Raw genomic sequence first — 72,089 nt, 5'->3', positions numbered from 1 at the left:
TAACCTGACCCTGTTCATTTATTTGGGTTTTGCAAATGGAAACCTAAAATGTGGAAAATGCAACCTCTTAGTCTATGATGAATACCAAATTCTATTATTGCAGTATTGGTGTGATACTATGTAGTCAGAGCTTATTCAATAGATCAAAGCATCTAAAGCGTCTGTAAACTGACCAAAATAAAAAATGCAGAAGGATTCAAGATGGCACTGCAATGTTTCATGTTCCTTCTTGAATTCTTTCAGATGGTTACAGACTATGCAAAAAAAAAAAAAAAAACCAACAAAACAAACAAAGCAAACCCCAGGTCTCTTCAAAATGACAGCATCCTAAAGTTTACCAGAAATGGAAGCTGTGATTGTAACAATCTGACTAAGTTCTATAAAAACTGATGACGTTCCATGTGACTGTCTGGTTGGATATTTCCTGGCCGTCAACATTTTAGCTTTGCTGATAACCTCTAGAGTTGAACAAACAGCTGTTTTGGAAAAAACCAGCTACGTTCATTCAAATTGTCAAAATACAATAAAAGAATGCTTATCCCATTTGCCAGATGGGGCATGTTATATAGAATGGTGAAATATCCTCTGTGCAGGACTAGTGTGGATAAAAGCTAGGTTGCTGTTCTCATTGTCATTTGTCAACTTCTGCCGGATTCTGTACAAAGCAGCTTATACAAAAATCCTTCCTGAGTTACATATTAATGTTATATTTTCCCAATTTGTTACTAAAGGGCAAATTCCCTTGCATAGCATCTCCCAGTTACTCTATTTCTTTGAAGACTTTCATGCATGATCATATGTTCTTCTTTGTAGACTAATATCAACAACAACAACAGGAATCATCTCACCTACATTTTTCTGTCATCCTTGTTCAGAATCGGTCAACATTTGATGCTTTGCATTTCTGCTGGAGGGAAAAGCATGTATAACCACTCAGCCTCATTTAGTAGGCATGTCAGATCCTGGTCTGTTCTTTTAAAATTGCAAATCTAAAAGTATTTGAAATGAAAAGTTGCTTTGAAACAAAACTTTGAATTCTTCATTTCAATTTTCTTTAACTTAAATTGGTACGTTCCTGCAGAATGCTTTGATTTAATTGAATTGCCATTTTCAAATGAAAATTGTTCTGGCAGAAAATTTTTGACCAGCTCTAGCTAGATCCCATCTTGTTTTGTTTTTAATGTAGATAGGACTGCAGCCATGTTTTGATTATATTTCTTGAATCAAGCTTTCCTCTGGAAATAACTGCTTTTCAAAGCCTCAGTAGCAATGGTAAAAGTTTCTCCCCACATCCATAGTGTAGACTAAGCTTCAGTGTGAACAAGGCCAAAACAGGTTAAAAACATTTTTAAAAAGAGAGTTTGAAATTCAAAAAAAAGGCATCTTCCATGGTCTTTCAGGTACTGGCATTGTTGTTAAAGATGTTTCTGGGTTCAATCACTTAATGTAGCAGTTTTCTTGATGGGCCTAAAATTCTGCAGGAAGCACAGGAAAATGTAGAAATAACTAAAATTGTCTTTCTGTGGCCAAAAAAAGGGGCCTGTTAGCTATTTGCTACCTCCCAAGTGGATTTTGAAATCAAACGGGGACACTGTGATTAGATTAAGGCACCAGAGTGACACCAACTCTGAATTTGCTTTGAACTTTGAAAGTCTCCCAGGCTGAAGTGCTGTTCAAAGACAATTCCCTTGCAGGAATAAATATGGGGGAGGGTTTAATTACCACCTCCTCTTCTCATCCCTCATCTTCTTTAGCCAGACACACACAGAGATCAGATTTCAGCAATTTCTTTTCTCACTGACACTATGGGCTGTGAGGGGAGGGGAGCAGTGTTTGAACACTACTGAGTGAAAAAAAGCCAGTAATGAGCTGAAGCAAAGAGGTAGGAAGAAATGCTTGCCAGTACCTTTTCACCTGTATAAACCCAGTTTGAAAAACCTGCTCCAACTCTCTGGCCTCCGCATTCCTGAGTCTATGGTGACTAAAGCTTGTGTTAGAAAAATGGAACAGCCCATTGTAGTCTTTACACAGATAACAAATGTACTAAGGCTCGGAAAATCTCACCCTGGATCTAACAGCAGTGCACCCCTGTTGGTCTTAGCTTTGGTGTGGGCCCTTTTATTTACTGGTCAATGGAGTTTTAACCACTGTTTCACCTAGCCATGCTCAGAGCAGCTCTAGCCAGTGCAAGAGTTAAAATACAAGTGCCTCTTCTATCCTAGTGAGCCTGACATTTTTAGCGCTGGTAAAGTTGTACCAGGGCTAAACCAACATTGGGAGAATCCACCAATGGATGGATTATCCTTGTATGGACAAGGCCTAAATTAAAGTTGCCTCCAGGTCTATGTCTGCATCTGATCACTCCATTTTGTTCCCTTTGATTTATGTGATTGGCATCCTTTTGTCTGCGAGAGACAGTGGCAATTGCAGCCTATGATATAGATGGTTTGCAACATCTCGTGACTAAATAGTCCAATCCGAGATTTGCATAATCTTTGGCAGTTATTGTAAATGTAAGGGTCTTGGCTGGGAGTTGCTTGCTTCCAACAAGCTCTTTACTCTTCAAGCTGTAGGAGCCAGCTCCTGTCATTAACTTTGATGCCCTTATGGAGACGATGGTGCCACTTGTTATGATCATTTGCCAAGGTTTCCCATTGGTCATGATCAGTTCCTTCATATCTCACTTGCATGTGTCTCTATAGCGAAGCTTGGGACATCCTGTTGCTCTTATTCCCTCTGACAGCTCCCAATACAGTATGTCCTTAGGTATGCGTCCATCTTCCAACCTACTCAGGTGGCCCAGCCAGTGCAGTGGTCTTTGCCTGACGCAGGGCTGTCATACTTGGTACATTTGCCCTTTGAAGAACCTTTGCGATGGTAAATGTATCTTGCCATTTGAAACTGTTTAACCTTTTCTCCTGATGATCATAAATCTCCATGTTCCTCCACCATACATGAGAGTGCTGAGGATGTACACCAGCATTTTCATCTTGATGGTAAGCTTTGAGTTGTTCCATGCTCTTCTAGTCAGACCACTAAAGGTGGTGGCAGCCTTTCCCAGCGAACATTTAGTTCTTCATGCAGTGAGAGGTTGGTAGACACTGTAGAACCTAACTAGCTGAACTTTTGGACTACTTCTAGCTGGTTGCATTTAAGGTGATTAAAGGATCTTGTGGAACCCCTGCTCCTAATACAACCATTTACTTAATTCTGATGGTGAGAGCAAATGCCTGACAAGCACTTGAAATGCAGTCCATGAGTTCTTGTAGTAGATGTTCACTGTGTGCTAAAAGGGCAGCAGCATCAGCGAATAAAAGTCCCCTGATTAGTACCTTTCTAACTTTAGTCTGTGCCTTAAGTCATGAGAGATTGAAGAGTTTTCCATCCGATCTGGTGTTCAGAAGTGGTGGGTTCAAAATTTTGATTTGAATTCAAATATTATCTAGTTTGCATTCTGAAACTCTGAAAATAGGAGCATAGATGAGAAGGAGGAAGGCATGAGGAAAGGAAAAAATAAGATGAAAAATAAAGCAGAGGGAAAAACAAATATATAGAGAGAACATGACAGAAAGCAGAGAGAGAGAGAGAAATCTTAGTAAAAAACAAATACTGTATGTATACTGCATTGGAAACACCCACTATTGCTAGTCTATGATAGTTTTGATAGAGAGAGGTAGAAGGCTTCCTCCATGGCTAACATATAGCACAGGCTTCCCTGTAGCTAAAAAAGGATATTGTTGGGGGAAGGGTTAATTAGAATTACCCCTGGAAAAAATACTTGGGTTTAAATGAAAGTAGAGTAAGGTTCACAAACTCTAACTGTAGTTATTGGTGAACCTCAATTACAGTGTGAGATCTGCCAGACCTCATACTGCATTAGCTTTGCAGATCCTTTAATAGCTACATGGAGACAGTTCCTTCCCTCACCAAGAAGCCCATAATTCTCTGCACACTGAGGGGGGCGAGGGATGCACGAGGGAGCTGATACTGGCTCTCCAACCCAGAGAAGTGCCAGCTGCTTCCCACTCTCTTTGCGCTGCCTGAGAGATGCAAAGGGAGCAGAGCTGGGAGCCAAGCATATGGCTTGATGGTTCCCACCCCTCCATCAGGATGTACAAGGGGATAGGGAGAGAAGGCTCAAGGCGCCATTCCAGTCTCTTTCCACCGCATACTGGGCACAACCATGGGCCCTGTCCTTCCTTGCATTCAAGGATTACAAGAGTCTGTTACTGATGCTGTTAAACTTCCCAGAAGAGGCAGAAAGCACCTGGTTCTTGCCTTTCTACCACAGAGCTGGCCCACCAAAAGGTGGCACAAGGGCTACATTCCTCCTGTACTATGTGCAATGCCTCCAGGAGCACCCTTTGGCACGGTGCAGCTGTACGACGTCTCATACAGCTAACTGTGCCTTAAAGGCAATGTTAAACTCTTCATAGACAAGAAACCACTGTCACTAACCACTGAAACGCAACAGTCTCTGGCACAGAAGTGCAGCAGCAAGCAGGGCTGGCTTTAGGGGCAGGTGACCCAGGCAACTGCCTGGGATGGCGGGCTTGTGGGGGCAGGAGGGCACTGGGCTCGGGTGCTGTTTTTGTTGCTGGCAACAAAAGGGAAAATAGAACGTTTGAAGTAAAATGTTTCAGGTATTCCATATGTGGCTTCATTTTTCACTAACCTAGAATGTTCTGGATCTTTGTAAAATTTCATGGAACCTTCCAAACTTTCTGAGAACCACATTTTCCTCAAAATTCCTAGGATGTTGTCAGCCACACCCGCATGGGTATATAAGGGGCGGGGCCTCACTTGTCAGTCAGTGAAATATAAGAACGAACTCAAGTGAAAGCCCAGATGCAACATTGTGAACCTTGTTTTAGTGTGTAATTGTGAAGGTGTACTTGTGTTTTAAGACTTGAAGAATGTAAGCAGTGACTAATAACAGACATATTTAATGAGACACCAGAGATATCTTTTGACTATCTATGCAACAATCTGAAGGAAATACTGCTACTTCTTTTCCCATGATTAACATGTAATGTAACACTGTTTAATACTGGTCCATCTAATGTTGGTGCACAGTTCAATTTCTTGATGTTCGTACATTTCAGTTATTCTTAAAATTAAAAAGTTTCTATAAGCTTAGAGGAAACAAATTTTTTTATTTGCTTATACATGGCATGAATAAATATAGATTTACAGATCTTAGCATGCAGATTTATCGTCTATATGACAGGGATAAATCATGCCTGCAAATTGTGCATCCAAGTCGTGAAAAGGACTACAAATGTAATAAAAGATAAGGTATTCAAAAGTTTAACAAACGGTGGGGGAGACACCGAAGATGTTCCTTGCCTGGGTTGCCATTTGGTCTAGGACTGGCCTAGCAACCAGGCATAAAAATGGCAGACAGACCATTTCATTCTAGTGTGTGTGGAGCAGGGGGTTGGCAGAGAAAAATGAGGCAAATTGTTCTTCTGATGAAAGCCATGAGGTCCTTAATGTCTGGAGCAGATAGGACCACAGATTTGAAGGTCTCTTTCAAAAAATCACACCCACAGTAAACAGCAAGAAACTGCTTTTTCTTTTTTGTTATTACTGGTATTTGAATGTTTTTGATAGACCCCTAAAGTCCCTCCAAGAGGCAACATTTATTTCAGCAGGTCAAATAAGTTCTAACAGCATGGCTGATCATGTATTGAAATGTAAAGCAATTTTGATGCTTCCTGTCGCTTCAGTTACACCATCCGTGACCCTGACCTTCGACCAGTCCCTCAGCAATACCTGCTTCTTTCATCACCTGCCAACAGTGATGTGATAGTTACATGTGGTAGTTCTGTGCTGACTTACAACCTGTGCTACCCAAGTGAAGTCAGTGGAGCTCCACCAGGTGTAAATTAGCATAAAATTGGGCCCAGGCTGTCTAAAGAATTAGTCACAACATGTGCCGTCACACGTCTGGTAACATGGTTATAACATGGCTTGGTCATGTCAACACAGGCACGACTAAATGATGTGTAACGTGGATGGGCGGTTATTGTGTATCGTTTTGTCCTCTGACATGATCATATTTGTAGTACAGACCAAGCCTAGGGCAGCAGTGCCGCAGGTCATGTTTGGGAGGCTTTCTTCATCATCTGGTGATTTAAATCATAGGGTGGGTTTTTTCAAAAGCACTCAGCTTTGGACTCTCTCTGCTCCCATTGACATCAGTGGGGAGCGTTGATTGCTACCGAAGCAGAGCAAAGCGGGGTGCTTACTTTTGAACATCCCACCTTTTATTTTTGCTTTAATGAACGTTTAAAAATCTCTTTCAGACAGAGCCACCAGAGACATGCTCGTATGACACCACACCAAGTACTGGCCCAGACCAGTCCCTGACTCTAGTTGATTAGCGTTTATCAAATCATTTACCCACAGCTGTACAGTTTGATCTTCCACCCCGAGAATAAAGGAACAAATGAGAGTGGAAGAACTGAAGATCCCCAGTGGCAGACAGAAGATAAGGACACAGGACACCTCAAATAGCTGCCTTCCCTGCTGTGGCTAGTTCAAATGGCCCACACACCAACCAAGCGGCTTCAGGAAAGATTGATTAACTCAGGGAAAAGAGGAGAAAATTAAAGAAGAGACATGGAGGTCAACATTTGAGCAGATCGGGTTTCAAAACTGCATCAGATGCAGCCCATAGAAGATTAGTGAGTGCAAAAATAAAAGGAGAACTTGTCAAAGGAAATGTTTACTCTGTCAGGAGCATTATTAATCCATCGTAACTTGCTAACATCATTAATGGTCAAACTGTATAATCAGAATAAGTGCATATACATGTTTCATTGCTCAAGTCACACGTGGCTGAGGAACTGGGAAATCGCATGGCTGAGGTCAGTATCATTATCCAGAGGTGGGGAAACTAGTTCCCTGATGTTTCTTTCATGTATTTAAAAAACAAAACTGCTGAAAAGTTCATTTATTTACTTACCTCTTTACATCCTGCTGGTTTTTTTAATCCCTACCATATTATATTTATTAAGAGACATTATCAGTGTAACTTTGACTATCTTGTTTAAGTTTTGCTATTCAGGGCCCCTGTACACAGAAAAAATCTACCATAGGGCCTGGTTCTCCATTGCCATGCAACTTCTGCTGTCATTCTAACTATGGAAAATGAGTCTAAAATGCTGCCATTCTGATTCACAGTTTGTTCAAGCATAAATGAGGACACAGGGTTCAAGAGGGTGACGAATCAGGCCCATCGTCTTTACAGACTTATTTGCAGTAGATAAATTTGGCACATTGCCCACCTTTTGGTGCCCCCAGCAAGCCTGTAATACTCTACATATGGGCACACACCAATGCTCCCAACAGTGCACAGGTGGGCATGCACCGTTTGAATTAAACTCACCATGACGTCCTGTTCTACCCCTGCAACCCTCTTATTGCACAGGTGTGGGCATAGGAGCCAATGGAAGCACGGCTTCTAAAACGTCACATTGTAGGGCTGGGCTCTTGAATGAGGCTGCTCAGTGAAGGATGGGGGTAAGGCTGGGGGGGAGGGGAGAGAGAGGAAACTCCTCTGTGAGTTCAGTACTTCTTTTACCCTTGGATCAGTGGGATTGGTAGACAGTATTGCTGCTGCCTCAGTGCTCCCTGGCCCCTTTATTGTCTCCCAGAAGTTTTACCCGATGTGGCCCCCAAAAGAGTCAAGAGGTGTCTTAAAGTGAGGGTACCTCCCTTTGTCACAAAGCTATGTAAACCCTTTGGTGAAGCAAGACTGAAAAAGGGATTCAGAGGGTTTGTCTCTCCAGATAGGCACATTCCTCACACACATGCGCCAGATGGATGACCTGGTGCCCATGCAAACAGAGGGCCTGAAAGATTTACTAGCCAGGCGTGGCTCATAGGACCTGTATGGCTCCAGAGGACATATTATAGCCATCAAAATGACGCATCACCCACACGCTGTAACTTCACACCAGTCCTGGGCTGTATTGCTGCAGCCTGCCTCTGTCCAAGTGGGTTTGGGTTTTAGGTGGAGGAAATGCAATGAGCACAGCAGAACATTCAGAAGGCACTCAGCCTATTTTTGGAAAGAAAATAAATGATGCATGTAAACGCTGGGTTGTGGGGATGGGGAAATAGGGCATTAAGGAGTGTGTGGGGTGGGAACAGGGGTAGAAGGGTTTGCAGCTCCAGTAAGGGGTTGGGGGATATGGAGATGGTCAGAGCTGGGGGGAGATTTAGGGAGTGGGAGAGGTGAGACAGTGGGAGGTGTGACATGGAGGTGGGTGGCAGGGTGAGAGGGGGTGACTGTCAGCCTCACATTCTCCTCTCGCATGTTTGTGCTGGGATGTGGGGGATCCTGCCCCCCTGGAAGTGTCTTAGCCTTTCTCCCTGCCCCCACATCTGAGATCTGGGATCTCCTATTTGTGGGGTTTGAGCCCCCCTGCCTGCTCCCTCTGCGTGTGCCAGGACCTGGGGGGCCCCTGTCCTTCTGGGGGTGTCTGATCCCCCTCTCTCTGGTCCCCCATGTGAACTGGCAACTGGGTAAGTCCTGCTTCTCAAGAGGGGGCTCTGAGCCCCACTCCCTGCCCCTACCACGTGTGAGCCAGCATCTAGGGAAATCCTGCCCTGCTGAGTGAAGAGCTGAGAGCAGACACGCTGGGAGCATGCACCAAGAACACACTGGTGCTGGGGTGAGGAGTTGAGGATGGGCATATTTGTTGCATATCACAGACTCCCAAAACTGTCAGTGGAGACGGAGGAAGAGAACACCCACTGAGATGAGTGGAACAGCTCACATACCTCAGAGCTATTGTTTCAGGCTACAGTCACCTCCTGGGGGCTTCTCAGACAGTTGAAAACATCCCATGGAGACGAATGGGACACATCACGCCTCTGAGTCTCCTTTGCTGCAGATGCACGTGTAGAATGTGTAGAGCCTCTTCCACATCACTTTGCTGCTCTAGGCTTATGTACAATGGGGATAATGATGTTTTCATCCTTGGTAAAGTGCTTTGGGATCTGATGAAAAGCTCTGTGTAATAACTACATATTATTAGCTCTATCTGGCCACAGCAGCGTCTCGACTGCCAGCCTACATGGTAACCCCCTCCCCCCCCAGTGTAGACAAGGCTAGGCCTCCCATTGACATAGCTACCACCTCTCAGGGAGGTGAATTAACTCGATTCTTTAAAACAAACACCATGCTTCCTTTTCTCCCCTGTTATTACTAGGAATTCATTAAGACAAGATCCTTGCAAACTGAGTCCCAAAGTGAGAGAGGGCCCCAACATAACAGCGAGACGGGGAGCAGCAGACAGCATGTCAGAGTACTAAGCCACCTGCTTTTGGCACAGGACACTCAGAGAAGATGGACTGTGGGTCTATGGTCCCCCCTCCCCGCATCCCCCAGATTGTGATATCATGTGCCTGGAAGAAAAGCAAAAAGGAAATTGGCTGTGAGCTGTGACTTCTACTTGACTGGCACGCACAGCATTCCAGAGGATGGGCACTGTTTGCTGCTGGGTATAGTATAATCTTATTCCACTCCAGTATAATCTTAATCCACTCCTGCTCTTACCATGTTATAAAAGGTCTGCATTCACCTGAATGAATCCCCACCTGGGCCTGTGTTCAATTTACATGGGTGAATAAAGCCCTTGATCTTCAAAGGGCTGTAACAATTCCATCACTCAGGTATAACATGATTTAGTCCCATCCATACAAGCAAGATCAAACTGGACACTATTGCATTATAACATGATTCTCCCTCATAGTAGATAAGGGCACAAACCAGCTAGAATGGTTCTGTTTGGTGTGGTTAGAGCCTTAAATGATATGGAGAAGTTTCAGATTTATACTCCCGCCGTGTTTTCCACCTCAAATGCACTCACATTAAAAATCAAAACAACATCCATCAACCTCCCAGCACTTCAGGCTCAACCAGATATAAATCCAGGTGGGTACTTACTGTGTATATGTTGTCATGACAACCACAGTATTTAGCAAACCTCTCATAAAGTGTTGACACACAATCTTATTAAACATTGGCAGAGATAATATTAATCTGTGGGGAATTTTGGCAAAATGCAGAGGGGTTTTCCCTAAATATAGAGCTTTTCTACAGAGAGGATAAGGACTGTTTTCATTTTCTACATTAGCTGTTCCATCATTCCCTTTATTATGAATGATAATCACACTATGAATTTTTATACAGCGGTTTTCTGTCAAAGTGCTTTTATAGATGGGAAAACTGAGGCACAGAAGGATTAACTGACATGACCAATGTCAAAAAGTATGTGGCAGAGGCAAAGAACCTAGCTTTCCTTATTTGCAGATATGTACCCCAGCCTTTGACCATACTTTTTAGTTTGTTATCATCTCTTACAGTAACTGTAACAACATATTTAAATGTATAAAGATCACAATTCACAAATATACCACCTTCCATAAAGTATCCCTGACCTGAAACATTCAAGAAAACCAACAATAAAATTACAGACAAAACGATGCACAGTCTGGAGACTGGACAAAAAAGCCATTGTGTTTTGTCTGGAGCTTGCTAAATTTAGGTCTGATCTACACTTAAAAATTTAGGTTGACATAGCGACATTGCACAGGGGTGTGAAAAATCCACACACCTGAGTGATATAGGTATGCCCATCTAATCCTTGTTAGGTTGACAGAAGAATGCTTCCATCAACCTAGCCACTGTAGTTTGGGGAGGGTGGTGTTCCTATAGAATGGGAATATTCCTTCCATCACTGCAGGCAGCTTCTACACTATGGGAATCTACACTCTACTAGTATAGACCTCAGTGTGCAGACATGGCCTTCAGAGCCAATAGATTATCAGAGAATGTAAGTTTCAAAGTCCGAGTCCTTCACCTGATAATACCTTCCTGTTAACTTCAGAAAGCCAAGTTCAAGGTAAAAATGGGTTAAAGAAAGAATTAGTGGAGGATAGGTCCATCGATGGTTATTAGTCAAGGATAGGCTATTCGCCCTATTATCCTATTAGTGGAGCACAGCTCCATCAATGACTATTAGACAAGGTCAGGGATGCACCCGATGCACTGGGTGTCCCTAAACCTCTGACTGCCAGAAGCTGGGCCTGGATGACAAAGGATGGCTCACTCAATAAATTGCCCTGTTCTGTTCATCTGGCACTGGCCACTGTCAGAAGACAGGATACTGGGCTGGATTGACTGTGGTATGGCCGTTCTTATGTTCTTAATGTTTGAAAATCCCTCAGTGGACCTCAAATACCACAAGATGATATGGTCTCTTAAATAACTAGGTCCCAGGTCATGGACTGCTTTAAAGGTTGTTAATTGGATCTTGAATTCCACCTGGAACTGGATAGGTAGCGAGAGGAGAGTGTGGTGCAACACTATAACATGGTCACAATGACTCATTTATGAAGCACTAGGCAATGGCAATGTGCCTGGGAGGACATCCTTCATCACAGTTCAGGGGCTTCCTGCACCTCCATGTTCAAATTACACAAGCTGATCACTGTGCTATGCAATCCATATATTCTGTCCTATTCCCCCCGGTGCAGCTCAGCATACATTGGTTTGCCTAATAGGTGTTGCATCTATCCTCGGATTATGGTTCTGAAAAAGCATATTTGTTAAAATGGGAAAATAAATAGAGCAATAGAGTCCCCAGTCCCTCACAGAGGAATAGTCTGTCACAGGTTACAAAGGGGGAATATTTGTGGAAGTCTTTGTTCAAATATCTCTAGTGCAGCATTGTGCTGAATGGTATATTCACCTGGACAAATCTTTGTGTGAGACACAAAGAGTCATCCCAAAATGTTAATAAGTTTATTAAAGTGAAAGCCCTGTTGAATGGATGAGTTTCTGGGGGGAAAGGGGGAGATCAACAAACAAGCATGCACTAAGCCCCAATAATCTGTAGCTGATACCTAAAAAGAAAGCTACCAGGACAGATAGTAGGAAGCATCTAACATGTTGTAATAATCAAAGGATAGCCTTTTAAATCAGATGACTATCTGATACAATAACTAGAACATGTAACTATCGCCATATTTACATCAGGGAGCCTTGTCCTCTGCAGTGTCCTTAAATGAATAAAATATTAGGCTAGGACAGTGGTTTTCAAACTGTGTACCCTTTCAAAATAATATAGTCTACCGCATACCCCTACCTGAGATTGGGTCATAATATACCCATGATTAGATTGCCACATCTTACTAAATAAAATGTGTTGTCTGCCATCACAGGATTTTTCTTGTGTACCCGCTGATGAGAGCTTTTGTACCCTAGGGGTATGCGTACCCCAGTTTGAAAACCCCTGGGCTAGAACAACTCATTCAGCCACACTGGGAAAGGGACTAATCCAATCCCCATTGAAGTCAATGGGGAAAACCCTTAAATATCTTATCTTACTGTTCCCAGATAGGGGATTCAGAAGTGAAATGATTACACACGTCAGCCTTTAAACTGCAATGGAGATAGCTGGGCTTCATGTCTGACAGCTCTCACGGATGAATTGGGGGAAGTTCTCACTTCTCTTTGTTGCATTGTTTCCATATCTTTGTCTACCCTGAGGATATCAGCCATCAGTGGCCAGCCAAGGGTAAAGGTCCACCAGGTCAAACCCTTAAGGCTTGCTTACACTCAGGAAAGTCAAGACAACTTAACTAAAAGTGTGAAGTTAATGTGCATAAATTAAAGTTCATTAGAGTCCCGTTTGGACCCTTTCTCATTCAGAAGTAAAGCAGCCTTTGGGTTTAGTTTAATTTATTTCACACATTTACTAATTTGTCTTACCTTCCTGTGTAGACAAACCCTAGTGTAGACAAGCAAACCCACTATAGATTGCAGTGAGCACCAACAACCAGTGCAGTTTAGCTCACCTGGAAACCAGGGTAAGCTGCATATTGTCCGATTGTTTACTTGTCTGTATACATCTGGTGTCCCTTGTTTTAGACTGAGAGCATGTCTACAGGGGCCTACAGTTTGGACTGTGGGGGTGTGAATAGCAGTGCACACCAAAGTGCTGCACTGTAACTCCCCCTTTTATATGCCGTGAGCACGAGCTGAAAAGTTCCTAGTTCGCACTGATGTACGCTAGTGCCCACAGCACCCACATGGGGGAGATAGAGCACAGCACTTCGGTGTGCACTGCCATTCACAGGCTCCTAGTCTGAACTGTGGGGCAATGTAGACATGCCCCTAGACTGTAAGCCCCTTAGGGCAGGGACTATCTTTTTGTTTTGTGTTTGTACAGCACCTAGCACAATGGGGTCCTGGTCCCTGACTAGGGCTCCAAGGGACTATGGTAATACAAATAATAATAAATTATAATCAATGCAAATTGTGATCTATAGCAGCTTTGCCTGTCTACATTAGTCCACTCTTGTTTTGCTCTGGCTGAGTTACACCAATGAATGTATCCAGGGCAAATCCTCATGGTAAGCAAGGCCTCAATTTCACGAGAATGTGTCTGAAGTCCATCTTCACAACTTCAAGAAACATTTTTTTCTAAAGAAAAGATTAGATTAGGAGAAAAAAAGTAAAACCCTCATGATCTGTGGACTATCCTTGCCCATGAATTTGCCGTCTCTGGCCTGTACATGTAACTATGTTTGCAAAGTGTCTGTAACAAAAATATGCATACCACCTTCCTATCAAATGCTGACAATATGAAAATCTTTTGCACATCCTCAGGAAAGAGCCTTAACTTATTTGTGTGACTGCTGTGGACAATTAAAAATGACATTATAAATAATCATTAATAACCGTGACAATTTGTTATTTATCAAGCAGTGCCTAGTGTGTTCAGGTTTGTATTCCGCACCCATCACAGGAGAACTGAGGCTCTCATAACATTTTACATGTAATGCATAAAAATATATGATAATTATTAGCAAAATAGTGACCAAGGAGGCCAAACAATTCAATCCATTTAACACCACACAACCAGCTGGGCCAGTTAATTCAGCCACCCACCTTCTCCAGAACCCAACCACTCAACCCTCACCAGATAGTTGCAGTATTCCCTACAGGACAAAAGATACAAGCTGGGCCAGGCCAGTGAATTAATACCAGTTGGAAGATCTCCACCAATCACAGTACTGTCCAGGATGAGGGGCAGTCACTCAGGTATGTTCTACATATGTTGTGGTCTGGAGTACTTTCTATAGTGGGATCCACAGCACACCACTCCAGCTGTGCAGTGAAATCAGAATTAGATTTGCTCCACATTCTTAAGAATGCTTTGGGGAAAGCACACAACTGCTTAACTCGGTGTGGGTGGGAATGGGGGAACCATCTGCCACAGCAAGTGCCATTCTTTCTGTCAAACACACGCAACACAGGCAAAAGATGAGTTGCTGAAATGCATACATTCTGCTGTAAACAGTAGCCTCTGTGGCCATCAGTTGGCAGCTGTATTTGGATGTTTCCAAGTGCGGTGGATCCTATTCGACTCACTTGCCTCTGTTGCAACAGCTACTAGGCAGCTGAGCTGGTGATGATGGAGAAGGGTTGTTAATCTGATGACATTTGTCTCCCAGTCCTGTCCTGCATCGAGAATGTTGTCAGGGAGCTTTGGTGCTATGTCATCATTTGTAGTTGTTTCTGTATCCCTTCTACCAAGGTCACTAGCAGTACGAAGGGTCAGGCTCAGGTAATCTATATGTTATGTTCAAAGCATATGCATGCAGAGAAGTCAGATAAAAACATAAACACTCCTGCTGGAAGGTTGCAACATAATGGAATTCAGAGTGATAACCCAAAAACAGAGGGAGAGAAAGCAGGCTGCTCTGTAAGGCAGAGAGGTACAACTCACTCCACTTTGCTTTAATCTGGTTTTTAAGGGACTAACTCTGAATCTGATTGCACACTTCCCTACAGAGCCCCCTAGCCTGCAAGCTGAACCAGGAGAGTGGAAGGGGGTCAGTCTTAAACTGATATCTTACAATTCCAACACAGCCCTCAATACACCTCAGTCTCAGGATCTGTTTTAAATAACTAAAGGATTGGCGCAAGCCCCCACCTAAAACTTTGCCCAGTCCTTGGTTTAGGAACTTACAATTTTAACTGCCTGGCTACATTCACCAGTGCCTCTTCCCAGCTCGCAAGCACTCAGGAACCTTCAAATATGAAACCACAAATGCTTTATATTGTGGAAAAAGAGATAACCATCTCTTTCCATAATAAAATGAAATTAGCTAGATCCAAAGAGTATATAAAGACGTAGCCCACAGACCCATTATTAATTGCATGGCTTCTTGGGGCCCAAAGTGCTAGTCACAAAACAGTTCCCCACATAAATCTTACTCACAAATCTAAATAGACTCAGAGGTGGTCAAGAGGATGCCTTGAGTTGGCTTTTCCCAGACTGCTTGCTCTTCTTGTCCTGGGAAAACCATACCACCACCCCCTACTCTGATCTGCAGCCGTCCAGTTTGGTTTCACAAAAGCTGAGTCACAAGCTCAGCTCCTGCTAAGTCTAATTCTATGAAATCAGCTCCACATGGGAGTCAAAATCTCTGGATGGAAAACCCAGAGCAAAGCAAGAACCCTCAACACAGACTCTACTCCCAAGCAGAATCCCCACCCCCCTTGTTTAATTTGGGCTCACTCCCCAATTTGAGTCCCTGACTTGTACACTCAGGGTGACCCACTTTCTCCAAAGTATAGCTTTCATGATTTCTCCCCCCTTCCATCTCTGTACATTTACATGCAGCATTTAAAGTCATTGCCAAAAAGGGGACATAAAACAACCCCAAATAACACAACAGCAAAACACAGTGCCTAACTGTGCAGAGGCAAAATGGCAATTGATATCAATTAAACTTGCCAGAACTTGCTTTCCCCCTTTTTCTTTTAGGAGAAGCAGATAACTTCTTTTTCCCTTTAAGCCTCCCGGGGTTTACATTTCTATCCACAATCTCTCACATAAAATTGTAGCATATAACATAAGTGTTAGAATCCACTTTATCTTTCCTGGCCATTCCTGCAGTGCATTGAATGATTAGAAACACCGGTCTCTATCAAGCCTGTGCTGTTGCTTGGAGAGCAATTGGGCACAGAACAGAACCAATGGCCTGTTAAATAGTCTGCACTTTCCTGGCTGAGTAAAAGTGTGGTCTAATGGTTAGGCCACAAGCCTAGCCTCTGTGAGATGCGGATTCAAAACTATTCCATCCCAGACATCTTGTGTGTTCCTGGGCAGGTATTTAGGTGTCCAAATCACTTTAAAAATCTGATCCTTAGTCTCTCTGGCCCAGATCCTCCAAGATATTTACTTGCCTATCAGCATCTTTAGGCACCTAAATACCTTTAAAAAGTTGGCCCTAAGGGGCTGTACAAGTACCCAAGATAGATAGTGCCAACAGGATTACGGTAGTGTCCTCCCTGTGCAGTGCCTGTGAGCAGTGTTTAATGTCTACATTACCCATTTCTTTGAACTTCTGGTAGGCGGAATATGGGGAGTAAAGGAACGGAGCCCTGCCCAGTTCATCCTTCTCTCCAGCCCCATTCCGATGCAGCTGAGAAATGAGATCCCCATCCTCTGAGTAGCTCCTGCAATTCCTCTGCAGTGTGGGTGAGGTTACCCTCCATGTCCCTGATATCCTGGGTTGCCCCCCTTCAAGACTGATCAGCCCAGCATGGAGCTGACACATGCAGGAACCCTTTACCCCTGCAGGACCCACGACATGACAGTGAGTTGTTTCAGTCAGTGCCTGGATTCTGGGTGAAAGCAAATAACACAGTTTTCATTTTGTAATGATGGTTTTTATTACTACTTGGAAGAAGTAACCAAAAGTATCAAGGTTAGATGTTTAAAACACATAGGACTAAAGTTTCAGTCCAGGCAGAGTGGAATTATTTTATTTAAAAAGAAGGGAGAAATCAGCATTTATGGAATAAAGCCATTATAAATTAGGCTGATGGCTACCATCCAACTGGGTCTTTATGCTGATAACAGGCAATACTGGCTAAGGGATTTGGGTATATTTGCTTCCATAAATTGTTGGAAAGTTCCATCTTTTCAAGAGTGATTTAGTTTTAAAGATAGGTGGTTTTTTGCAAATCCGGTAAAGCTTCTTCAATAAATCAATGTACATTTAAATGTCCAGAGCACTGGTAACCTCTCAACTGACTCTGTATACAATAAAAACAATCTCAGAAGATTGAAATGTTTTGGCCCAATCCTTCATTCCTTGTGAACCCCAAATTTACAGGCATGTTTACACTAAAATCTGCATATGGATTTCCCATTGTCAAAAATCAGAACTCAGAGGCTGGTTCTCCTCTCATTTACATCAGCTTTACTTTCTGTAACTCCACCATCTTCAGTGAAGCACGTGACACACCACAATATATGCAGAACATCCCTGTGATGTCAATTGAGTTATTCCTAAATTTTAAAGCCAGATGGGATTACTAGATATTCTAGTCTGACCTCCTGGAAAATTTCCTGGCCCCTTCTTGCCTCTGTATAGAGAAAAGCTGTTGTTAGGAAATCGTATTTTACAAATTACTTGCACTGATTCATGGACTCGGTTACAACACAATTAACATTTGTCGTTTTGGCAGAACCTAACTGTGCGTCCCTAGCAGGGTAAGAGCCTGTCTACACTACCAGTGTTAACCATGTTATAACCAGGTCTTCTGACTCATTCTTCTACACTAAAGTTTTCTAGGAGATAGCAATGATGGGATGGATAGGCCTGGTCTACACGAATAGGCCAATACAAGGCAGCCAACTGCCAACATAAGTGCCTCACTATGCTGATTTAATAACACCACCTCTCCGAGCAGCGTAGAGTCACAGTCGATGTAATTAGGTTGACGCAATGTCAGTGTAGCTACTGCGTTACTTACATTGAATATTATTGGCCTCCAGAGACTGTCCCACAATGCCCCACCCAGACTGCTCTAGTTACCATTGTGAACTCTGCTACCCAGGGGTCAGGTAGACAGGAAGCTCCTCCCTCCTCTTTAAAGCCCCACACATTTTGAAATTCCTGGCGAGCACAACTAGCAGCTGTCCATTGTTGAGTTCCACTGCCCAGCTGACGATGCAAACGCACTCCTGCCTGGAGTAGACAGGAGGTGTTGGATCTCTTGTGCGGAGAAGAAGATGTGCAGGCACTGCTCCAATCCAGCCTTAGAAACATCAACATCTACAAGCAGATTGCTCAGGGCACGGAGGAGAAGGGGTATGACCCAGACCAGCAGCAGTGCCGCATGAAAGCCAAGGAGCTGCAGCAGGCATAGCAGAAGGCCAGGGATGTCAACAATTGATCTGGTGCAGAGCTGCAGACCTGACACTTTCACAAAGAACTGCATGCCATCCTCAGTGGAGACCCCACCAGCACCCCACAGACCACTGTGAATACTTTGGAGAAGCCCAAGTCACAGGCCCCCTCCATGAACAGTGAGGAAGAGGAGGTGGACGAGGAACAGAAATAATAGTAGGGGGGCAGCTGATCGGGGGTTTCAGCTGCACCTATAGAAAATGTTTCCAGTATTCACTTCCATTGCCCTATACAACTAGAATCATGCAAGCGAGCTATTCCCTCCTCATGTTCCAAACCCCTAGAGAACCATACTCACCATGGTTGGTGCTGGGACTGGGCCGTCATGCTCTTTCAGTTCTAAGCAGAAGTGAGCATGTAGCGCTTAAACTTGTGTGGAGCAAAGGGAGTTCAGCACCTTAAGTTTTGATTTCCATCATGAATACACTGCAATGGTACCTCTGTGTATTGTATCTGCAATTGCTGCCATTGCATTCTTCAGGGTCTGCCCCTACACACCTGTGGAACACCTGAGCCAGATAAGGAGGAGAAAGAAGAGGACTCAGGATGACATGTCCCAAGAGATCCCACAAGCTAGTGTTGCATCGGGCCTGTAGGATCACCCTTGCAGACAGCCTGGACAAGGATAGAATGGACAGGAGAAAGGCGCAGGAAAAGAAGAAGGATGAGCAGCAGGAGATGCTTGCGCTTCTCAGACAGGAAACAGCAAACAGAGACTCTGGTGGACTTGCAGGTTCAATGATCCTGTGCTCTCCTCCCTCTGCAGCCCATAGAGCACTCTATACTGGGATCTCCCTATACTCCCCCCCCAATATTTCACATGGCATCAGGGGTCAGTGCATGACTCTTACCACTCCAGGTGGGAGGACATTAAAGAAAAGAACAGCTTCGCATGCATTGACCTGGGAAAGCCATGGCTGGTGTATGTGTACCTGAAATGGACATGACTGTCCTTTCCCCATCATAGGTTATTTTCCCTTAATTTATTACGTGTTATGAAGTTCTAAATGTTTTTTTTTTAATTGCCTGGATCATGTTACAGAATTAAAAACTATTTTTGGAACATAATTCATCTTTATTAGTTCACAAGCTGTCCTGGGTGGTGATGAGCAGGTCTTACAGCAATCAGTTTCCTGTCACAGAACACTCCCAGCCAGTGCATTGGCAATGTTATATTCCTACCCACACAGCAATCACTGCAAGATTCATTCTGGGCCCCCAAGTGCAGGACCAGGCAGAACACACTGCAGCAACACACGCTGCATTGGCTCACTCTTAAAATGGTCTTTCAAAGCCTCCCTGAAACCAGATAGTTCCAGCTGAGCTCTTCTTATAGCCCTGGTGTCTGGCTGTTCAAATTAAGCAGACAGCCACTCCACCTCTGCCCTCCACCCTGGGGGAAACTTTTCCTCCTTGGCCTCACAGATTTATGCAGGACAGAGCAGGCAGCTCTAACCATTAGGATATTTTTTTGACTGAGATCCAAACTTGTAAGTAAACAATGCCAGCATCCCTTCAAGCAGCCAAAGGCACATTCAACTGTCATACTGCACCTGCTGGGCCTGTAGCTGAAACCGCTCCCGGGTGATGTTGAGATGGCCAATGTACGGCTTCATGAGCCATGGGAGCAAGGGGTAGGCTGGGTCGCCCAGGATCGCGAGTGGCGTTTCAACATTCCCAATGGTAATCCCGCCGGTCTGGAAAGAAAGCCCCTGCTTGCAGCTTTCTGAAGAGTCCTGTGTTCTTAAAGATGTGCGTGTCATGCACCTTCCCTGATCAGTCCACACTGGAGGTAGGTCAGGAACCTTGGGGGTGGGACCAGGGTGTTGAGCCGGTGCCAGAGCATGGACAGGACTAGCTGGTTGAGCACCAGTGCCGTCCCCGTAAGGGAGAGGGACTGGAGCAGTCCTGTCCATCTCCATAGCCGCTCAGACATCCTGCCCTCCAAATCTTGCCAGTTCTCCACCAGGGAGGGATGGGTGGCAGAAAGATAAACACCCAGATAAAGCAGTGGACCCGCGCTCCACCAGATGGCTTGGAGCGTGGGTAGGAGGGAGCTGTGCTGTGCTGGAGATGGAGTGTGGAGTAGTGTGAAGGAGCAGAGAGGAGTGCAAAGAAAGGTACCGGGCCCAGGAGCGGGAAGCTAGCCCAAGCAGGACAGTGACAGTCCTCCAGGCACAGGGGCCTTGGTAAGGAAGCCCAGCCCCAGGCAGTAAAAGAGCAGGGCCGGAGGAGCCAGAAGGAGGAAATTAGTCCCGGGGAAAGATTGCAGCTGTGTATATGGTGCCAGCAGCACCAAGCTGCTACTCCTAGGGACCCTGGGCTGGGGCCAGGAGGAGCAGGCAGGACTGGGATCCTACCCCCATCCCTGGGGAGATGGGGTAACTGGTGATGCCCCAGCCTACTATGAGAGACAAAAGCACGAGACCCACTAGGGTGAAGCCGGCCATCTGCCACAGTATATATATATACACAGACTATATATATATAGTCTACATATATATATTCTGGGCTGCTGTGATTCTCCACTCAGCGTGTATATTTTACTTATTATTTCCTAAACAGTGCCACCTGGTGGTTCTTAATTACTTCTAGGCTTCCTCGGGAAACATGCTCTCCGGATCTGGGAACATTTACAATGAAGTAGCAAAGGGACATAAAGATAACGATCTCCTATATCAGAGCTAATAATATTTACAGGGCACTGTGACTCTGGAAGCTGATGGAAGGCTGAACTATAACCATCTATTGACATGGTTAAAGCTTACAATACATGGATATACACTGAGAGAGATCAGTATGCAGTTTCTTGTGCAAAGCTGGTATGAGAATTTGGGACTCACTATTTAAACAATATGGTTTATTTCCGAGTTTCTGCAACATCTGCACCAGACATGTTAGGGAGAAGATTCAGTGTTATTTCTCAGTGCAAGCATTTAGAGAGAAAGTTCGTGTGTGAGGGAATCCTGGAAGCCAGGCTAGATCGAGACACTGAAGTTAATTCATACCAAGGAAAGAACGTGAATGTGTGAACAGAAACAATTCACTTTAAAACACTGCAGTGTGTGCAATGTGGAACTCCTGCGCCCCACGCATTCGAATGCAGCTCAAAGGGTTTTCAAAGCCAGGCTCTCTCCTTTCCTAACTGCTGGACATGAAGAGGAAATCAGGTGGTGGCAACATCCACTATGTGTATTGCATTTTCTGCAAATGTTTGCAATTAAGCTAATGTAATTCAGTCCGCTGAACCGGTTCTAGACCCAAGTTAGTCTGAATGAGTTCTCTCTCTCTCCCTCCCCCCCCCCTTCTCCCCACAGGACCCTCCTCCCTGTCCCCATCCTCCGCCCTATTAAAACCAAGTCTCACTTGTTTAAAAGACCCCAGAACGTGGAGGAGGCAGAAAAGCAACAGCAGGCAAGAAAAAAAGTCAAGGCGTCTGGAAAATATTACCCGTCCGCTGCTGCCGCTGCGCCTCGCTGACCCAGGCGCTGGAGCTGCGAGACATCACCGCCGAGCCTTTCTATTGATGCTGCACTTCTGGCAACTTTCAGAGCCTGCCCGGCAACTTCTTCAGGCTCCTGGCGACTCGCGCTTCTTTCAGGACCGTCGGCGCGATCGCTAGGAACGAGCCTCGATTTTATTCTTTCCAAGCTTTGTTTTGTTTTGTTTTGTTTATTTGTTTGTTTGTTTAAAGAGAGAAAGTTTTGAGCTAGAAAGTGCGGCAGAGAAAGGAAAGGGGCGGAGGGGGAGGAAAACACGTGGGAGAGAAATGAGGGCGAGTGAATAATTTCGAATGATCGTTTTTATTTCTCCTTTTTGCTAAGTCCTTGAGGCGCGCGGTTTGATCTATTACCTCAAAGTATTGGAAACTGCTCCGCAGGAGCTACACACTCCAAGACCACCCAGCAAGCCGAGGCCCCTTTATGACCAAAGGACAAACAAGGTACGTGATTTATGATCCTGTTTATTTCATCTGCAGCGGAGCAAACAATTCGAAGTGTCAGCCCTTCGAAGTAAAGCTGTTGTAAAGAAGACGGAACTAGATTCATGTGCACATGAAAGGTTTTGGGGAGGGGGGGACATTTACACCCCCCCCCCCGCCTCCCTCCCCACACACCTATGCTGGCAATAAATAATAGAGTGCACTGTGAATTGATGCGGTTTTTATGCTGACTTCTCGCCTAAAAGGCGCTTTAAATCGGGTCGGGCTCACGCTCTGTAGGGGAAAGGGACCAGGTGGTTCGCAACTTAACACACCGAAAGCTCCAAGGGGCGCTGGGGCCGGGAGCCTCGCCCGTAACGCACCGCGCCGCGGGTTTGGATGGCGCACAGTGCAGGCATTTATCCACTGGTACAAACACGAGCGTGGTCCCCCCTCCCTCGCCGCTTGGCGTTCAGGGGAACCGGGGCCAGGGGGGCGGGGTGACCGGCGCTGAGCTGGGGAGGGGGCTGCAAGAAGGGAGGGCGGGGGAAGCCAAGCCCCACCTCGGAGAGCGCAAACGCGATCAAGATGTGTCGGCTGCAATGCTCAGTGGAGAGGGAAAGTTTACGGGGGCGGCGGGGGGGGGGAGAGAAGAGCCCTAGCCCTAGCCCTGACTAGCTGGTAGCACCGCCCCGCAGCTCCCCGCTTGTTGCATAGGCTGATGATGGGGAGAATAACTTGGAGCAGGTCTAATGCAAACGGGCACCGAAACCCTAACCTCGGCGCGCCGCTCTGGTGTGTGTGTGTGTGTGTGCGTCGAGGGGGGGAGGGATACGTGGCACCCAAGGTAGGCATGTGTTTTAAGAGCAAAGCCCGGCGAGGGGCTGATTGGCGAGCGGGCTCCCGTCCCGATCCCCACCTCTCGCTCCACGCCCCTTCATCGTGCACCCCCCCAAGAGAGGCGCGGGGAGCCGGAGGGGCAGGGCAGGGCAGGCAGCGGGCGCTGAGAGGAGCGATGCCTGGGAGGGACCCCAGCGTCAGGTTCCGCGGAGTCCAGCTGGCGTGAGCAGCGGCGGGAGCCAGCCCTTCCCGGCCAGCGGTGGCTGGCTCAGCTCCAGCAGGAGGGGGCGGGTCTGGTCTCCGGCACAGGAGGAGCTGCGGATGCAGCCCAGCCTGCGGGACGTACCTGGGCACGGAGCACGGGCTGCCGGGGCAGGAGTGTGCGGCACTGGCTCAAGAATCGCCTGTGGCCCGGGCGGAGCGAGAGCCGGCGGCGGCTCCTCACTCCCTCCCTCGCCTGCTGCTCCAGCCGGCGCCGCCGGGGGAAGAAACTTACAAGCGGCCCGCCTGCAACTGCAACCCACGTGGCAGAGCGGGGAATACCTTTGAGGTCACTGCATTAGGGGCCGCCCCCCTGTGATGCAACTGCGCGCTCCTCCCTGATTGGCTAATGCCGGCGGCAAAGGGGTTCCCCGGGAAGTGGCGGTCTACTCTGACAGCGTGGGGCTCGCGCACTAGTTTAGTTGCGGGAGGGGGAGTGAGCTGGAGGAGGAGGGGAGTTGGGAGACTGATGCTTCCTAGCTCTTCGGAGTGGGTCATTTTAGGAAGGGAAGCTGCTGCTCTCTGACAAAGAGCCTGGCCTGGAGCATTGTCCAACGAGCACTGAGTTTCCCTTGCTTAAAATGTTTGCTGCCTGGGAGATGCATTGGCTTTCTCTTACGGTCTTGGGGGGAGAGCAGCCCAGGAGCCAGATTGTGATCTCCTTACCCTGGTTAGCCTCTGTCGACTTCCAACGGAGCTTCTGCACATTTGCACCAGTGCAACCGAGATCACACTCTGCCCCATGCGCTCCCGGTTCAGACCCACGCAAACAGAAAGCAACATAGTGGTGGATGCCATTATGGATTCCTGTTTGGCCTGAAAGCCTTATGTTAATTTTATTTTTAATTTAATTGTTTGCATTATGCAGACACTCTGTAAAATAGCACAGAATGTGGAACAGTTCCAATTTCAGTTCCTCTTCCACTGACAAGATAGCAGAGATCAAAGGTTTCCTTATCACACTTAGAAAAATTATGGAATCATAGAAGATTAGGGTTGGAAGGGACCTACAGAGGTCATCTAGTCCAGCCCCCTGCTCAAAGCAGGACCATCCCCAACTAAATAATCCCTGCCAGGGCTTTGTCAAGCCACACCTTAAAAACCTCTAAGAATGGAGATTCCACCACCTCCCTAGGTAACCCATTCCAGTGCTTCACCACCCTCCTAGTGAAATTTTTTTTCCTAATATCCAACCTAGGCCTTCCTCGCTGCCACTTGAGACTATTGCTCCTAGTTCTGTCATCTGCTACTACTGAGAACAGCCTAGTTCCATCCTCCCTGGAACCCCCTTTCAGGTACTTAAAGGCTGCTATCAAATCCCCCCCATTGAAAGAAGCTGTACAAACTTACTATTTATTTACTTTAAAATATTAACACATATCACATTTTTCAAAGTGAAAACAAATGTTTTCAGTAGTACACATTGAGGCATACAGCATGAATGCTTTAGTACTTGTTCCAGGGGAACTGGTAGGCTGCTCCAGTTGTGTGTGACTGCAATCCCAGTATCCTGCACACACATACATGTAAGTAACTACTTGCATGAATAGTGTCATTAAATTGAATGGGACTCCTCATGCAACTCGCAGGCAGAGAGTTTGCAGGATCTGGTTCTTAGTCTTTGGGGGCTTTCGGAACTTAAAAATGACCATATTAATATTAAATGATTAGCATGAAGCTAGCATCTCTCCTTCAAAAACTAAATATTAAAGCAGTATTAAAGGACCATGGGTGAAAATTTAGGCACAGTGAAGTAAATGGAAGTTTTGTCATTGAATCCAGTGGAGCCTGTAAATCTTCTTTCTTCTCACACCCTCACCCATACATACATCATGGGCCAGATTCTCCGCTAGTGCACAAAGACACAGCACCACTGACTTCAATGGAATTTTTCAAATTTGCACAACAGAGAATTTGGCCTTACATATTTATGGCATTGGAGCGAACAAATTATTGTGTCTCCTCCTCTAGATTTATAAACACAATGTCAAATGATTCCTGCATTGAAAGTGATGGGACCACTCACATGAGTCAGTCGAGAAGGATATGGCCTATGATATATGAATGAGCAGTAAATAAATTAGAAGATCATAAGCGAAGATATAAACATCAAACAAACAAATTTATTTAAAGTGGGTAATATGCATTACTATTATACAATTGGTTTAATTCCAAATACTTACCTAAACTGCATGACAGGTAAACTGGAAATTATTGATAAACTAGAATTTTTTGTACAAGCATGGCTTACTTTTGTATAACCCTATTAGTTTGTCACCATTGTTTACATCAGGGATAAAATGAACAAACAATAGAAGGCCTGGTTCTAGGACTTGCTGAGGCTCATAAGAAAATGTATTTGTGTAGTTTTTTGAAGGAGTAGTGAGTAGACAGAGAAGATTCTTGGTCTGGTATGCAAAAACTTCTAAAGTTCGCTGTCATTAATTCTGATATACTCTCCTGTTCTTTATATTTAACCTAAAACCAGGCTTAACTTTAGTCGTATGTGGATCCTTTTGAGAAGATAAATGGTACATAAAATCTGGAAGTGATAAATAACTCTAAACAACAGATATGGTAACTTAATGATGTAAAGATGTACAGATGTAACATAACTTTTGTTTCACCTCTGTAGGCTGTAAACTGGAAGAGGGAATGTGGGCAGTTATTTTATGCTTATAATTAATGTTTTATGGAATCATTTGTCCTTCAAAGTTGAAATATTTATTTTGCTGCCAAAATACATTAAATTTCTTTAAGTTGGATGCCAATGCATAACAATATTTATTCTATATGTGTATATACAGTGTTTGTGTATATATACGTTACAGCATATAACAATCTGTGTATATACCTTCTCATGTACACACGCACACACATGGCCAGATCTACTCATTTCATTTACTGAAACCAAAAAACTACTCACATGGGACAGGAAATCAAGCTTTGGCTTATAAAGGAGTACATTTTTCCTTTGGCTGTATGCATACAACTCCTGCTGACATCAGTGGGAGATCTGTTTATATACTCATATGCCCATGTGACATTATATTGGGCTTGATCCCAAAACCTTTAGTGATCATATCTCATTGATATCAACTGGAAGATTAGCCTGAGTAAAGACTATAGGATTTGCTTTATTAATCTGAATAATGATATTCAAATCAGTGGATTTACTCATGTGGTAAGGTGAGCAAGGTTTGGACTGATATATGGCAGGGAGTGGAGGAGAGAGATTAAATTGAAAAACTGGTGAATTCTGAATGACACCTGAAGGGATACAAATAATAATCCCTCTCTCTTATATAGCACTGTTCATCAGTAGATCTCAAAACACTTTAATGCTTTACAAGGAAGATCAGGATCATTATCCCCCACTTACACATGGGAAACTGAAACACAGCAAGATGAAGTGACTTGCCAAACAGGCCAGTAACAGCGGGAAGATGAGCACTGAGGTCTCTAGAGGCCAAGGCTGGTATTCTATCTAGTAGGCCACAAACATGTTCAATGAAAGTGTGTGATTAATCAGTGTTCTATCCCTTACAGTTCCAGGAACTAGATTAGTCAGTATAATATATTTGTAAAGGTTAAAAGTATCATACATCTTAGATACATTTATTAGGGCAAAACTGGATATGATCGCTTTATAAAGAGAATTTAAATTTTAAGCTATGTCCCTAGATCAGAGCCATTTTGTACTATAGAGGATTAACTATTTCAGTGTAGTTTTCATGAGAAAAAGAAATAGAATATTATTGCCTGTAGTACTTGTAATCCTATTTGATGTTAAAATCCACATTTTGACCAAACTTTAAATTCTAGTGCATTCTAAGCCCAGTGAGTGTTGTACTTCAAAATCCAATTACAACCATTCCCAAATAGTACTGTAAAGTTAATTTTCCTTTTTAAAGTTTTTAAAGTTTATCCCATAAAATTTGAAACCGATAAGAAGTGATTTAAGAAAAAACAAAACCCACATTGTTTCCTTTATATTTGTGACCTTCCTACGTCTTCATCCTTCTTGTTTTCAACCTTTCTGGGGAAAAAGTGGCCCAGGGTTTCCTCTGACAAGCTATGTCAGCATTGCACATTAGGGACCTCCTTGTAAACAGTGATGTAGTGAGCTACATCTTATGTGTTGCAAACAAGTCTGACTTTAATTTGACCTCCGTTAGTCACCAGTTCCAAATCCCATATCAACAGATGGAGAGGACCACCTGAATGCTTTCACTACTTGAGAAAACAGTTACATAAACATTTAAGTTGTATAAAGGGGTATATCGTGTTCTTTTTCTAATATGTGTTATTTTTGTGGTATTTTCTTCCCCAATTCTATTTATTATTCCCTCTATCTATTTATTGGGTTGAACTCTCATTTTTGGCTTTTCAAATGCACTGAGCACATGCAACTCCTATTGGTCTCTGAGCGGGATCCTCCACATCTATGGAAACTGATTTATAATCTGAGGGCCAGACTGTGCCAGCCTCACTCGAAAGGAATAATATTTTATGCCACAACTAGTCCAGTCAATTTCAATGGGATTACTTGGTGAGTAAGGCCCTGATTCAGGAAAATATCCATAGGAAAGCACTTAGGTTAGGATATGCTTAACTTTGAGGAGTGCCTAACTCTCATTGAAATTTCCTGTGTACCTTTGAGGCTCTAGGCCATGGCCCCATTATATGGGCAACAGGATTTCACTCAGAGACCCTGATCCAAACCCTACAGAAGTCAAAGATTCTCTCTGACTTCAATAAACTCTGGATGAAGCCCTTAATTAGCATAGTAATTTATAAATTTATTTATAGGTCTGACCTTGTTCTCTTTGAAGTCAATGGCAAAACCCCAGTTGACTTCAATGGGAGCAGGATCAGGGAATGGAATTGGTGTTTTAGTCCTTCAAAACAAAGGGCCAAATCTGGACACCACTGAACAGTCATTTGGGCAAAACTCCCTTTGAAATTAATGGTGGTCTGAAGTATTTAGACCTGAAGGCCTAAGTATGTTTTCTTTCATATTTAGAAAGGGTTAATATTAGAGAAGTCAGTGAAAAAAAATTGTGATTTCAAAAGTTAACACTGGCACTTACCCTTCACAGTATTCTTGCCACCTAGGGCCTGATTCAGCAGTGGGGTTACATCAGTGTAAAATTGGACTAACATTCCTGAGTCAGATCTTGGTTTCTCTGGTAGTTATTGGAGTTGTGCTCAAATGTGAAATTCAGAAAAATCATGTTTGAAGTGTGACTAAGGATGTGACTCAGTGTTATGCAGATGGCCATGCTACATTCATAATAGTTCCCATTGGCCTTAAAGTCCCTGATCCAGCAGTCGCCTATTCTGGATGGTGCTGTTTGACTCAGCACTCCTTTTTGGCCCCAGACATGTAAAAATGTGAATTTCTTGTAAGATCCTTGGCAAAACTTTTAAGGCAGGGTGGAGATATTTTGGCTTGTCTCTCTTTGGGTATATTCAAGCTGATAAAGATCAGGTCTACTGGGCAAAACATCAACAGTACACATACTAAAGCTTGAGAACGTTTGTTGAACAGCTTTTTCCAGACTCTCCCAGAGAGTTGGTCAATTAAAAGTCTAGTTAGCAAACCTTAGTTTATATTACAAAAGGGGAAAGAGAGTTCACTAAAGCCACAAATTTAGGTCAAAATATGCATTAGTTTTCTAGCCAGGGATCATATTTAGTTAAAGGGAAGGTTTTAGATGAAATAAATTAATTCATTAAAATGCTGTTTTATCAGGTCCAGAAACCCATTTCTTGGTCTTGTGAGAATAATTTGGGGGAAATTATCCTAGAAACACAACCACCCAGAACTCACTTCTTCTTTTCATTCAGATATATTTCATAGGAACAGAGAATTAATCTGATAACATGACCAGTACCGTAACAAGTTAATTGTGTATAACTGTTTCAATTCAACTGATTTCAATGGTACATCTCCTATAATGACTAATGTGATCAGAGTTCTGGCCCCTGTTCATTAAAAGGAATATTCTGTCTGGGGCCACAGAACAGATGGATACAAAATGAGTAAACATGCTACAAAAGTGTCATTATTGAGACACATTCAGCCCAGGTGTAAGATGGCATAATACCTTTCAAGTTCAGCAGTCTGGAAATCTGTTTACATGAAATATGAATAAACACATGGACCACATATTCTGATCTTTAGGATCATCTAATCTAGAGGAGATCAATTATTGAATTTATTTTATACATTTATTTCTAATGCACCTATCATTTAGCTTTCATGATCATGTTCCGTAATGCTTCTCTAAGACTCCTGTCATGGAAAGCTTTGGGAGTGATCTTCTCTCCAACCTTTCAGACAAGTCAGAATAGGGACTGTCAATTTACAGTCAATAGACTTAGTGCTGGCCATATGTTTGCTGGTGTCTACCTATGGCACCTGCCAGAATTTGTCTTTAGGTATTCAAGCAAGTTTTAGTTATAGAGTCCAGATTATGCTACTTAATTGACTATTGTCTCCAAATGTAAATTTCAGAGCCTTCCTCTCAATTTGAAATAAATCATTCTAAAGTAGCTAAAAGGAAAAAGTACATTTTTTCTCAACCTAAAATTCTGTGGTTTATTATTTTTCTGTTGAAAGTCTTTTCCCCCAAGACTGTAACTCTGCAGACTGAAATTTAAACAGCTGAGTACAGCTGCAGGTTTAGTAGTGATTTTTCCATATTATTTCAAAGGGATAGTTTGCAGGCATATATGATGTAAAAGGGTGGTGTTCCAAATTCAACTGTGGCCAACAGATGCTGTCATGAATATAATCTGCATACACATAGTCTGATAACAGTAGGGAAAATGTGAATAATGGAAAGGGAAAGGGCAAAATAGAGAGAGAGGCCCTGGTTCATTAAAGCACTCAAGCATGTATTTAAGTCCCACTAAATTCAAAGCATGCAATGAATCAGGACCTTGAAGACATTTTACACATTTTATGTTGGCTGCAACTTTACTATTATTATAGTAAAGCTGTTGCATAAAATGGTTGGTTTAACCAGAGGCCGGATTTACACCTTTCACACCCTTAGGCACAGTGTCTTCAGCACCCCTTCCCCCCCGGCTTCCCCCACAGATGATCTTGTTTTTCATGTGGTGGGGAGAGGGCCTGGGGTGCGTCTGGGCCAGCTGTGGGCAGGGGGGCTATGCTCACCACTGGGCTCCAGCTTCCAGCCTGGCCAGGAGTGGGGCCTCGGGGGAAGAGGAAGAGCAGGGTGGTGCAGCCCTGGGAGAGAGGAGGAGGAGCAGGGGGCAGGTCCAGAGTTCCAACACTCAGTGTGGGGCCCCCAAATTGGCTGGGGACCCTGGGTACTGGCCTCGTTGACCCATGTGGTCATCTGCCACTGTTTAGGTGCCCCTAGAATGCCGGTGCCCCTAGGCACATGCCTACTGTGCCTAAGTGCAAATCCAGCCCTGGGTTTGACTGTGATTGAAAGAAATCCAGGAATCTGCCATACTGCTAATCTGTCTGTCTGTATACATTTTTACGTACCATTTATCACCAGGCTATCTGAGTACTGTACATGCTTGTTAGATCTTGCATAACCTGGAGTTCAGTAAAGGGAATTCCAGGGAGAGCTAACCTAAGAATGCAGAAAGTTGTCAGAATCAACTGAAGTTTTGCAGAATTTCAAAGATGGGTTGAAATCTCAGCTATATGGCTTTTGGTGGGCATTTTGCTATTGACTTCAATCTTGACCCTGTTGAAATCAATGGCAAAATTCTCATGACTTCAGTAAGAGCTGGAATTTCATCCATATATTATATATCAAGAGTGGCCATACCCACTGGGCAGAATTCTCTAGCTCCAGCACCCTGCCACAGGGCAGAAGCTCCAAGCTCCCCACCCCAGTCTGGTAGGCAGGGAATGGGGGAGGGCATAAGGGGGTGTGCAAGCCACACTTTAACTGTAAAAGAGCCTCATGCAGTTTACAACCCACAGTTCGGCCACCCCTGTTATATATATATATATCATATATATATATAGATATATAGATATATATATCAGACATCTATTTTTAAAAAGTTTCTTTAGCAGTATTGCAAACATCACTTTACACTTAAGGTCTCATCCAGCAAGCCCAGGTTTCTAGGATCAGACTCGTATATAGGTAGCACCTTTTGTCTGAGGATCTTATAGGATGTTATATAGCTTCACAAATTTTTAACACTCCAATGAGATAAAGAAATAGTGGCATCCCATTTTGCAAGTGGGGAATAATGCAACACAAAGAGGATGCAACTTGACCAAGGTGACACAGTAAGTCTGTAGCAGAGCCAGAAGCGTCCTATAGCTCTTGACTCTCCATCCTGTGTTTTAGCCATGAGAACACGCTGATTATTCTGTAGCGGGAAACAGCAATCATGTTAATTATTTTTCTGGTTTTGTTGCAGATGCATTGTGAGAGGTTTATATGTATCCTGAGAATACTTGGAACCACGCTGTTTGGGGTCTCCCTCTTGCTTGGAATCACTGCTGCTTACATTGTTGGCTACCAGTTTATCCAAACAGACAATTACTATTTCTCTTTTGGACTCTATGGTGCTATTTTGGCATCACATCTCATCATCCAAAGCCTATTTGCCTTTTTAGAACACAGGAAAATGAAAAGATCACTTGAGACGCCAATAAAGTTGAACAAAACAGTTGCCCTTTGCATTGCTGCCTATCAAGAGGATCCTGACTACTTAAGAAAATGTTTACTTTCCGTGAAAAGGTTGACCTACCCTGGAATTAAAGTTATCATGGTTATTGATGGGAATTCAGAAGATGACATTTACATGATGGACATTTTTAGTGAAATCATGGGCAGGGACACATCTGCCACTTATATATGGAGGAATAACTTTCATGAGAAAGGACCAGGCGAGACAGAGGAATCACATAAAGAGAGTATGCAACACGTTACTCAACTGGTCCTGTCCAACAAAAGTGTTTGCATCATGCAGAAATGGGGTGGGAAAAGAGAAGTAATGTACACAGCATTCAAAGCACTGGGGAGAAGTGTGGATTATGTACAGGTAGGTATTAAAGCAGTAGGCCAATGCCAATTCAAACATAGCTGGAAATAAAGCAGCTTTTGTATAATTCATGCAGCGTGCTTTAGCCCATCCTAGTACCTTCCGAACACAGTGCGCCTTTCAGTCGATTTGAAAACAGCATGACCGTTGAAAGCATATTTTGTAATCTTTTAAAATGGTTAGACGTTCTGTGAGTATGCTAAATCCATGCACTGCTGTTATTTGAGAAGACTGAGCATTTCCTCATACTTACAATGCTATTCCCTTATCAAAATGCTTACATTTAAAAAAATCCACTTTGCCAATGTAAATCAAGATCAAAGGTAATTTTTCATTTGGGGAGAAACGAATGGATGCCCTGTTTGCAAACATGCAATAACCTACTAGGGAATATCTTCAAAGCCTTCTTTGAAAGGAGACATTTTTAAGCCTTCAAAGCCTGCTAAGACTATTCAGTAAAAGGGGGAGAGGAGGAATGGAGTTCTTAAAAATACAGATGAGAAATTCTTCAGCTAAGGCCAGGAGTAGCATTTGCTTCATCTTTTACAGCTGCATTACCTCACCACAACTTGGCCTTTAAAGCCTTTATGACATTGTTCACTTAAAAATGAATTAGGCAGCGTCCTCTATCCCCATTTCCAAAGCTGCAGGGACAGATTTCTCTCAAGCTGTCCTAGATTCTGTAAAAGTTTTCCAATGTTTTGAGCCTGATTCTGTGATCCTTATGCACTCTCCATTCAGGGAAATAGTTCTATTGCCTTCAATGAATAAAAACATCTTCTGTGAGTAAGGTTTGCAGGATCGGGCCATTGTTTGGAGACTGAATACCACGAGCAATGGATAAACCTTGCAAGGATTTGGTTTTGACTAAGCCCTGAGAAGTTGTGATGATTGTCCAAGCAATTCAGGCTTTTTTGTGACTCTCTCCTTCCTCCCTTTTGACCTCAAAGTCAGTTGCCCTGGGCCTCACCTTTATAAAGCCTCTTTTGATGGTCAACCAACTATGGAGCCTCTCTGCTGGGCTCTGGAAGGGTTTGGGTTCTAATTGCTCACATTCGGGGGCTACTCCAGAATACACTGCATGACAAAGTGTGCAAGATTTGAATATCATGCCATCTGGGGCCTTGCAAAGGGGCTACCAGAGTGGCTGGATCAACACCATGGGATCATCATAGGCAAGGGAAGGTGGATACGTTACCGGAGGGCTGTAGGAAGGAATTTCTTATCAGGATTTTATAGATTCATGTTCATAGGTTCATAGGTTCATAGATAAGACAGAGATTAAATAAATAAATAAATCACCACCTTTCACCCCAACCTACTGCAGGGAAATCAAATTAGCTCGTTCCCTAACAGTGATGGGTCTGAACCTCCATGATCTCACGCCTTGTGTAGTGCAATGAGGGTGCAAGGTGGGTGTAAAAATGTTGTTATTCTAATTTGGAAGCATTTTGCATGGATGTAAATGGCTGCACAAGAAGCACAATGGAGAATCAGGCCTGCTGTATCTCCTATTTTGCTGGTCCAGGATCTTACATATCTGCCCAGGAAAACTGTAGTGAAGCATTTCTGCTAAAGAAACAATAAGTATTAATAACTGTAAGCATGTACAGGGGAAGCAAATATTTAATAACAGACTCTTCAGTCTAGCAACCAAAGGTAGAACATGATACAATGGCTGGAAGTGGAAGTTAGGCAAATTCAGAGTGGAAATAAGGTGTACATTTTTAACATTGAGAGTAATTAACCATTGGAACAATTTCTGAAGGATTGAGATGGATTCTCCATCACTAACCATTTTAAAATCAAGCTTGGATGTTTTCCTAGTAGATCTGCTCTAGGAGTTATTTTGGGAAAGTTCTATGGCCTGTGTTATAGAAGATCAGATTAGATGATCACAGTTGTTCCTTTTGGCCTTGGAAGCTATGTAGCTATGAAAAATGGGCAAAATAGAAGTGCCTGCCTGCAGAGATGCTGACAGGATTTGCTAGGTCTAGTTAGCACCTGTCCACTGGTGGCACCTGATTCATTCTAAAGGCCTGGTGAGTGTCTTAGAAATTTCAGTGCTAGGGTAGGCCAACCACCAAGTCACGTTAAAGAGTGATGAAATCAGTCAACTAAGGTCACATCTGCACTACAAATGCGACTGTCTCAGTGGAGCTGGTTACAACAATTGCTTCCCACAACACAGTTAAAGCATGGCTCTGTTTTGCAAATGAAGGCAGGGTTTTCAAAAGTGACTAGTGATTCTGGGTGAACAACTTAAGACACTTTAAACAGGTCTGATTTTCAGACGTCACTGAGAACCCACCCTCTGAAAATTAGGCTCCTTCTAGGTACCTTAAGTTGGGTGCCAAAAAGTTGTGTGTGTCCCTTTCTTTACCAATATCTCTATGTACTTCTCTTGGTGACCTACTGCTTGTAGCCTTTCCTTTTTTTATAATAATGCTGGAGAAAATACCAAATAGTTTCCATCTCAAATATCAAATCTCTGCATTATTTGTAATGTACCATGCAACTAAACTGAAAAGTGAATTTGTCCTGAAATTCACAATACATACCTTTACATGAATTGCCAAACCTTTTTGTGAATGAAAGTGCTGTTGGGGTTCTTCGGAGACTCCTGGTGGATTTTCATAAGCATCTGTTGGTTAACGCCTCATTTATCCCCTTTATGAAAATAAGAAACATTTGAACTAGGTGCACCAAACACATCCGGTTTTTGTATGTTAAAGCTCCTCATGGAAAGTGCAGACCACCCATAAAAGTTGTGTTTCAATTCATGTTTTTTTGTGGCCCCTCTCAGATTACGTATCTCTCATTCAGATTAGCTGAGCTAATGTGCCAATAAACAAATGCAGACAATATGGAAGATAGGAGATTCTTTGTGACTACAGCATAGACAAATGCTCTATTTCATTCCAATGATAAGTCTAGTTGCCTGATAACAAAGGCCCTTAACAGGCGTAACAATACAAATTCCAAACAGAGATCTTATTACATTTAATATATGTATATTGAGTCACTAAATTCATTCTTATTTTTATTTTCTTCTCTAGTGCATTCCCTAACTCCATTTTTTCTTTGTGTTACTTATAGGTTTGTGATTCAGATACAATGCTTGATCCAGCCTCGTCGGTGGAGATGGTAAAGGTTTTAGAGGAAGATCCAATGGTTGGAGGAGTTGGTGGTGATGTGCAGGTGGATATGGTGAACTTCAGACTAACTGAGTAGCATTAGCAGAAATATTTCTAAAACAAAATTATCCCCAGACTTGAATTAACACAAGGAGTTGGAGATTTTGTAGCAACATTTTAGAGTCCTCTTTATGTATCTCTGTACTGATACTCATCATTACCATAGATAGTATCTAAGCATCTTGCAATCTTTAATATATCTAGCCTCACAACACCCCTGTGAGGTAAGGAAGTGCTATTATCCCCATTTCACAGATGGGGAACTGAGGCATGGAGAGATTAAGGCCCAGATCCTCAAATATTTAAGTAGCTAACTGATTTCAATGGGAGTTAAGCACCTTTGAGGATCTGGGCCTAAGTGGCTCGTCCAAAATCACACAGGAAGTCTGTGGTAAAATAGGGATCTGAACCTGGCTATCTCGATTGCTAGATTAGCACCCTAACCAAATAGGCATCCTTCCTCTCCTTTAATTATTTTACTATTTCCATTTTAGATTATTAAAACTGAAAGTATTTTTGAAATCCCATAAACTCTTCACTCTGTATGCTGTTTTACCTCTGCACTTCTCTGAGCTCGGACAATGAAAATCAATGAAGTCAGTTCCACTTTTGTTTCTAGTCACTTTCTCTGATATTTTCATAAGAATAGCCTTACTGGCTCAGACCAATGGTCCAGCTAGCCCAGTATCCTCTCTTCCGACAATGGCAAGTGCCAGATTCAATTAACAGAACAGGGCAATTTATCAAGTGATCCATCCCCTATCATCCAGTCACAGCTTCTGGCAGTCAAAGGTTTAGGGTCATCCAGAGCATGGGGTTGCATCCCATCCATCTTGGCTAATAGCCATTGATGGACCTATCCTCTGTGAACCTATTTAGTTCTTTTTTCAACCCAGTTATACTTTTGGCCTTCACAGCATCCCCTAGCAGTGAGTTCCACAGGTTAACTGTGCATTGTGTGAAGAAATACTTCCTTGTGTTTATTTTAAACCCACTGCCTACTAATTTCATTGGGTGACCCTAGTTCTTGTATTATGTGAAGGGGTAAATAACGCTTCCCTATTTACTTTCTCCACACCATTCATTATTTTATAGACCTCTATCATATTGCCCCGTAATCATCTCTTTTCTAAGATGAGCAGTCCCAAGTCTTTTAATCTCTCATGTGGAAGCTGTTCCATAACCCTAATCATTTTTGTTGTCCTGATCTATACTTTTTCCAATTCTAATATATCATTTTTAAGATGGGGTGAACAGAACTGCAAGCAGTATTCAAGATATGGAAGTACCAGGGATTTATATAGTGGCACTTTGATATTTTCTATCTTATTATCTATCTCTCTCCTAATGGTTCCTTACATTCTGTTAGGTTTTTTGACTGCCACTGCACATTGAGCAGATGTTTTCAGAGAACTATCCACAATGACGCCAAGATTTGTTTCTTGAGTGGTGACAGCTAATTTAGACACCACCATTTTGAATGTGTAGATGAGATTCTGTTTTCCAACGTGCATTATTCTGCATTTATCAACAATGAATTTCATCTGCCATTTTGTTGCCCAGGCACCCAATTCTTTTAGATCCCTTTGTAATTCTTCAGTTAGGTTTGGACTTAACTATGTTGAGTAATTTTGTATTGTCTGCAGACTTTGCCACCTCACTGTTTACCTTTTTTCCAAGATCATTTATGAATTTATTGAACAGCACTGGTTCCAGTACAGATCCTTGGGGGACCCCGCTGTTTACCTCTCTTTACTGTGAAGACTGACCACTGACCATTTATTTCTGCCCTTTGTTTCTTATCTTTTAACCAGTTACTGATCTATGAGAGGACCGTCCCTCTTATACCATGACTGCCTACTTTGCTTAGGAGCCTTTGGTGAGGGACCTTGTCAAAGGCTTTCTGAACTCCAAGTACACTATATCCATTGGATCACCCTTGTCTACATGTTTGTTGATCCCATCAAAGAATTCTAATAGATTGGTGAGGCACAATTTTCCTTTACAAAAGCCATGTTGACTCTTCCCCAACATAGCATATTCATCTATGTATCTGATAATTCTATTCTTTTCTATAGTATCAACCAATTTGCCTTGTACTGAAATTAAGCTTACTGGCCTGTAATTGCCAGGATTGGCTCTGGAGCTTTTTTAAAAAATAGGCATCACATTAGCTAGCCTCCAGTTATCTGATACAGAGGCTGACTTAAGCAATAAATTACATGCCACAGTTAGTAGTTCTGCAATTTCATATCTGAGTTCCTTCAAAACTCTCGGGTGACTACCATCTGGTCCTGGTGACTTACTACTTTTTAATTTATTGGATTGTTTGTCAGGCTTCTTGACTTTGATGTACTTTAAAAAAATTGATGTTATTTTTTGTGTCTTTTACTAGATGCTTTTCAAATTCTTTTTTGGCCAGCCTAATTATACTTTTACACTTGACTTGCCAGGGTCTACATGCTATTTTCCACAACAGGATTTGACTTTCAGTTTTTAAAGGATGTCTTTTTTGTCTCTAGCTGCCACTTTTACACTGTTGTTTAGCCATTGTGGCAATTTTTTGGTCCTCTTTATATATATTCACCTCTTAGACTAGATCCTGAGTGCCACTTAGGACTAAATCAAGATTGCCTCCCACCTTGTGTATTCCAGGACCGGCTGCACCAAAAAGTAGTCATTAATGGTGTCTAAAATTTTTATCTTTGCATCCCATCCTGAGGTTACATGATCCCAGTCAATATGGAGCTAGTTGAAATCCCCCATTGTTGTTAGGTTTTCTGTTTTTGTAGCATTTCTAATCTCTCTGAGCATTTCACAATCACCATCACCATGATGGTCAAGTGGTTGGTAGTATATTCCTACTGCTATACTCTTATTATTTAAGCATGAAATTCCTATCCATAGAGATTCTATGGTATTTTTGATTCATTTAAGAGTTTATTATGTTTGATTATGCTTTCTTTCAGCTACAGTGCCACTCCTCAAGCAGGACAACCTACTCTGTCATTCCTGTATATTTTGCACCCTGATATTACCATGTCCTTTTGATAATCATCATTCCATCAAGTTTCTATGATACTGTTATATCAATATCCTCATTCCATACCCATTTTAGTGCATTTTCTGTGCTGCAATGCTTGGGTTGCAAATGCAGCAGAGGGATATCATTTCTTTCAAAACAATTGCTTCTGGTGGGATGTATAAAAAAAAAAAAAAAGAAATGCATAATAATATTTCCATAGATCTTAGGTTTTGTAAAAAAATTGTTTTTCCCCCTCCACTCAGTAGACTTGTAACATGGGATGAAGGAGAAACATTTTTACTTTTGCAGCCAGCTCTGTGGTCAGATGGCCCAGAGCCTGAGAGTTAGGCACTGAAATACCTTTGAGGGTCTGGATCTGGGCCTGAGTCCCTGTCTGAGCTTGCGTCCCACCTTCCCCAAGCCTGCACTCTGCTCAGAACAAATCAGGCATTACATTTACCCTGGGCATGAGAACTGAGGCGGTGGGAGACAGTGTGAGCTCAGAGAGGGATGTGAATGGTGGCCAAGCAGCCAGCATGCAAAGAAGGGCAGCTCTTCTCCTCTGTTGCATTCAGCAGAAACCAAGTACAGCAGGGAGTCTGGCCCCATGAATCTTTCTGGATCTGCTAAGTGGGGATGGACAGAAAGGAACAGGGGAAGAGTCACTACATGGGGCTGGAAGAGGAAGATCAATGCGTTGGGAGGATGATTTTCTGTGGGAATGAGGGGAAGGTTCATGTTATTTTTGGATAGAAGGGAGAGCAGTTTTGGTGGAACAGGACCCTGTCTAGTGTTAATCTTGACCTCCCTAGCAGTGCCCTTCTAAACAGGCATGACTGGGAAGTGAGGAAGCATGACGTCTGGAAGAGCGAGTCCAACTTGGTAGGAACTGATAGTCCAAACCTTGGTAGCAAATGCAAATGGAGTTTTAATGGTAACTCTTAAGTTTATCATAAATTGTCCAGGTGGACATCTCTCCCCACAATTCATTGTCCAATATTTTGGTTAGTGCCATTCACTTCATGAGTGTTAGTTTTTGACCCAGAAATATTTCTGTCTCTTAAGAGCTAATTTTTAAATTTTCTTTTACATGCAGATTTTGAACAAGTATGATTCCTGGATCTCCTTTCTCAGCAGCGTGAGATACTGGATGGCGTTTAATATAGAAAGAGCCTGTCAGTCCTATTTTGGCTGCGTACAGTGCATCAGTGGACCTTTGGGAATGTACAGGAACTCCTTACTGCATGAATTTGTGGAAGATTGGTACAATCAAGAATTTATGGGCTCCCAGTGTAGCTTTGGAGATGACAGACATCTAACTAACCGAGTGCTGAGTCTGGGCTATGCAACAAAGTATACAGCTAGATCGAAGTGCCTTACTGAAACACCGATAGAATACCTAAGGTGGTTGAATCAGCAGACCCGTTGGAGTAAATCATACTTTAGAGAGTGGTTGTATAATGCAATGTGGTTCCACAAGCATCATTTGTGGATGACGTACGAAGCTGTAATCACTGGATTCTTTCCTTTCTTCCTCATTGCCACAGTCATTCAACTTTTCTACCGGGGGAAAATCTGGAACATCCTCCTTTTCTTGTTGACAGTTCAGTTAGTGGGCCTTGTAAAGTCTTCCTTTGCTAGCTGCCTTAGGGGGAACATTGTCATGGTGTTCATGTCACTCTACTCAGTGTTGTACATGTCAAGTTTACTTCCCGCGAAGATGTTCGCAATAGCCACAATAAACAAAGCAGGGTGGGGCACATCAGGAAGAAAAACCATTGTCGTCAATTTCATAGGACTTATTCCGGTATCTGTTTGGTTTACAATCCTTTTAGGTGGTGTGATTTTCACTATATACAAGGAATCAAAAAAGCCATTTTCCGAGTCAAAACAGACAGTTCTCATCATTGGTACAATACTCTATGCATGCTACTGGGTTATGCTTTTGACTTTGTATTTGGTTCTTATCACCAAATGTGGCAGGCGGAAGAAAGAGCAACAGTACGATATGGTGCTTGATGTATGATGTTGCTGCAGAAAGTTACACAGAAAATTTTAAAACAACCCAACAACTTTATAGTATTTTTGGCATCGAATTAATGTCATCATGAGAAATGGATCACTGCTGCTGGGACTCAAACATTCATGTTTCTGTGGGTTCATTTTCATCCTGCCAAAGGGAAAAACACACCACTGTTTTTCTGAGCGGGGAAAAAAACCACACAGATTCAGCCTGTTCACAGGAAAATAGGAGGACCTCTTTGTTTATGCACTTTTTTCTATTGTGCATATGCCTGACAGTGTTACGTTCTATATACCTCACTAGTCATGCTTATGTGGGTGGACAGGGAGGAAAGGAGTTTGATGAATCAAGCAAAGGATCTTGCAACCTAATTTATGAACTTTTTTTTATATAGTTTTGTTTTATAGGGAGGGTCTTCTTGTGTTAGGCTGACAAATGTAATGCCAAAGGTAAATTTTAAGAGGCCATTGGCTAAGCTGTATTTTTATATTATTGTCTTATTTGTGTGTGTGTGTGTGTGTGTGTGTGTGTGTGTGTGTGTGTATTTTTACACCAACTTTTTACAAAATTTGCATACAATATTTTTCTTATCTGCCAAAAAAACCTCCCCAACATTTTGTTCACTATCCTTTTAAATACATTTTTGAAAGAATTCATACTCCCCCCCCCCCAAAAAAAAAAAAAAAAAAGCTGCCCACAATGTGAAAACTTGTTGATTTGATATTGTTCACAACAAAAATAATAAAATGTCTCTCTACATTTTTTAAATTGCTGAATGGTTATTTCTGTGAAAAGTATTTAAATGTTCTCTTGAACTTTTGACTTAATTTTATTGGAAAAGGCCAACATTGTTGTGAATTTTTTAATACAAACATATTTGTATGCACAAAAAGGCCAAAAGGGTAGACATGTGCAATTTTATTGTAGGACAATGTAAGAGAGAACACTACTTCTCTAAAGATAACACTACAGTCTCGGCATACAGCCTTGGGTATAAAATGAGCCTGGTCTTGATGCCCATTGAAGTTAATGGCAAAACTCCCATCCGTTTTGATGGGAAAAGGATTTGGGCCTACAGGTTCTGACCCTGGGAAGTTCTGAGCACCCACAACTCTTTGACTTCCATGAACGTTGCAGATGCTCAGTGCAGCTCAGGAGTAGGCAGATAGTGCACATTTTCTTAGGATAAAAAGTAAATGCATTGAAGACAAAAACAGCCAAAAATTTCAAAACCTTCTAAACTGACGTCCATATATCTTTTTTTAAGGCCAGAGGAAACTATCAGATCATCCAGTCTGACCTTCTGTGTAACACAGTCCATACAATTTTACCCCTGTACTGAGCCCAACAACTTGTGTCTGACAAAGCATATTATCCAGAAAGACATCCACTCTTCAATTCAAGAGAATCCACTATCCCTGGCCTAAATATAATTTAGGACACTGGGTTTGAAAGCTTTGGAAAAGTAATTTTTTAGGACTAAATTCCACAGTCCTTAACCAGCCAAAGGAATGCAGCAATGAGCCTTAATATACCTTATAAAGAATGATAGAACATTGGCTGCATACAAATATATTCCCGTTTGGATTCTGGTATAGAAAGGACTGTGGTAAAGCAGAAACCAGCATATGATATTTTGACATATCACAGAAGCATTTTCACCTTCCTTTATATGCAGACGTGAATATTTTCTGCTGTAGAATGAATGGCACACACACTACCTTGTCTGGTTATGTTGAGGTACATGATTGCTTGAACATCATACTAATATGTTCATGATTGAAGAGTTGATCTTTGTTGGTCACAAAATAGAACAAGCAGTATTAAAAACAAGCAAAAGAAACATTTTTTAAAAACTTGAGTTTGCCTTTTAACTATTTATGTTGTAAGTTAAAGCTTGAGTAACATTCAAATGTCAAATAAATCCTCTCATTCTATAAGAGATTGAATTAATTGCCTGTATTTATTCTAGCAATTATTCAACATACTTCCAGTACAGGTGGTATAGTATAATTGTTACTTTCATAAATAAAATATTTTTGATAAGATCATGACTAATTCATGTTGTTTTTCTATAGTACTTTTGCAGATAGGGCCTATTACAGTACATTTTAATGGTAGCAAGTTTACAGCCACAAGTCTGATTTTCAGGTTGAAATTTGATAACTTGTAAACAGTTCACTTAAATTGGGTAATTTCAGACCTAGTAGAGAGCAAATATTGTCTTGTGCTTTGAGGAACTGTACAAAGAAACAAAGGACATGAATTTGATCTAGCATGGATTTGATTTACTTGTATTAGGATAGCATCTATCGTAATGATTCTCTATTGGGGTTCCCACTGTGCTATATACAATGGTGTGTCGGGGGAGGAATGTGGGTAGAACACTCAACTGGGATTTAGGAGAACTAGGTTCCATTCCCAGATCTATCACTGACCTTATGACCTTTGGAAAGTCACTTTGTCTGTGCTTCAATTTCCTAATCTGTAAAACAGGGATAATGATACCTTCACCTTTGTAAGGTGATTTGAGATCTACAGATGAACCATACTATATAAGAGCTAGGTATTATTATTATTAGGCCCTGTACAGACAAGTAATAAAGAAGATAGCTCTCTAGGACAGGGCCTCTTTCTTATGCTGGCATCCAGCTCAGTAATTAATATTCTATTCCCAAATCTACCACAAACTTCTTGTGTGACCTTGGGCACGTGTAGCTTTCAGAAGATAATGGGAGCTGCTGGTACTCAGCACCTCTGCAAATCAGGGCACTAACTTCTTTATGCTTTAGATTCCCCACCTAGATTAGCAGGAGAGTTGCAGTGCTTCATTCATTTAATGTTGAGGTTGAGCTGGTCACAAAAAACTCTTTGCATAAGCTTTAAATTGAAAGTAAAAATGTTCATGGAAAATTTTAATTTGCATCAATTTTTTTCGCTATTAGGACCAAAACTGAAATTTCTTTAAAACTTTAATTTCTTTAAAAATTAATGGGTGTTAGTTAAATTCATTTGTACTGAAACCCAAAATTCTTTTTACCACAAATATTTTTGAAAACCAAAAACATTCTGGTTTCAGTTTATCATGCAAAACCCAAAACATTTATGTGGGAAATTGCAGTTAAAACAAACATTTTTTGCTGTGAAAATTTTGCATTTTTGACCAGCTCTGTTGTGAGATATCTAATTCTATACACATGATATGTAGAAAATCTCCCGGCTATAATCCATTCCCAAAGTTGAACCAATTTAGCACTAGAACAAGCATCTGCATACATCAGGTGTAGAGCAAGACATAGGAGACCTCAGTGATAACATGGAGAAAGAAGCCCTCCAGTTATGATTGCTAACAGGCTTTGGTTTGGCCATGAATTAGGATTCTTTCAAATGAGAACATCTATTTAGTACAACTTTTTAACTGGTAAAAAAGTTGTGACGCATTTTCTGCTAAAAAAGAGTCAGTCAGTCAGCTATTGAGAGTCAGTATCTTGTAATTTCTGACTTTTAGGCTTATCAATAGGAGTGGGGTGAACATTTCTCTGGCCTTTTTCCCCCCAACAGCCAATGGAAATAGCATCTAACTGTGGCCCTCATCCTGCTATGTGCTTCATGCACATGGAGCCCTACATGGCCAGGGAGACCCATTAACTTCAATGTTGCTATGTATGAATTCAGGGGCAGCCCACATGGGGCTTTCTGCAGGATCATGGCCTGCATTTACTTCACTGAATGTGTTCTAGATGGGTTTGCAGATTGAATTTGCAATAGAGGAGACAGTTCTTTCTGCTGCAACTCATAGCGATTTACCCTGGATTAATTTGAAGGCAGAATTGGGCCTATAGGCCTTGATTCTGCTCCCGCTGAAATCAATGGGAGTTTTTTCATTGATTTCCACAGGAGCTGGATTGGGCCGATGGTTTGTTTTTATCCCTGGAGCCTTGATCCTGCAAGGTATCAAGGTGCTAAATGCCCTCAATTTCCATTAACATCACTGGAAACTCAGGTTGCTCAGCAACCTATAAGATTGCACCTCAAATGACAATAGTAAACTGTGGGCCCACTCCAGCTCCTGTGGGAGTCAATGGAGGCCTGTAGTAGTCAATGGAGGCCATGTGATCACCAGAGCCCAGTGTCAAAAGATCAGGACCATAGTGGCAAAAGATACTGAAGTAGAAATACCAAGAGGAGGGTGGGAGTGGATAATTATTAAATAGTATTTTCCATTTGAGAAGAAAAGGATGAAAATCACTTGTTCAGGGGACATAAAATTCTAGGATGACAAATTAGTTGTGAGAGAAAAAAGTGGGTGTGGAACTATAGAACAAAGGGAATAGAAGAATGAAAAAATCCAGGAAAGTAAAAATATAAGTCCCAGTAGAAAAAGCTAAAGATGAATAGCACCCGACATGAAATTCCATTAGTGATTCCATGGCAAAGTCTTGAAATACATAGAGACCCTGAATCAGTTTAACTAAACTGGTTCTAAATCATTTCTTTAGTTAAACTAGGGTGATTTCGGTGTGTACCAAATCTAAGGGTTTGTCTACAAGCTGTGTTGCAATTAAATTGTGATTTTAAACTATTTAGTTAAACCTGTGCAAAAGCCAAGTGAACACTCATTTCAGTTTAAACAAGATCCACTTCAATTTAGCTTAAATTGATGGGGAATGGGTTAAAGCTAAGGCAAAATAAGTCCTGGTCTATACTACAAAGCCCTCTCAACAGAGGTCGCCTTTTGGCCTACAGATTTGCATGTATCCACACCTCAGTTTGATGTAAGCCAACAAAACCTAGCCTGTCCAAATAAAACCACTTTCCCAAATTACACTAGTCCACAGCCAGTCAGCACAGGGTAGAGAAAGTTCAATCACAACTTTCCAGAAAGTTCCAGCTTTAGCTTTAGCTGCTTCTGCTCCTCCTGGTTGTTGTCTCTGGCTGATTCCTCTCTGCAGTTTTTCTCCAAGGCCACATGACTGGGGAGGGGAAGCACCAACTGGCTCTTAGTTTCCCCAGAGTACAGGGGTCTCTCCTGCACAGTTCTGGGTCCAGAAAGGTGCTGGGGTGAGTGCTGACCCAGCTGAGCCCCATTTTACCCTCTCCCACCCAGTGCCGCAGTCCTTACTTTGGCTGCTTCTGCAGCTGCTCCTTAGTTTAGTAGGTTTAGCCCTGTTCCAGGACTAAAAAACAACCAGCAGTACCATTCACATAGTCTCCCTTATTGGTGTTATAAGTAAAAAGGACCACACAGTGAAGAAATGTAGAGAATGAACTCTCCTCTCACCCTTTTAAATGGGTGTGTCAGATCAGGGTTGAGATGTATTGACTGGGCTATATGGGGAATCCCAAACAGCTGTCATTTGTCCTGTGCCTGTTGAGTGAACTTTGTTGCCTATGGCTGTCAAATCAGCAACTCTCCCAGTTTTTTTTCTCATCTGATGAAACCCTATGTTATTAATTTAATTAAAGCAATGTACAGCTCTAGCCATGCTAATAATGGCTGGAAACCAATATTCATATTTCTCTAGCAGCTTTGAAGTCTGTCTGCATCCCGCTAGCACTGTAGTATCTAAGACTCTGTATGGGGGCTATCTAAATATATCAATTAAACAGATAGATTTCAAAGTTACTAGGGAAATACGGATGTTGTTTTCCAGCAATGATTCTTTCCGTAATTGATGTGGAAAGAATCTGTCAGCAAAAATACAAAGCAATACATTGATGCAGTATGTTTGTGGAAAGCACTAATCTGTGAGTGCATGTTATGTACCAGGGCTCAATCAAACCTTTCTCCCCGCACTCCCAAATATCTTTTCTTTTGGCTTTTGAAAGAATTCACTGATGACTGGGACCATTTTAGAGCATATTCTTAGTCAGCTTCAAAGACTGAGAATTGCGTCTAATTTTCTCAATCCTATGTTAAGGCAGAACAAAAATAATTATCTCTGTAATTTTTACTGCCTGCGACTTTTATTTGACTCAGATGTCAAAGTGTGCTATCAGGCAATGTCCCAGGAAAGTGGGCAGATCCAGACGTCAGTGGATGGGACACCTGCATCCCTTTGTTCTCCATGCACCTTAACCTATTTTGTTACATCTGTCTCAATCAGCGCAGCTAGTCAGCTGTAAAACTACTGTCGTAACCAATTGTAATAATTAAAGATCATATTATGTCAGACTTCACAGAATGTCCTACATAAATTCCAGTGTCAGTAATTACATTCTGCCTACCTGAATTGCCTCTGCCTCTTGAACTGGTAATCTTCATTCTCTGCCCTAAACTCTCTTCTACTGCAGTATTGCTGAGCAACAGTAAAAAGCTGTGTTCCACCCCAGAGATGGCTTCATTTCAGCAGTGGGTGAAGTGATGTTTCTATTTGTAAAGTTTGTGAAATGCTCCTGATGGAATCTATTATGATTACTGGTATTAATTAATTCATCTTCCTCCATAGCTACCACTAATCTCTTAGATGTTGACAGCAAAAGGAGTCTGGAAAGGATCATGTCAGATACTTCAGCATCCTAAAGTAACTGTAAATGATTCACTACAGCCGGCTATATTTTAACTAGAGGTGGGATTAGAAAAGTCTGATAAAAACCTGTCAATTTGCTGAGATTTAATGTTTTGCCTTAGGCAAAAGATGACTGTGCATGTATAGTCTGTCAAGCATGGTGCCCGGTGTACAAAGCTGCCTACAAACCCTGATCTGCTGGGACTCAGTCAGTGCAGTCCATAAAGTGGGTAGGGACATGCCATTGGGGACACCTGGGGTAGTGGGGCTTCTAGAGAACCCCAACAACTAGAGTTTAAAACTGCCTTCTCCTGGCAGAGCATGGTGGCAGCTGTCTTGTCTGCCCCCCTCATCCAGGGTGAATTAAACCCTTCCATCTATTTCTAAGAAATGCGCACTCCATCACAAGTTATGAGACAAGTCAAGAGAATGCAGTGCAAAGTGAGGGTGTGTGTGTATGGAGGCAGGGGGGTGGAGGGGTCAGTCTTCTGTTCCATTTACACTGCAAAATATACAGTATTGGGAGCCTGTGCCCTAATATGGCTTGGGTGAACCATAAAACGACATGGCTGGGGAATGACTATTATAGAAGACTGGCAGGTAGATGAACTCTTAAACATGTATCGTCCTATCTAGTCGACATGCCGTTTCCCTGCTTGCCACCAAACCTCGGAGAGAAGGGGGCTTAAGCTTCATCTACACGGGAAAGTTTATTCAATATAAGCTAAAGTGTGAATTTAAACTGTGGGGTGACAGTCATTCTCATGTAAGTGAGGCCTTTTGGTTTTTCTGGTTTTGGTTTAGCCATATGTTGTATAGGAAAGGGTTTAAGCTAAACCCCCAGAAAAAGCCACTCTTCTATCAGAGCAAGAGTATCCACCCAGTGGGTTATAGGCGGTATAACTATAACTAGTAACTCTTTCCCATACAGACAAGTGCTAGGCCATGTCTACACTCCTCTTCACATTCCTGCCTGACATAACTATGCCATCAGAAGGCTGTACTGTAGACTTGACCTTAGTCATTTCAAACTACAGTGCACCAACAAACATGCACTTGCAAGGGGGAGAAATAGAATGATCTAGTCATTTCCATCTCAGATGTCTATGATTTTATGACTGAGCTTCTTGTCCTTAAATTCTAAAACATTTGTGTTCTCTACAGTTTATGACTGTCTCTCTGGAAAGCAATTTGGAACACCGAGGATACTGTCTAAAATAGTGTAGTTAGCAGCTCACACTGCGAATCATCAAGATGACAGCCACAATGAACAAAATAATCAGCGTCTAAAGGTTTTTCACCTTTTTTACTAACATGGAGGTCTGGGGTTCTTGCTATGGATTTTAGAGTCACATCAATTAGCAACAGCTAGCAGAATAATGGCTTGTGTATCCATTCAAGTAGGTTTGCTAGTCAGACACACGTAATCCTTTTAAATTGGTGATACACTGAAACAGGTTTTGTGAAAGTGCTATCGGCTTTTTTAGCCAGTCTTTTCTGTACTAAAGGAAGATTTTGCTGTATTACCAAACGCATCAAAACAAAATGATCTAATCTGCATGCTTAACACATGGTCAATCAGAATGTTACTTTTCAGCATTTTCATTTGAAGAGACTGAAGATTTTCAGCATATTCCATACAGACAAATGCCAAACAAAACCTGCTTCTCCTCCAAAGTGATCCTAAGCTGCAGGAACTTTCTGTCAATCAGAGTGAAAGGTTTCAAACATATCTATGGCAAAAAATATCAATCTAAGGCCAATCCCGGATTCAGATTCTGTGGTATCACCATCATGTAACAGAGTTTGATCCATATTCTGCAATCACCATTTAACTGACCCCAAAATAGTGAGTTAGCAAAACACCATTATACAATGACATTTGATATTAAAACACTGTGGTATTAGATAGTGATAGTGAAGAATCACTGACCTTGAATTTGTCCTGCAGAGAAAACTGAAGAGTTGCCTCTTCCAAATCCACCTGACCATTAATATGCCGAAGACAGGGCTCTGATTGTATATGGCAAAAAGCTTTGCTGACTCAGAGTTAGGGTTTGTAAATATATATCAATTGCCAAGTGGAGAATATACAAGAACATTTGACATTGCTACGTTTGTCTCCATTAGCATAATACTCTACTTGATGGTTTAGCAAAGGAACTTTTACTTTTCTTGTGCTAATCATTTACCTCAGCTTCCTTTTTATCTTTATCCTGGTAGACTCCTCCAGACCTTCCACAGATTCTTTTGTGGATTACTAGTGATTCTAGAAAATCTTTTATAACCTTGATTTCCCCAAAAACATTCTGGAAAAGTTGTGTGCCAAAATATCATTGGTCTACTCCTAGGAGCCAGTTTCTACTGAAAAGAAGCCTGTGTGTAGTAGCGGTCAAGGTTATGTATGGAGGTGAAGAGTGGCTATTCCTGCAAAACTCATCCTCCATTTTGGAAGATGGGGTTCTGAACCAGAGAGAACAAAAATGACCTCTACCTTTGAATAGTGAGTCCTATGTAGATTTTAAGCTCTTTGGAGGCAGGGACCATTTTTTGTTCTGTGTTTGCACAATACCTAGGATAATGGGGTCCTGGTCCATGACTGGAGCTACTAGGAACTACCACAATACAAATAATGTGCAATAACAATTTACTTTTAAATATTTGTGTTCATCTTTCTGGTCATGTTTTCCCTTAGACGTTGAAAGAAAGGTAAAAAATGAAGTAAAAAAATATTACCAAAATGTAGATTGTTCATGGTAAGTCTGTGGAACTTATTTTTGACCCAGCCTCTCACTCTGGGCCAGATTATCGCTATAAGCAATGGGTGCAGCTGTGCTCTCCTCCACAGCTCTGCTGACTATGACACTGCTTCCTTCCCCTTTAGACTGACTAGTGCTCAAGGAGCAGTGCCCTAAGGACTTTTCTACCTGGAGACACTAAAGAAAGTTATTCTGAATTAACTTTTAAAGTAGATTTGTTATATTGCATCAAGCCCGCCCCCTCCCCCGGGTGTGGTCACTCTTAATTCAGTTTAGTTTAATTCCCAAAGAGAATTAAACTAAACTGATTATGACCATTTTAATTCCAAATGAGAGTTTCCACACATGGGTTTAATGCAGTTTAACTAACCCACTTTTCATTCAAATCTTTAGTTAATTAAGATTAATTTTCCTGAGCGTCCCTGTGTAGACAAGCCCTAATTCACTTTTAAAAGTTAATTTGAATTAACTTTCCTGAGTAGTCAGATGCAGAGAAGCCCTTACTCAGGAAAGCACAGAAACCATAATTGCGCCAGGCCCTCTGGGTGCCGGGAACGAAGAGGGAAGAAGATCCTACTGCCTCCTCCCTTTGTTCTTCTGTGCAGCAGCTGGCTCCAATCTGGCCCTCTGCATCTATCGTGAGACTGTGGCTATTTGAACCTTTAATTTCAGCTCTTCCCTCAGAAATGTTTTCATTATTTCTTCCAACATTTGATCTATTAGGACTTGAGTGAAAGGTCAAAAATTAAAAAAAAAAACTTACCAAAAGGCAGCTTGTTGTGGCTCATAGGGGCCTTTCCTACTTCATCCAGCTGCCTCATGCAGCAACTCCAATTGAAAATTAGGATTGTGTTGTCATGAAACCTTGTTTATATTGAATCAATGCTTTTGTTTATCTGGAAATTAGAACAGAAAATTATTCTCTTAATTTCATTTTACAGTTATGGAGAACCAACAGGACACTGAATGCATTAGATGCATATGTACTAGGTCAATAGGGACACAGATAACAAGAAATACTCTGACATACTCCCCTTTTCTCTCCCCCCCTCAACTCACACACACACACTTAGTAAAATTCAATTAAAAGCAAACAGTATTGTAATAAACCGGGCTAACGGTTAGATGTTTCAATTAGTGCTGCATGTGATAGCATTGTTTGCATTATGTCATTATCTGGAAAATAATGTCCAGGTTTCAGGACCAGTTCTGCATTCGAAAGGGCCCAATCCTGTAAGGTTCTGCACACACTCACACAAACTAACTGAAGGGCCCTTGAAAATCCCCTGGATCATTAGCAGAATTGGCTTCAGTGGGTGTTTTGCCCAAGTAAGGAATGAAGGAACTGGCCCTTTGCTTTGTTAGGTTTTTTTTTAATAAACTTGTATTGGAATTAAAATTATTTTTCTAATGTGGTTTTTTTTGTAATATGCAAACACTGTACTTAGAATTTACTGCTTTTTTAGGTTTGTATCTTATCTACATACTGTTTCTAGTAATCAGCTGAAGAGTAGACATCTGTAAGACGTTTTGCCAAGATATACAGGATTTCTGTAGGGGATTTACTCCAAATCCATGTGATTTCTGCAGTCATTTTTCAACTAATTGGCCCTGTCCTTATATTTTAAATCCAGATATTGCTGTCAGACACAAGGAAAGTCATGAAAGCTTTGTTTACATTATTAACATTTGCTATTGCTACTGTTGTGAAGCCAGATTTCACAGAAATGCAAAAAATCCTGCCTGCTGAACTGTACTCCACAGTCCTACACCTTTTAGTAAATGACCCTATGAACATCATTTACCATAGGAGTAAAAAGCACCTGAATTGAGTTCTATATGATTTCGATATTCCTTTAGCAGTTTTTAATCTAATTTAGTGCTTTGGAAAGCTGCTAGATGGACAGGTTCATAGATCAAAGGCCTCTATCTTTAGGGCAGGTACAGTATAAGCAGTGGCAGTACAATTGTCCTCACACAGACCCATCAATGATCCTCAACTCTCACCCCAGGAGACCACATCTAACAGGGACACAATAGTTCTGCTTCCATGATCATCCTTAGCTCTCTGCTAGGGCTTTCAACAAAGACACCAGTTAGAACAGGGTAGTTTTGTGACATGGACACTTGCCTGTTAGAAAATGGATTGAACCCATCAACTTATATCATACATGACACTGAGTTTTACTTAATATTCTATCGGCTTGTTCCAAACTTGGCAAAGTTGCAAATGTCGTTACAGGATTCACTTTGTGCTGGATTGTACCAGGTCAGTGAGACCAGCATTTCCTTTTTTTAAAAAATGAAAGCGGAAGACTACTGCACTGGGCGGCACAGAATGGGAAGGTGAACATCCCGCAGTGCTGAAGGAACAGGTCCAAGACTATTTAGAAAGATTGGACATACATAAGTCCATGGAGCCAGATGCAATGCACCCAAAGGTGCTGAGGGAACTGGCTGATGTGATTTCAGAGCCATTGGTTATTATCTTTGGAAACTCGTGACAATTGGGGCAGGTCCCTTATGACTGGAAAAAAACAAATATAGTGCCCATCTTCAAGAAAGGGAAGAAAGAGGATCCAGGGAACTACAGACCGGTCAGCCTCATCTCAATCCCTGGAAAAATCATGGAGCAGGTCCTCAAGGAATCCATTTTAAGGCACTTGGAAGAGAGGAAGGTGATCAGGAACAGTCAACATGGATTCACCAAGGGAAAGTCATGCCTGACCAACCTGATTGCTTTCTGTGAAGAGGTGACTGGCTCTGTGGATGTGGGGAAAGTGGTGGACGTGATATACCTTGACTTTAGCAAAGCTTTTGTTACGGTCTCTCACAGTATTCTTATCAGCAAGTTAAAGAAGTATGGGTTGGATGAATGGACTATAAAATGGATAGAGAACTGGCTAGAGCATAGGCCTCAATGAGTAGTGATCAATGGCTCCATGTCTAGCTGGCAGCAGGTCACAAGCGGAGTGCCCAAAGGGTCAGTGCTGGGGCTGGTTTTGTTCAACATCTTCATTAAAGATCTGGAGGATGGGGTAGATTGCACCCTCATCAAGTTTGCAGATGACACTAAGCTAGGGGGAGTGGTAAATACCCTGGAAGGTAGGGATAGGATACAGAAGGACCTAAACAAACTGGAGGATTGGGCCAAAAGAAATCTGATGAGGTTCAACAAGGACAAGTGCAGAGTCCTGCACTTAGGATGGAAGAATCCCATGCACAGCTACAGACTGGGGACCGATGAGCTAGGCAGCAGTTCTGCAGAAAAGGACCTGGGGGTAACAGTGGATAAGAAGCTGGATATGAGTCAGCAGTGTGCCCAGGTTGCCAAGAAAGCTAATGGCATATTGGGCTGCATTAGTGGGAGGATTGCCAGCAGATCACAGGAAGTGATCATTCCCTTCTATTCGGCATTGGTGAGGCTGCATTTGGAGTATTGTGTCCAGTTTTGGGCCCCCCACTACAAAAAGGATGTGGAGAAGTTGGAAAGAGTCCAACAGAGGGCAACAAAAATTATTAGGGGGCTGGAGCACAGGACTTATGAGGAGAGGCTGAAGGAACTAGGCTTGTTTAGTCTACAGAAGAGAAGAATGAGGGTGGATTTGATAGCAGCCTTTAACTACCTAAAACGGGGGTTCCAGGGAGGATGGAGCTAGGCTGTTCTCAGTGGTGGCAGATGACAGAACAAGGAACAACGGTCTCAAGTTTCAGTGGAGGAGGTCTAGGTTGGACATTAGGAAAAAGTTTTTCACTAGGATGGTGGTGAAGCACTGGAATGGGTTACTTAGGGAGGTGGTGGAATCTCCATCTTTAGAGGTTTTTAAGTTGCGGCTTGACAAAACCCTGGCTGGGATGATTTAGCTGAGGTTAGTCCTGCTTTGAGCAAGGGGTTGGACTAGATGACCTTCTGAGGTCCCTTCCAACTGTATGATTCTATGATTCTAAGTTCTGGATAACAAGATGACAACCTCAAAAAAAAAAAAGAAAAAAAGAAAAAAAGGCTCCTGCTGTTATGATTGTGAAGAAGACCTTCAAGATATGAAGCAAGTGTTCCCAAATGCAGATGTCTGCCTGAGTTTGTATAAAGCTTGAAACAATAGTCCTGAGCGGTGTGAATTGTCTCATATTTAAAATGGGTTGTTAACTTAAATGCCCAATGAGGATACACTGATGATGGCCCATGTCCTGTTTAGAACACATACCAATAATCAGAACAAATACCTGAACAGTCCAAGGTTGTATCCCATTGACGGCATCTGCTTACAGCACAATCAGGTCCTGAACAAATTTTAACCCTGTTATAGCTGGGTTAGAGAAGTAGTTTCTGGAGCAGAAGGATGCTAGCAGATTACTGGAACAGGGAACATGGTCCAATAACAGAGTATATGAGTAGTATACTTGGGGTGTCTAACGCTATTAATATGGTCAATCAAATTAAATTTCACAGTTTGTGAGATATTTAGCTGCTATTGTAAACCTGTTTGGAGATACAATGGGACACCAGTTACATTCTGGACATTCTCTCTTCACACCTAGCAGCTAAGGAATATATTTTCAAAATGCTTAGATTCCAAAAATAGTGTAGTGTAGTGTCTGAACAGACCAGTAAAATCCATCTGGAAGCATGCAGATTTCCTATCATCACAGATTCCTTTGTCTCCAGCTATGTATTAAGAGCCTGATCCAAAGCCCATTGAAGTGAATGGAAAGATTCTCATCTATTTCAATGGGTGCTAGTTAAGGTCCTAAACCAGGAGCCATCTGGTTGAGAGACCATCTCTTCCTTGTGTGATACTCCTTGGTTGTGATAAAAGGAGGCATTTAAGTTGGATCTCTCTTGGTTTAAACAGAGGAGGTGGTCCTTGATTTTGATCCAAAATATTTCAATTCTCTTGAAATTTGGGGCATGCTTCCAACCCCATTTGTAATCCCAAGGAATTTAAGGCGGATGGGAGGCTGGTGAGAGTGGGTACTGGATGTGTGTGTTGGTGGGGGAGGGAGACAGGACAGGGAAGTATTTCCTTGTTTCCTTTTCTTGGTTGGCTATTCGTAGCTATGAGGAGGTTGAGACAAAATTGATAGTTTAGTTATTAATGGGGATTGTATTTCAGATATGTCAAGGGCATCCAGAGCCCAAGATTAACAATACCTAGCTCTTATACAGTGCTTTTTGTCTAAACAAACCAATACATAAATAAAACAATATAACCTGAAATGAATAATAATTACCATGCAAATGACATGCAGACTACATGGCATTTATGTGAAATGCTTTGTCCCTAATTATTTATCCTTTGCTTCCCCTCTGTCCGTATGTCGGACTATATTCTCCCCCATGCTGCATGCACATTTTGGGGACAGGAGCCTCTTTCTGTATAGCTCACCCACGCAGCAGCAAGACAGGATAGTGGTGAATAACTTCTTCAGTTCAGACAGACTTGAAACAAGAGAAGGGAGGAAAAGTTTTAGGCAGGTTTTTTAATGTTTATACAACTTAATAAGCAGTTGCATAAGGGAAAATAGAAGTTCATTTTCCTGCTTTTTCAGTCTGAACCAGCAACAGCACTTAACCTTAAAAAAACAAAACAAAACTCCATAACCTTCAGTTCCTCTGACCATTCCCTCACGGAGCCATTCCATGACTCTGCCATCTTCCTTGACCACTGTGTTCTCTCCTCTCACCACTCCAGCTCTTTTCATCTCATTCCCATCAAACCCCAATACTCGAATAAAGGTCATTTAGCTTTGCACACCGGACAAATTCTGTTTAAAACGAAAATGTTCAGTAAGCTGTTTTCTTTCACATATTCCCCTAAATGTAAGCAGTAGAAAAGACATATTCTTAGCAAAACACATACAACCTTTGGACATACCATACGTATTCCTTGAATATTATTCTTTTACTCTCAACTAGCCTGATTATGGTCTCTCTTATTCTGGTGTAAATTAGGAGAAAAACTCATCTGAAATCAATTGCGATATGTTGGTGTGAAAATAGTGTGAAATCAAACTGCTGTGCGGTATTCTTTTCTACTGTTGGTTTTTTTTCATGATTTGTGTTAAGTCTAAATATAAAATGTGATCAAGTTTGAGTTTCTGACATCTTTATTTTGTTCTCTTAACTGTTGCCCACATGAGATTGCGATCCCAGATTTTCACCATATTTCTGTCTCCAAAACACATCCTCTGCCATTCCTAGGACTGTACAGCAAAGGAAAACTGGCAACTTCAAGAGCAGTAACCATTCCCACCCACTCAGAGTCCATGCACATCTACTCTTTGATGTGGCTGACCTCTGTTGAACTGGGAGAAGGCTACTGCTTCTGAACTCACATTCCCCCAGGCAATGAATTATCCTGATAAGTGACTACTGACAACTGACACCTACCCAAAGGCCCCAGTCCTACTGTGGGAATAAGCATTTCAATGGGAAGTTTAGATGTGTAGCCCATGATAGGAATGACCCAGAGGTTTTAGTGAATGTTTATATTTTATTTGGAGAGAACTGTAAACTGCTGATTTGGCATTTGAATCCAAATTTCCCCAAACTCTGAGGGGATTTAGATTGGAGTGTTCAGTTTGACTCATTATAGAAGAAAGGTGTGGGGGCTGGAGACAAATCCAAATTCCCCAGTGTTTAGAGTGGATGTTTTGGTTCAGACATATCTTTAGTTTTATTAACAAAGCTCCCTCTGTCTCCTTTGATCAAGGTTTTTGTGCCTTTTGTGCCATCCTGTGTATGTCTGTAACACTCCCTGTTACCAGGTAAAATATGTGTATTACCACAATGCTTTACTCAATAAATCACATGAAAATCCTGCATTCATGCACATTAATTTTAAAATGTTTTGTAAAATTATTTATATTTACTTCATACATTTTGGCCTGAAAAATCTTTACATTCACTTCTGTATGAGATGGAGAATCTGAAATACAGTTTCATATGCCAGGGCCCAAATATTTCATCTGTCCTGAATGTGATCATGCACAACAAAAATATCACTCTGTGCTAGCTAGGGCTTGTCCATTCTGTGGGGGTTTTCCTGCATTGGTGTAGTTATACCAGTGCAGCTGCACCACTTGCAATCCTTAATTTTAGACATGTAACATAAGTAGAAAAACTGACTTACATTCTCCTGTGATGCTGCCCATTGTCGGAGACAGGATACTGGACTAGATGGACCACGGGTGAATTGATCTGCAATTCCTATGTTCCTATATTGTTACGTGCTGCACTGGTGTGAAGAATAACTTGCTTGGGGAAAAACTGCACTAGTGCAAGCCACTTTTTACATCAAGGCTGATAGGATAAATCAGAATAACTCTGTTGGCTTCAGTGGAATTATGCTGATTTACACCAACAAGAATCTAGTCCCCAAAGTTGACAGTAATGCATCTACATTAGTTTAGCTACATCAATGAAACTTTCCGTCCACCTATGCACCCACCACAGGGTGTAGACATATTCTCAGTCACATACTGAGTTTTGGATTACATTTTCTAGCTCTCTAATATCACTTTTAAGAATCTGATTACATTTTTTTAACACAAACTCTCCCCACAGGGCTAAGAACTCTTGTTTCTTTTATTTTTCTTATCCTTTCAATTAGGAGAGATCATGCTTGATTTCCAGGTGTTACTGTTAGGTAACAAATGATTTCACATGAGGTTGCTTTAGCTGATTGTATCTACTGACCAGAGGATCTGAATGTGCTAATTTAGCTTCATGATAAACAACAGTTGGGACAACTTTTTGCAATTCAATTGGCTGGCAGGGTGCATTTTATGACACTTCACAATCACTGGTCATTGTTTGCTTTCCTGTTAAACCATTGTAAAGTTTTCATAACACTTCAAGGCTCCATTTGGCACGAGGATAAGTGAGGCCCTTTTTCATGCGGTAGCTTTTTTTTTAAAAGACAATTCAGTTTGGCCAAATGCATTAAAAAATCAAGAGTCAGGTCCCCAAAAATCATGATTGGCTTAAAAATAAGATTTTTTATTTTTTTTAAAAAAAAACATTGAAGTTCTTTTTATTTGTCTTTTGGTTTTTGCACCTTCAAGATACTCTAGGTTAATGTTTTTAAGCTTTTCTGTGCAATCTAATAATATGAAGGCTGAGGTTCTCTTGTAATCGTAGATCCAGGAACTGAGGTTTTAGAAAACACCAAATATGTCACTTTTTTTTTTAAAGGTTTAAAAAAAAAAAAAAAAAATCATCAGACCCTGCACTGACCTAGAGAGACATTTAAAGCTTGTATTAATTGAAAATTTACACTGACAGAGTTTGCAGTCACTCTGGTTTGTTTATGACGAAGTGGGTTACAGCTCATGGAAGCTTATGCCTGTAGAAATTAAATTTGTTAGTCTTTAAAGTGCTACAGGACTCTCGTTGTTTTTTCTGTTCACACTCATTACCAGCTTCATCCGAGGCAATCACATCACAGAGGCAGTTAACTTTTTACTGTCACTATTCACATCCTCCCTTTCATTGGTGATGCTAAACTTGTGTGGTGGACAAAATGAGGTGTCCACAGATTACAGGATTTCCCAGGAAGCAGGTTTATTGTGGGGGATTTTAACCCAATTGCTCACATTAGCCTCCCATAAATGTCTGTATAGAAAATCACAGTATGTGGCACACAGCAAGACCTTAGGCAGTTATTTTACAGAAAATAACTGGGGCTGCAGGTTACAAGTCAGGACTTCCCCAGCCTGCCCTGCAGATTGCAATCTGTCGTCCTCCTTTCCCAGCCTCACCCTCCTTTGCACTTTGCAAACTGGCCAGTCCCATAGCCTTTAATCTTCCCTTGAAGGTTTAGATAAATTGATTCCCAGGCCAGAAAGGACCATTGTGATCTAATCTGACCTCCTGTAGAACATAGGCCATAGAACATCCCCCACATAATCCCTAGAGCAGATCTTTTAGAAAAACATCCAATCTTGATTTAAAAATTACCAGTGATGGATAATCTACCACAAACTCTGGTAAATTGTTCTAATTACTGTCACTGTTAAAAATGTATGCCTTATTTCTAGTCAGAATTTGTCTAGCTTCAACTTCCAGCCCATTGGATTTTGTTATACCTTTATCTGCTAGATTGAAGAACCTAGTATCAAATATTTGTTCCCTATGATGGTATTTATAGACAGTTATCAAAGAACACTTTAACTTTCTCTTTGTTAAGCCAAATAGATTGAGCTCCTTGATCTATCTAATCCTTTAATCATTTTCATTCCTGTGGCACCGGAAATGGACACAACATTTCAGCAGCAGTTGCACCAGTGCCAAATATAGAGGTAAAATAATCTCTCTGCTCCTACTCAAGATTCCCCATTTTAAGCATCTGAGGACTCCTTTAGCCTTTTTTGGACACAGTGTCAACTGGGAGCTCATGTTCAGCTGATTATCCACTGCAGCCCCCAAATCTTTTGCAAGACAGAATTTTCCTGGGACAGAATCCCAGGATAGGTTGCAAGCTATCCCCTCCTACAGTTTCTAATGCTCCCTTGAAGGCAGATCATATTTTCAAAGTGGAAACACTGGAAGACTGTAGTCAGAGGGTGTCCCAGAGAGGTATTAAGGGATAAGGAAAGGTTGTGGGGAAGTGGGAAGAGGGGACATCATCTGCCTCTTTCAAATTGAAAAACTGGGGCAGGGTGGGAAATAACAGTACTGACTCCTCTACTGTTCACGCTTATTCAAATCTAGCTGTTATTCTGCTAGCTGCCATGAGTCTGTGCTTCCCATCCTCCCGACGGCCCCGTCCCCCAACCCTCACACCCTCATTTCCACTTGGCTCCACTCACTTCTGAAAATGGAGGCCACAGCATTTAAAAAATATATTGAGTAAGGAACCCCCCTTCACTGGGATGGGTTACCTAGGAGCGGATGGCCTCTGTCTTTCCCATTTCAAACTTCTGTAACAAATGCTCTTGATTCACACTACTAAAAAACCCAACCTAATGGCTTAAATAATTCATTTGATTCATTTCTCTTGAATAGAAATAGCTGATGCCAACTATTTTTTTAGCCCCTTCCCTGTCCTAAGTCAGTAGACATGAGACACAAATGGGATGTTCTGTCATGCTGCTGGACTCCACCATTCCAATGTTTTTCTCCCGTAGTTTAAAATTATATGTATATTTAGTCCAACCTGATGCAAACTCTAGGATATTTCCAGTGGGGAAAAAAAAATTCTCTTTCTTAAAATATCCCTGCAACAGAGTAACGCAAAAGCTCAGGAACACGGTTAGGTGATGCGTCAACACAACAAAGGTCTTGTGTCCTCAGAGCTCTCAGCTAATTTTTAGTGCCTCTCTTGGCCCATGAAAGTTATGGTTCCTTTCTAACAGCCATCTGTCGGTATTTTTAAAACTTCTCTCCTAAAATAACATGCAAATGTTTGCCTATCTGAATTTACAGGAAGGCTGCAGGAAACTTTGTGGAAACACAAACACAAATGGATTCTGTCATGCATTTTATGATGTCATGAGAATATTCACCATTCTTTATTCAGGGGCTAGGGGAAGTTAACACCTCACTTGTGTTTACAACTCCGTCTGCTGAAATGATTTCAGATTTCTCTAATGCACCTCTAAGTGGGAAATTTATATAGTGGACCCGATATCGTTCCTGTTGAAGTTAATGAGAGTTTTGCTGGATTGGGCCCACTGTGTTCGGCATCAAAATATGTAGCATTTTCCTACCCTGTGTATCCTTACGTGAACCATGAGCAAATACCACATAGATTATTTAGATCCTGTCTTCTGCCAATAATATTGCTAAGTTTATTCAGCATTTGGGCATAGCATTGTGAAGGTAACTGAAATTTCTTCTTGCGTTGCTGGTAAAGATCTGTTTATGTTGTAACAGAAGACATCCAGCAGATGCTAGCTCAAAAAAAACAAACTCTCAGATCTCAAGAATTACATCCTTTCTAATATTAATTCAGGCTGAAATTTTTATACATTAAAGGGCTTTCATTCTGGATTTCAGATTTATGTATGTGCAATACTAGCACATTATGTAACTAATTAATGATTATTATTATTAACATATCGCGTTTCATGTTGAAGGATCCCAAAGCATTAGGCTTCTGTGACCCAATTATTTGATCATTGTGTGGAATATTTATTCAGGTTATCACATTTTTTTCACTCACAAAATATGAAAACATAAGATGGCCAATTATATGACTATAGAACTCAGCACAGTAAGTTCAACTGACATAAGAAAAGTATCTTATATTATAGAGAACAGTAGCGATTCTGTAGCTATGCATTTCAGAGTTACTTCAGAGACCAGATATAATTGTACAACTGTCCTGTAGTGTACCAGGGTCAATGGCCTTGTATATTTAGTTAGGTCATTGTTAGCTAGGACGTGAATGTGTTCAGTGTTGCAGCAGGGGTGGGTCTTTATGGCTGGGTGTCAAAAGTAATTCCCGATATTGTTTTGGCTTTCTTTTAGGGTTTCTAGAGTTACTCAGTTTCCTTCAGTTCAGTAAACCATCCAGCTAAGTCTTGGGGATAAGGGGTGAGAAGTTACTCAAGTCCCAGTTTAACAACATATAGAATACATACTTTGGAAAATTGTTCATCTAAGTTCTCTAGGATGAATTAGAGATCTCTAAGTATGAGATAGCTCATATGTTTCTAAGGCTTGAGTTCAACTGCCCAGCATAGGTCTAGTGCTTGATAACTTAGGGTTATTATTTTTTTTCTGTTTCACATAGTGGGGCTCACTTGTGGTCAGCAGGCCTAGTAGGCACGCCATGGTTCAACAATCTCTTAGTGTCTTGGGATGGCCTCACCAGGCAATCTGAAGACCTAGCAACCATGTTACAGTCCACCGTCTCCTAGAGCTCCCCAGGTTCTCCCAGTGGAGAGAAATGGTGGGAAGTGTAGGAGAACCTGGGCCCTCCCTCTCCATCGGGTCCCAGCACAGGGCCCAAGAGGGAAGAGGTGAGGTGAGTGTCACTCCCCTCTATCTGGTACAACCATCCTCCCCTGGGGCCACTTCACACCTCCTGCTGTTCTCTCTTCAGTTTGGGGTGTGGACCTGGAGCTCAGTTTCCCTCTCAGCAGAGAATTGTTTCCACAGTCGCAGTAGCCCAGGCAGAAGGGTCTTCCCAGGACACTTGCCAGTGTCCACTTGCTCCCCCTTGTCAGGGAGAAGGGTGGGTTGGGGGAGAAAAAGAGAGTCAGGCCCTTGGCCTCCCAGTTGGGTCTGATTCATAGTCCAGACTCTGCCCCTGTAAATCCCTTTGTTCCAGAAGCTAGAGCCTGGTTGCCTGCCCGCTGCCACTCTCCCCTTCATTCTCTCTGGGCTTGCATGTCAGTCTCTCCTGTGAAGCAGACCCTCCATTTGGAGCCTGCTCTGGAGCTGATGAGTCATGGGGTCTTCTTGGCCCGGTACTGCTCCATTACTCCTTTAGTCTTGGTGAGGGGTCTGTAAACCTCATCACAATTTGCTTTTACAGTCTTATCACTTCCCGGGTGCTCCTGTCTCACATTTCTGCATTATCATCTCCAAGCAGGCATGGTAAGGTGGTGCTGTTATTTCCTTCCTTTCCAGTCAGGTCTGTGCAACATTTAGATATTTTTTAAAATTTAACCTTGTATTCAAGTGTTCTTACACAGAAGCAACCATGTCTAGGCCCAAAGGCCCTAGTTCAGCAGTAAATCCCTATACAGCAAAGCATTTAAGCCATGTGTTTAATTTTAGACGTGTGCTTAGCCCCATTAACATAAATGTCCCAACAGGTAACCCCAGTTAGGGCATATTATAGTGGTCTAGCTTGATATGAAAAAGGTGTGGCAGAGGACTGTGAAATCTGTTGCCAGAAGAAAAGATCATACCCTAAAGCAGAGCACAACCTACAAAAATCCAAGACTACACACCTGTTTTCCAAATGGCAGGCTCATTCCTTTGCCCAGGGGTGCAAGTATGACTCATAGCTCTTCGGCTCACTTCTTCAACCCATCAATATTAGGCTTGTCTGAGCTGAGTGTCAGCCTGCTAGCTTTCATTCATACCCTGGTACCAAATAGATACTGGGTTATTCATCATACTGCCCAAGCCAGGTCTGATGTGATGGAGCCATAGACAAGGAGGTCATCAGTAGAGGTGGGCAAAATTTCTCAGTTGCCTAGTTTATTTGCTGACAAACACAGCTTCAGTCAACCTGAAAATATTCATGGATTTGAACCAATAGTTTCAGCTGGGAAAAATGTTTTTCACGGTCAGCTTCAGAAACCTGCATGCATTCCCCTGCATAACCTATGTCCAGTCATGAGGGCATATGCCTAAGATGTGGGAGACTCTGGTTTGAATCCCCAGTCCAGAGCTGGGACTTGACCCCTGCAGAAACTATTTGCCAGCAGAAGCTATTCTACTTTGTATAAATGCTTAAAAAATCATTACACAAAAAAGGAGGAAGAATGACTCTATAGCCTGGTGATTAATATTTCCCCTGATTTTCCTGTTTGCTAGCTGAACCTAAAAAAAAAAAAAAAAAAAAATCAATTATTCAGGGCTTGGCCTGGGCAGAAAGACCTCACCCCCAACAGCACAGTGCAGCCCCAGTGCCACACCAGGACCGATTGAGAGGGAAGAGTGCTAGCCATTCAATCATCAATCTTCCTTCCTGAAATTCTGTGATTTATATGCAAGCTCTGTACAGCTGTCAGCCATCCAGCAAATGCCAAATGCAGCTCTCAGTATCATACAACTTGGGCATCCTTGTGTTGGTTTACTAAGCTACTGTTTAAGCATGGAACATGCCTGCTATAATGGAATGATCTGCTAAGAGAAAAGTTAAGCCTCTTCACCATGAAATCATTCTGAGAGCTGCAAGATATACCATGCCTTGCTGAGCAAGAGTGCGTCAGAACACTGGAAAATCTTGATGATCATTAGCTGTTGAGTGGACAATAATTTATAACAGAAAGGGATGGTCCAATCAGACTCCCACTCTGAAATGCCTGATGATGATGCGTCTTCCTTTGCTGCTCTGGGAGATGATATTTCTTCTGCAGACATAGACCTTCTGCTGCTGAAGCTGCTACTCAATCCCTGGATAATCCAGGAGCATTTTACAGGCTCTGCCACAGCCAAGAAAAGCACAACCAGTTTGTTTTTCGCAGCTAAAAGCGTATAATGAAGAGGACATGGTAACTGTCCCTTGTACCTTATACCACTTGTTTCTGTCAGTGTCAAGCTAATTGTGTTCTGTAACTGTTTCATAAATGAGCAACTGTAAGTTTGTTTCTGATGCTCTTGTTCTTAGAATGGTGCTAAAGTCTGTTGGTTTCTCTGACCATCCTCTTCCCCCTCTCTCTATAACCCTTCATTTTCCCTCTATTATATAAACCCTGGCTAATCAGAGTATTTCACATTCCTGCTAAGAGCCCACAGAATTTGTAATTACAGGGGCTGACTGTTTCACTAATTGAAGGTTTTCAGATCTATGCGTTTATTAAGGAAACAGTTAACACCTGCAATATTTTCCCTCAAGATGCTTTAGGTTACATTAACTAATTAGCTTCCAGGATAGGAAATATTAATTATTTGTCTTTACACTCACTTGGGATCATTCCAAAATCTGATTTCTTTTCTCTGTCAGTGAAAGTAAAGTGAAAAGAAAAATGGAAAATTAAACATGTTAACATAAATGGGTCCTTCTTTTCCTTTGTGTATTGGCTCCAAAGCACTGCAAGAGATGGTTTTATAGTAAAACTGATTTTTACTATAGGAAGACTGCAGAAGAGCCCTTACTGGCAGATTTTCTCCCCCTACAGAACTGTTGTATTCAGTCCAGGAACAGTATTGAATAAAGCCAACTATTTCTTATGCACCATACACAGTGACCAAGTCCGCTTCTTGGTTCTGAACATCAGCTGACATGTTCAATCCACACTGATGCTCAGATAGTTCATGCTTATGATAAAAAATAAAGATGATTCCTTCAGTCAAAACTCAAAATTAGCATAGAAGTAATAACAGTTTAAACCCTGCCAGATGCTAGCAAGAAGGTGCATAGTTTCAATATTCCTTCTGTTAAATACTGTGCAGTTGATTTACTTGTGTAGAGAAACTGCACCTAAAGGAATTGTAAAACAAACAAACAGCTTTAAATAGAGCCAAAAAGTTCCTTATTTTTACTTTAGTTATACATAATCATTACAGCAGCTCAGTCATTGGTATCATCAGTTTCCTTCAGTGAGCTTTAGGCAACTACTGAAAGGAAGATTCCCCCTCTCCCCCCATTTCTTCCCATATGTGATGGGGTGTCTACCCACAGAAGGCCTGACTAGGTAAAAAGGGCCAGTTAACCCTGTCAGAGGCTACACCTGAAGAAGAGTCAAGGCTAATAAGGCCTAATGCTGATGAAGCCCCGCTGCAGGAGGAATTGGGACAGGCATAGAGAGAGGATGTTGGTGGTAAGAGAGGGGCAGCAGGAAATAATTCTGCAGTCACTCCCTAGAGAGATGGGGGATGTGGCAAGAGGCAAGGAGGAGGTCTAGGGGGAGTGTAAAACAAGCTCTGGGATCCTGCCTTGGACTATAGATTCTGGCAAGAGCCTGAGAATGGTGAAATAGCCCCAGGGAGAAAGCTCCCATGGTAACTGAGAGGGGGACCAGAGCTAGAGAAGAAAGGTAGGAAGCAGACAGGGAAACAGCAACACAGTGTGGGATTGTGTAGACTATAGTTGCTAGTCCTAGAGTCCCAGGGCTAGAATCCAGAGTAATGGATGGGCCTGGGTTTCCCTACCAGCCACTGGAGAAGCACACAGTCTGTGTAGTGTATTGGAAGACTGCATGGAACAGTTAGTCCAGAGAGATTTTGATACCCCAGAAGGGGAAAACAATGGCTGGAAGGCTGAGCCATGAAGAGAGAGTAACCTGACTCCAGAGAGAGAGAGAGATCAGGGGGTGCAAAACTGAAAGAGGGGATGACAGACTGGTTGTGAGCTAGCCCCAGGTAAGCCACAAGAAGGTAACCCCGTGGTGAGTAGCAAATTCTCTGACACCATAAGAAACAAAAAGTTTTGAGCGTAAAATTTAATCACATCTAAAGCTTTTATATTAATCCAGTTGTTTTCAGTCTGATCTACAGATGGAGAAGAAATTGAGATTTAGTGTTAATTTGAAAAAAAAAAAAAAAAAAAAAAAAAAAAACCCAAACAAACAGATTTAACCAGTTTTGAGTAAATCACTTTGGAAACAAGTTTCAGATTTGCAAAGCTCTCTCCTCTCTCTTCCTGTTTTATAGAGTTCCCCTTCTTTGCCATTTCTGGCACAGATCAGACAGTTAATTCCCAGTGACAAGAATTTGCCTGACAATCGTCTTCCTTAAACTGCTAAAACATCTGGTTCCTTTAATTAGCCAACAATATGTTTACACTTAACCAAAAGCCCTCCTCAGAAACTTCCCAAGGAATAAGCAATTTCATTTTTCTGACATTAGAATGCTCTTAGAATACTCATCTCAAGAAAACCAGCCAATCTGGGTTTATTCTCAAGAAGTTTCTGGTAGCGGGAATGGGAATATTCCGATTATCTGTCTGGGTGTGTTATGAGTTTATTCTCAGATGCAACAACCCTTTTCTCAATAATGATCGTGCATTCTTAAAAGTGACGCAGTCATTTAAAATTTAGGGCCAAATTCTGTCCTTGGATGTATATATGGAACTCCATTAACTTTAACAGGAGCCACACGTTCATATATACTATGGCAGAATTTGGCCCATAAAATCTAAATGCTCATATCTAATAACAATACATGCACTTTTATAGTGCCTTCTAGCCAATGATCCCAAAGCACTTTACAAAAGTTCCTGAGTTAAGCCCATAAAAAAGCACCTACAAAATAGATAACCAAGTCAGGTAGGCAATGCCCCTTCTGAAGTAACTTACCCTACAGGTAATCCCATTGATTAAGAGTGGAAACATCAGGGCCTAAATGACATTCCCAAGGTAACACAATAAGTCTGTAGTGGAGCTAGGAACCGAACCCAGATCAATTAATACGGAGTCCTGTGTTTTAGCAATTTCTCCTTGAAGAATTCCTTTTGTTACTATCTTTACCCTTAGATGATCATAGAAGCTGAACCAGATGCTCTTTTATGTCCTTGCTTTTAAGCTCAGGCACATATCAGTCCCTTTTTTCCAATAAGGCAGAGGTTCCCAAACTTTTTGTCATCATGATCCCATTTTAATGAAGTATTTCCTGCCAGGATCCCAGACAGCATGGAGGATGCCATTTTGCTCTTCGCACGGTGTGACCTGACATGCACTGTACATTCAAGGTCATGCTCTGAGAACCAAAATGGCATCCTCCATGGACTGCTGCAACCTCATCTGCTGATGGCGCAACCCCATTTGAGGTCACAACCCTCAGTTTGGGAACCGCTGCCATAAAGGGTGCACTAATGGTAACTTAAAGAGCCAAGGGACAGAACTTCTGCCTAGCCTCAATTAGGCCTCCTTTTTTGCACCCAAACATTTTAAAATATAAGCAGCAGGGGGCACAATTTTCCATTCACAATTTGTCAACACAACTAATATCATTTGGACATCTAAATATCTGATTCCACCTGAAAAATCAGGAACTTAGCCACTGAAGTGATTTAATTTTCTCCCACTGTGTCTAAATGCAGAAAGGGAGACAAGCTTTTGAAGATCTGGCCCGATACTGATGTCCAGGACTATATGGCATTTTCTAAAGTGATTTTAAAACATTTTTTTTCTGGGTACAAAGAGTGGGGAGTTTAGCCTACAAGCTCACCTAAGATCTGAGGGATTGTCTGAGTGAGGATTTCAGCAGTGAGCTCATACACCTCTCTGGGAAAGATTGTCAAGAGTACCTAAAGGATTTAGGCACAGAAGTCCCATTGAAAACCAATGCAACTTTTGCTTTTAACTTCCTTTGGTGCTTTTGAAAAGCTCCTGCTCTGTATTTATACATATTTTCTTTTAACATTGGCAGAATGACTTTGCAGCTTTAAAACATGAATCATAAATCTTTCCTTTTGCATTTATCTTTCATTCTCAAAGTAGAAGCAGCATAGGAAGTTTTCCCCACATGTTTCACATGTTTTCCCCACTGGGGAATGGGCCCGTATTAATTGCACACATGGGGATATGGAATGATTCCAAAATGATCATATTCAGGCCAAGGTAATCGTACTGTATAGAGTTTTTCAGAAATGGAAGTTCATAAAATCACACTTACTTATATATATATATATTCACACACACATGGATTTAATGGTCTATTTATTAAAAACTGCATTCAGAGAGCACGCTGTTTACCACTGCATTAGAAAGAATGAAAAGATATCTTGTAAAATGAATACCTGAAAAGGTGACTAAATCTGGATTTGAGCTACAAATCATCGTTTAGATATAAAAGTTACAGATGTTCATGGGGAAATAAGTCCCCAAATAATAAGACAATGTCACTGCAGACAATTACAAAACAAGTGTTTCCTAGAACTCTCATATTTTAAATAAGAATTTGACAAAACTTAAGTCCTATTCCCCAGAGAAGAAAATAGAGAGAAAAGAAATACATGGAGGTCAATCTGAGTGTAACAGCCCATTATTGCCATGATGCAAGCCTCATGACTCATCCAGATATTTAAAAAAATATACAAGCATATCATCACTCTAAAATCATGGGTGATATGAGAGGGGAGATTGAAACATGAAACAAATAAAAAACATGAAGATTAGTTTCTGGGTTCACTTAAAAGCACTGGTCAATTGACATTCTGTTACATGAATAGCAGGGATTGAATGTTAGCACTATTAATACTTAGAATCTGAAACCACCTACTGTGAGATGCTTCCAAACACGCGATGAAGAAACTCCTGCCCCAAACAGTGTCTGATCTAACAAGATGAAGATGGATGAAGGCTGGAGATACAACATACAAATAAGGTGATCATAGGCACAAGGGTAATGATAGATACAAATATCTTTAATTATATAGGTGTCTTGGTGTTGAAGATAAACTCACTAAAATTCTCTCACTAAATTTCCATTCCCCCACCCACCTTCTCACACAGCTCTCTTTTCCAGCTTCATTTCCAGTGATCTTAAAACCTCCCTCCCAATATTGCACCCATCCTTTCCGCCCAAACAAGCAGTCAATTCATGAGACAAATAAGTGAGATATATAAAAAGATGACCTTGTTGCCAAGTTTCTTATAGGTGTTGTGGAAGGTCTCCAGTAAGGATTTCATTGAGAAATGGATAGTAACTTTGCTACTACACATTAAAAGTCCCATAGTGCACTCTGACTTACTACTGCAGTACAACAAAGCAAACTACAGAATTTTTAGTGTGTGATAGCAAGGTCCACATGGTCAGTTAGTGGGCAGCAAGCTAGTGCACTGTAGATTCATACACCAGCTTGCCGCACACTTAGTCTCCGTGTTGCCAAGTCCTTAGTTGTGTGGATAGAAAGAAAAGACTGGGTCTCAGAAATGTTGTACGGGAAGGAAAGGTATGATTGGGATATGGCCTTGATGTATGAGGAAAGAGAGAGGGAGGAATCAAAGATGGCTCCCCAAAGTCTGAGCCTGAGTGAAAAGGAGGAAGGTGGTACTGTCAACAATGACAGAGAACAGGGGGTCTTGTGAGGGTCATCAGGAGGAGTTCCAGTTGGGCCGGCTTGATGGCAAGACATCCAAAGCAAATGTTAGAAAGACAGGGCAGGATTTGGGACCGGGAGGAAGAAGGCAGGTCAGAAGTTAAGAGGCAGATTGGTGAGTTATTAGCACAGAGATGTAGTGGAAGCCAAGTGAGCAGATGAAATCATCCAAAGAAAAAGAAGTGGGCCTGAGACAAAGCCATGTGGAACCACCTCAAAAACTGGAAGGAAAGGGACCAACCTAAAGAGGTTGGAACTTCTTCATGGAACAAGCAAAAGGGTGAACCAGGAGAGGACAAAAAAACAAACGAGGGCAAGATTTCAGGCAGCAGACTGTGATTCTGTTGGAAGTAGGGGAGGGATCAATATAGATGAGAATGGATTAGAGATGTGGTTAGGAAAAGGTTATTAAGAGAGACCTTGTGAGAGCAGTTTCAGTAGCATTAGGAAAGCAGATGCCAGAATGGTAGGGATCCAGGATGGAGCTGGAAGAAAGGAAAGCAAATGAGGGAACGGAGATGGGGCAGTAAGTGAAGAGGGAGATGGGACAAAAGGATGATTTGAGGATGAATAATCATGACTATATTAGGCAGACTGGTCAGTCAAACTGTACCATCAATGGCTATACTCCTTGGGAGAATAAATCAATCTGTTTGCACCCCTGCCTTCACTGAATGGTTGTGCCAGGACAGAATAGCTTTAAATCATGCCTGGGGTTTACTAGGAGTATTGCTGGTAGGGTCTGGGCAGGGAAAGCACTGAATCAACGTACCCCCAGGCTACACTGGTCTCACCTCCGTCCCGGCCACCATTTTATCACTGTAGCAGCTGTGGGATCCCCCAAAGGAAGGACAGGAATTATGGGCACGTTGAGCTGCTGCAGGCCCCTTCGAGGCAGAATTTAGGCTGCCTTGGACTTTTCGCTCTAGTTTAAGGTGGCAGAGTCTGGCTTTACTGAGTGGACAGTGATAACCACTGTAATCTGAGAACCTTTGTCCCTCTACGCCATCTCCGCCTATTTGTTTGTTTCCTCCACCTGTTGCATTGTGCTGTTAACTGGGATAGCAAACTCTTTGAGGCAGAGACATTCTTCTCACCACATGCTTGCAAAGTGCTCAGCTCCGTGGCTCTCAGTCAGGGATTGAAACTCTCAAGGCCCTAATTAATAAATATTATGCTGGATGGTGCGAATGGCAGCCAACACGTGAATCTTTGATCCAAAAGACAATCACAGATGTAGATAAAAGCAATAGGTGCGCTAAGCACCCTACGATACAGTGGAAGGAGCAACTGAAGCCCTTTATGTAGCGAGACAGCTGGAAACAATGTAGGCTACTGACCAAGGAACTGGGCCACTTGGCAAAGCCTGTGCAGCGCTAACCCAGCTAGGTTAACAGAGGGGTTTTTTTGTGTGGAGATGTGTGTGTTAGAGTCAAAGAGCCTGGAGAAGCAGCTGTGAGTAAGAATCTGAGAAGACAGAGGTTCTTGGGCACAGAGCTCTCTGGAATGACAGATTTGGGGATTTCTGAGTAAAGAAACTGCCTGCTGTTTGTTTCCATTGCATTCAGGAAAACAGGACTTTGTGTACATTTTTACAGCAAAGAAATACCTGAGTTGAATTATCAACTTTTCCTTCTAACAGACACTAATCCTGTAAGGCCCTGGACACTAGCTGACCATTCAGCCCAAAGAGGCAACAATAATAATAGGGTGTTGTGAGTTTTAATTTATTAGTATATGAAGTACTTTGAGATGCCACTGTAAAAGACACCATATAACCGCCAGGTATTTGCTCCAGGTATATTCGCATGTATTTAGACACATGTCACAATGTTAAAATTTGAATTTCACACATAAATCTGCAAGGGCCTTCACTCCACCCACATGCCTCTCAGCACCAACAAAATGGTTCATTTCTTGTTTTCAAATCAGTCCAGTTAGCTGGATTTCTACCACACGAACAATCACGCAATCCAAATGCAGAAGTTTCTTTAAAAATCCACTAATATCAAAGGGTCAAAGGCTGTGCTGATTTTCTGGTTATGCTTCCCAAAGTGCAGAAGGGGGAAGTTATCTTTCTTTGCTCTTGGGACAGAAGTGATATCTGTTGTGTCAGCCTGTTACAAGGGCTTATTAGAATTTTTGGATGGAATACAGGAAAATCTTCATATGATTGACTAGCTTAACTCACAAATGGTATTGTTTTACTTTGTTGGCAAACTAAGCATAATTAATAATGAGATCTGCCAAATGCTGCTACTTCATGGGACTTCGGACAGTTGCATCTGTGTCAATAGCTGTAACAGCCCTGCACCTGTTTTAGGGCCTGATCCTGGGAGGCAGCGGGAACTTCCTGTGTGCTGTTAAATGCCCTAAATTCCCATTGCCTTCAATGGGAGTTAACAGGATTTCAGCACTTCAGAGGGTTGGCTCCTAAATGCAGTTTTTATTTCTTCCAGCAGAGCTTTTACCATTAGCAGATAACAAAAACAGCCCCAAGCACTCCCTCACCCCAAAACAATAAACATC

At 42.0% G+C, this 72,089-nt stretch overlaps 1 protein-coding gene across 1 annotated transcript; it reads left to right on the top strand.

Annotated features, from left to right (window-relative positions):
• Positions 1–22,027: 22,027 nt before the first annotated feature.
• HAS2 (hyaluronan synthase 2) lies at positions 22,028–41,287 on the top strand. Its single transcript, XM_067530930.1, has 4 exons — positions 22,028–22,240; positions 31,751–32,377; positions 35,477–35,578; positions 39,696–41,287. Exons 2-4 carry the CDS (start codon positions 31,751–31,753, stop codon positions 40,623–40,625), a joined length of 1,659 nt encoding a protein of 552 aa, XP_067387031.1. The 5' UTR covers positions 22,028–22,240; the 3' UTR covers positions 40,626–41,287.
• The last annotated feature ends 30,802 nt before the right edge of the window (positions 41,288–72,089 follow it).

The sequence above is a fragment of the Emydura macquarii genome, unplaced genomic scaffold (genome assembly GCF_026122565.2).
Source record: "Emydura macquarii macquarii isolate MOO-44397 ecotype Brisbane River unplaced genomic scaffold, CSIRO-AGI_Emac_v2 contig_369, whole genome shotgun sequence".
Lineage (NCBI taxonomy): Eukaryota > Metazoa > Chordata > Testudines > Chelidae > Emydura > Emydura macquarii.
Note: the sequence above shows the minus strand (reverse complement) of the source record. Positions and strands in the feature narration are given on the sequence as shown.

What these genes read in the sequence shown, in the direction of transcription:
- HAS2 (XM_067530930.1), top strand. Translation starts at nt 31,751, where the DNA reads ATGCATTGTGAGAGGTTTATATGTATCCTGAGAATACTTGGAACCACG. An exon ending in GAAGTGTGGATTATGTACAG is followed by an intron (nt 32,378 to 35,476) that starts GTAGGTATTAAA and finishes TGTTACTTATAG; the next exon opens with GTTTGTGATTCAGATACAAT. An exon ending in GAGTTGGTGGTGATGTGCAG is followed by an intron (nt 35,579 to 39,695) that starts GTGGATATGGTG and finishes TTTTACATGCAG; the next exon opens with ATTTTGAACAAGTATGATTC.